At 43.1% G+C, this 72,089-nt stretch overlaps 3 protein-coding genes across 6 annotated transcripts in view; 1 reads left to right on the forward strand and 2 right to left on the reverse strand.

The window, feature by feature from the left end:
• Nucleotides 1-13,518: 13,518 nt before the first annotated feature.
• Nucleotides 13,519-15,970, reverse strand: LOC139580963 (leucine-rich repeat-containing protein 18-like). The gene is made up of 3 exons (XM_071410184.1): nt 15,731-15,970; nt 15,196-15,313; nt 13,519-14,638 (listed from the first exon to the last, which is right to left on the reverse strand). Exons 1-3 carry the CDS (start codon nt 15,756-15,758, stop codon nt 13,867-13,869), a joined length of 918 nt encoding a protein of 305 aa, XP_071266285.1. The 5' UTR covers nt 15,759-15,970; the 3' UTR covers nt 13,519-13,866.
• A 12,021-nt stretch (nt 15,971-27,991) lies between these two features.
• Nucleotides 27,992-35,554, reverse strand: vstm4b (V-set and transmembrane domain containing 4b). 3 transcript variants are annotated; one of them, XM_071410187.1, is made up of 8 exons: nt 35,408-35,554; nt 33,862-34,266; nt 31,215-31,268; nt 30,896-31,000; nt 30,711-30,744; nt 30,471-30,592; nt 29,693-29,757; nt 27,992-29,443 (listed from the first exon to the last, which is right to left on the reverse strand). In XM_071410187.1, exons 1-8 carry the CDS (start codon nt 35,457-35,459, stop codon nt 29,318-29,320), a joined length of 963 nt encoding a protein of 320 aa, XP_071266288.1. In that variant the 5' UTR covers nt 35,460-35,554; the 3' UTR covers nt 27,992-29,317. The 3 variants fall into 3 exon arrangements, with proteins under 3 accessions (XP_071266288.1, XP_071266286.1, XP_071266287.1); XM_071410185.1 differs by having other exon boundaries at nt 30,711-30,792; XM_071410186.1 differs by having other exon boundaries at nt 30,711-30,792; nt 33,862-34,263; nt 35,408-35,550.
• Nucleotides 35,555-60,731: 25,177 nt separating this feature from the next.
• Nucleotides 60,732-72,089, forward strand: part of LOC139580965 (uncharacterized) — an 11,772-nt gene continuing 414 nt past the window's right edge. Inside the window, exons 1-3 of one of the 2 annotated variants that reach the window (XM_071410188.1) lie at nt 60,732-60,822; nt 60,920-60,973; nt 64,876-72,089. The exon at nt 64,876-72,089 is cut by the window's right edge and continues 414 nt beyond it. In XM_071410188.1, the coding sequence (XP_071266289.1) occupies nt 64,972-71,772 (6,801 nt within the window). In that variant the 5' untranslated portion in view covers nt 60,732-60,822; nt 60,920-60,973; nt 64,876-64,971 and the 3' untranslated portion in view covers nt 71,773-72,089. The other variant, XM_071410189.1, reaches the window with a different exon arrangement.

Consider the following 72,089-nt stretch of genomic DNA (forward strand, 5'->3'; position numbering starts at 1 on the left):
GCAGTATCAGAAATGCAAGGAAAGAAAGGTACTGTTTTATGTCACAAAGTGTTTGACCAATCAGTATGCTGCTGTTAGAAGCTCACAAGTGAAATTCATGATTAGCCTATATTTATCTGACGACATTCATCGTTACTCATTGTCAATTCATTCTCAAATTCTGCAAGCAATGCAATGTATGGAGGGATTTCAGTGCGCCAACAGAAATTGCATTGGAACTCCGTCATTTTGAATTTTGTATTAGCATATTGAATTGAATCTTTTTCAATTTGTAATGCAGAAATGTAATCATTGAACATATTGAACTGATTCAAGGAAATGTTTCTCCACGCTAGCTTCTAACATCCTACCCAATCAACAATGGTTGGTCCCACAGTAACCACCTTCTGTTAGCAAATTAAGGCTACCCAGCAATGGTTTTCACCATGTGGGTTCCCTTATTGCAATTGTGCAAGGTTTTACTATGGTTGTTGCAACAGTGACTGATCTCAAGATCTCATCATGCTTTAGACAGTTGGCCCTCGAGGACAGGTTTTACTGCCGATGCTTCCCATCTGTGTACCTTTGGGGGATTTTCAGGTTCAGTGGTCTGAAGTTCATTGGTCTACATAACGTATAATTGGTAATTCTATAGTGCGCCTCAGCTCATAAGCCTAGCGACAGCATGTCACACACTAGGTGAATTACATTATTTCAGGCAACCATTACGACTTGTTTCTTTGTCTCGTACCATCTTTTCAATCAGCACGACTCTCTTCATCGCAAAACACAACAGTTTTTATCTCAATACTATGCTACCTGCTACTTCCTATTCTACAGCATATGCTCGCAGCCCTCAGGCAAGGCGGTTTCCCTCCGCAGTGACGTTTTCGCGAGGCTGTCTTCTTACCGGTTTTCCATTGTTTCCTTCTAATTGCAAGTTCACAACTCCTATCGTTTTTATTCCTTCACGTGATTTAGGTTTTTCTGATTCTGTCTTTTCACTCTAATCACTATTGTCTAACTTATTTATTTTGGGTGGTTTCGATGCCAGCTGCCCAGCAAAGGGCTACCTGTCATCAACGTCTGGCTACGAGGAGCGTTCCTCGCAGACGAAGCCATACCCCAAACTATTTCATAAAATTCCATATTGCATTCTGTCTATGTTGTTCATTCAGTTAAGCCTGTACTCGATTGAAATGTAGTTTCTGAATGTTCAATCAGGAGGCTGCTCTGAATGCCCGTTGAACTTCATCAAGCATCATAACATAATTCGCTCTGTTTCCTATTATACAGGCATAGTGGGAATGAATACAAACGTATCATCATCAGCATAGCGTCTCATTCTTCTCCTTTTGTGGGGGCTTGGGGGGGTTCAATGCCAGCTTCCTAGCAAAGTGTTACCTGTCATCAGCATCTGGCTCTGAGGAGCATTCCTCAAAAACGAGGCCATACGCCAAACTATTTAGTACAATTCAATATTTCATTCTGTCTCTGTTGTTCATTCAGTTAAGCCTGTACTTGATCTCCCTTCTACATCTCTCTCTCTCTCCTCCCTCCTAGTTCCCTGCATCTCTCTAATGATATTGCATCAGTGTGGGAGCAGCATCCCAGGCATCCTCCTCCTTTCCTCCTCTTCTTCCCGTATGGAGTATAAAAGCTTTAAGTCCTCCACTGCAATTGAATCAGCGCTGCCCTGAACACCACAGCTGCTCTTACTACAGAGACCAGAGGGGGAAGGGCCACAAAAACCTCAGCACAAGCCAAAATGAGACAGCAATAAAAACCTTATGGCCATGGGTAGTGGATAGGGGTAGGGTTTGGCTGGGCACTGCTGTTTTTGTTCAGCCATAACAACTGGGCTGCTCATTGTCACTAGGGTTACCAGAATCTTCGGTAATTTGGGTATTAACAGGTCAGCTATGGCAATCGATGGTAACTTTAGTAATTTACATTTTAATTTACATGTTGACATTTTAAACCTAACCTTTATTTACAGTTGCTGTCAGAAGTTTACATACACCTTAGCCAAATGTATTTAAACTCCGTTTTTTGACAATTCCGGACATTTAATCCTAGTAAAAGTTCCCAAAATCAGGTTTGTAGGCCTCCTTGCTCGCACACGCTTTTTCAGTTCTGCCCACAAATTTTCTATAGGATTGAGGTCAGGGCTTTGTGATGGCCACTCCAATACCTTGACTTTGTTGTCCTTAACCCATTTTGCTACAACTTCAGAAGTATGCTTGGGGTCAAGCAAAGCACCCTACAACATGAAGCTGCCACTCCCGTTCTTCACGGATGGGATGGTGTTCTTTGGCTTGCAAGCCTCCCCGTTTCCTCCAAACATAACGATGGTCATTATGGCCAAACAGTTCTATTTTTGTTTCATCACACCAGAGGACATTTATCCAAAAAGTACAATCTTTGTCCCCATGTGCAGTTGCAAACCGTAGTCAGTTTTTTTTTATGGCGCAGTTTTTTTGGAGCAGTGGCTTCTTCCTTGCTGAGAGGCCTTTCAGGTTATGTCGATATAGGACTCGTTTTACTGTGGACATAGATACTTTTGTATCTGTTTCCTCCAGCATCTTCACAAGGTCCTTTGCTGTTGTTCTGGGATTGATTTGCACTTTTTGCATCAAAATACGTTCATCTCTAGGAAACAGAACTCGTCTACTTCCTGAGTAGTATGACGGCTGCATGGTCCCATGGTGTTTATACTTGTGTACTATTGTTTATACAGATGAACGTGGTACCTTCAGGCATTTGGAAATTGCTCCCAAGAATGAACCAGACTTGTGGAGGTCTACAATTTTTTTCTGAGGTCTTGGCTGATTTCTTTTGGTTTTCCCATGATGTCAAGCAAAGAGGCACTGAGTTTGATGGTAGGCCTTGAAATACATCCACAGGTACACCTCCAATTGACTCAAATTATGTCAATTAGCCTATCAGAAGCTTCTAAAGCCATGACATCATTTTCTGTAATTTTCCTAGCTTTTTAAAGGCACAGTCAACTTAGTGTATGTAGACGTCTGACCCACTGGAATTGTGGCACAGTGAATTATAAGTGAAATAATCTGTCTGTAAACAATTGTTGGAAAAATGACTTGTGTCATGAACAAAGTAGATGTCCTAACCGACTTGCCAAAACTATAGTTTGTTAACAAGAAATTTGTGGAGTGGTTGAAAACGAGTTTTAATGACTCCAATCTAAGTGTATGTAAACTTTCGACTTCAACTAGGCAAGTCAGAACAAATTCTAATTTCCAATGACGGCCTACCCCGGCAAACCCAGACGTCACTGGACTAATTGTGCACCGCCATATGGGACTCCCAATCACGGCCAGATGTGATGCAGCCTGGATTCGAACCAGGTACTGCAGTGACGCCTCTTGCACTGAGATTCAGTGTCTTAGACCAATGCGCCACTCTTTAAGAAAATGTATTTGTATTAATTGTGTATATCTATGTCCATATTGTCCATACATTTCTAGTGCAGTAGTCACCAACTGTTGATCACGAACGACTGGTCGATCTCCAAGGCATTTGTAGTTGATCACCCCCCCCCCCCCCCCCCAAAAAAAAACTACGATAAAAAACAACTATAAAGCCTTGCGTTCCTATATATTTATATTTTGTTTAGCACTGCTAGCAGTAGGTGCACCTGATTCAGCAGCCCTAGTGCCTGGAAGACGAAATGTTCCCATTTTGAACCATTTTATGTATCTGAAGGTAGAACTCTGCATACCCGGCAGGACCAGAGAGCCAATCAAGTGCACCTATAGGCCTACCGCTGGCCAATCAGATAGTTTAGATCACTGTGTCTGCACAGTTTCCTCGAGCCATAGGCTGTAAAAAGAAACATTGAGTGCACAGCAAAGTTGATACAGTGATTTCAAAACTTTTAAAACAATGACTAAAGAGAGACTCAACGAATACAGCAAAAAGCTGCTGTTTTCATAAGTATGTTCTTGTATAACGTTGCATAGGCTTACTCTATGTTTTTTAAAAGTAAAATCAGAATGGTAGATCTCGGCTTGCTTTTGGACTCTTGAAAAGGTTGGTCACCACTCTTTTATTGAATATGGAACCATATGGTTCAAGAGAAAATAGCCTAATTAATGAAAAAAGCATCTTATCAATAATGGAAGTATTTTCAATGAACTCTGTAACTCTTCCAACTAGTACCTTTTTTCACAACTGCCACCAGTTTGGCAACAAAACATTTACAACAAATACATATTGACATAGTAAATTAAATATACAGTAAAATGTAAAGGGTATTTCATGCTGAAACCCTTACATTAAACACCAATGGTATTCACTAACTTCATGGTTTATAATTAGGATAATATTTTACAGCTTTGTCATTCCATTTTTTTATTTAAAAATCATGTTATTTCATAACTGTATCTATTTTATATGTAGTAAGTCCACACAGAGGGCCAGAGATAATTACAGACAGCTGTGATAATCTGAAGTACCCTAAAAAGGCCACTAGACGACATTTCATAAATTCCCCCCAATAACTTGAAAGATACCAAAATTCTGGTAGTTTACTGGTAAACTTCGAAGTTAGCAGTAATATACCCTCCCTTTGCAATGCTAACACAACATACACCATGAAATATGGGCTCCTATGTACATTTCTGAGGTGTATTATATGTTGTGTTGTTGTTTTGTGTTTTAAGATGGATTGTTTTAAATTGGGAAAATCATGGTTTAGCACCATCTGTGTGAAAAACATGCAGGCAATGCTATAAAACAGCGCATGTAGCCTCTCTTCTTGGGTCAATGCGTGTCATTGTACTGAATTGGAATATGTGACAAGTGCTACTGCTGACTGTCTAGGATTGGGAATCCAGAGCTTTGCTCTCTTGTTCAATAATAATAGTAACTAAAGTACATTTTTAGAATGGATAGGTGTGGTAGTTGTTGATAGGTGTGGTAGTTGTTGCAAATCTACATAATTTGTTTCTACAGTAAAGATTTTATCGATTGTTGTGTCACTGGCTTAGACACAATAACCCATAACATCAAAGTGGAATTATGTTTTATGACATTTTTACAAATTAATAAAAAACTAAAAGCTGAAATGCTTTGACTCAGTATGTATTCAACCCCTTTGTTATGGCAAGCCCAAATTGGTTCAGGGGTACACATTTGTATAGCAAGTCACATAATAAGTTGCATGGACTCACTATCTGTGCAATAACAGTGTTTAACATGATTTTTGAATGACCCCACTAATACAGTAAGGTCCCTCAGTCGAGCAGGGAATTTCAAACACAGATTCAACCACAAAGACCAGGGAGGTTTTCCAATGCCTCACAAAGAAGGGCAGACATTGAATATCCCTTTGAGCATGGTGAAGTTAATAATTGCACTTTGGATGGTATATCAATACACCCAGTCACTACAAAGATACAGATGTCTTTTCTAACTCAGTTGCCGGAGAGGAAGAGGAAGCTTACTTTAAAACAGTTACAGAGTTTAATAGCTGTGATAGGAGAAAACTGAAGATGGGTCAACAACATTGTAGTGACTTCACAATACTAACCTAATTGACAGAGTGAAATAAAATGCATCCTGTTTGCAATAAGGTACTAAAGTAAAACTGCAGAAAATGTGGCAAAGAAATTAACTTCATGTCCTGAATACAAAAGTGTTGTTCAGGGCAAATCCAATACAATACATTGCAGAGTACAACTCTCCATATTTTCAAGCATAGTCGTGACTGCATCATGTTATGGGTATGCTTGTAATCGTTAAGGATTTTTCATGATAAAAAATGTACAAAAATTTACTTGAGGCAAAATACTCAAGGAGAACCTGGTTCAGTCTGATTTCCACCAGACACTGGGAGATGAATTCACCTTTCAGCAGGACAACAACCTAGAACACAAGGCCAAATCTACACTGGAGTTGCTTACCAAGAAGAATGTGGGCGAGTTACAATTTTGACTTAATCTCTAAAAGTCTAATCTGTTGGGCGATTGGTGGGGTACTAAGCTAACATGTGGAATTGTTTTAAGATGGTCATATGATGGATCATTTAGCTGATTGATTTAGGATTTTTGGGTATTTTTTTAATTTTTTTTAATGATTTGATAAAATATAGAATTTTGCCTTTACTACCATTGCTCATCAATAACACATTGAATAAAACATTAATAAATGGCATAAAAAAGACAGTCAAAAAAATAAATCATAAGGATTAATGTGTTGAAGTGTCTGTCCTATATCTAGGAGATATATAAAAATATATATTTTTTTTGGACACATCATCAACCCCTTATTTTTGTAGGCACAAAACTACCTCAATACTTCAATTCATTTGTAAGGGTTACATTCAGACGAGTCCCGGAGAACACCATCTTATTCGTGAAAGTCTCCCCTTTCCTAATTTGTAGCTCAAACGGTTTGGACGCTACAGACGTTTTCATGAGAAGACAGATTTTCGGGATGTCTCATGATCTGACAAAGACTGCTGTAGCACGGCCACCTTCCTGATGCGGAAGGCTGACATAGGAGGATGCAGTGGATTGAGATGCAAACCATGCAAGAAAACAGATATTTCTAGCTGAAATTTACGGATTTTGACGGTGATTTTTTTTATTACGCTACTTCGATTGACGCAGAGGCGCAGACATCGACCTGGGGGGGTTTTAATAAATGTAGAGTTCAGGCTGTAACACAACAGAATGTGGAATAAGTCAAGGGGTATGAATACTTTATGAAGGCACTGTAAGGTCCTCGCTCAGGGGCACATCAACAGATTTTTCACTCAGGGATTAGAACCAGCAACCTTTTGGTTACTTGCCCAACACGCTTAACCACTTTGCTACCTGCCATCCTGGTTACGTAGTGTATTAACCACATTGAATGTAACTGTACTGAACAAACATATAAACGCAACATGCAACAATTATACTGAGTTCATATAAGGAAATCAGTCAATTAAAATAAATTCATTAGCCCCTAATCTATGGATCTCACATGACTGGGTAGGGGCGCAGCCATGGGTGGGCATAGGCCCCTCCACTTGGGAGCCAGGCCCACTCACTGGGGAGCCAGGCCCAGCCAATCAGAATGTGTTTTTCCCCACAAAAGGGCTTTATTACAGAAATCTCCTCAGTTTCATCAGCTGTTCGGTTGGTTGGTCTCAGACGATCCCACAGGTTAAGAAGCAAGATGTGGAGGTCCTAGGCTGGCGTGGTTACACGTGGTCTGCGGTTGTGAGGCCGGTTGGACATACTGCCAAATTCTCTAAAACGACGTTGGAGGAGGCTTATGGTAGAGAAATTAATATGACATTATCTGGCAACAGCTCTGGTGGTCATTCCTGCAGTCTGCATGCCAATTGCACGCTCCCTCAAAACTTGAGATATCTGTGACGTTGTGTGACAAAACTGCCCATTTTAGAGTGGTCTTTTGTTGTTCCCAGTACAAGGTGCACCTGTGTAATGATCATGCCGTTTAATCAGATCCTGATATGCCACACCTGTCAGGTGGATGGATTATCTTGGCAAAGGAGTGCTCACTAACAGGGATGTTAACAAATCTGTGCACCAAATTTGAGAGAACTTATATTTTTCTGTGTATGTGGAACATTTCTGGGATTCATCAAAAACGAACTAAAAACGAACTAGGGTTCTCCTTTTATCTGTGGATTAATTGTCGGAGAAGAGAACACACGATTTTGTTTGACTCAAAGTGTGTAAAAAGTCTACAAAGATCCAGCAAAAAATACACCATATGCATTTAATTAATGTAAAATTGAAACAATTAAAACAACAAAAACGAAATTAAACCCAGTTCAGAACTTTGGAGATGGCGGCCCTGTTGAAGTCCGTCCAAAACTTGTTGAATGCATGCACTGAAACAATCCAAACACAAAACAACAACAACATAAGTATACTGAAAACAAGTACTGAAAATATTTAATATTTTGGCATCTTAATAACAGGTAGACTCAGTGGCCAATGGGTGGGTTTGGCTTTAGAAAAACGGGGTCAGCTGTTACACAGTTGCCTTGATGTTGCTATGCATCTCTCTGAAACTGGCATTCTGTATATTTTTCAACAAGGAAACACTGTTTCTGCCTTGTATAAATGCCATATCAACAAACAATGTAGCTAGCATAAACTGGGACTTAAGCCTACTAAATCTAACTTTAAATGTTTGGCCAACCGTTCCTAGAGAGCCGACAGTATACCCATTTTATCTCCAGCCAAGCCTCAACACAATTAATTCAAACGAATCAACTAATTATAATCTTGAGACCCCAACATTTTTTTTCATTGATCCAAGGGCCCATCCCTGCTCTAGAGAGTGCTTTTAGGGTTGCTAGAGCTCCTGCTCCGCCGCATTCTGCCTGCCTGACTGAGGAGTGTGTGTGTGTACTGGTGCATTGATTTCCTATAGCACTGACACAGCGGTGAGCGGTGTGTAAAGTAAAGCGTGTTAGACTGGTCACCTGTGACGATGCTGCATGGGGAAGCTATTTTAGACATAACACAGATAGGAGGATTGATAAGGGATTGATCAGTGGAGCCCCAAGCTTTAATTAAGAGACTCAGAATTCTAGCAAGATTCCGTCTCATAACATGGATAGTGACCGGATCTAATAATGGTCAGGTCAATACAGTGTTGTTTCTGTTAGCTTACTAATGAATCTATTGATTTAGCATCTTCATCTTCTTGTTGATTCAGCACTTCTCTGGTCAGCATCAACCCCAGGTAGTGGTTTGGGAAAAAAATATTGTGTATTGTTGGCAACACAATCTCACTCTAAAATCGTGCAAATATGTACAAAAAGTATTTCAGCAGATTTTGTGCGTTTTTGTGTGGCTTAATCCGTATGAAAATACATACATTTTTTGTGAGATTTCATTCATAGGAAAATACATTTTTGGGGGGGTAAACTTCAGAACAATCTTTTGAAAGTTATTGGCGCAATGCATTTTGTTAATCAACCAGGTTATTTAAAATAAAAATATTTCACCTTTATTTAACCAGGTAGGCCAGTTTACAAGTGTGACCTGGCCAAGATTAAGCAAAGCAGTGCGACACAAACAACACAGAGTTACACATGGGATAAACAAACGTACAGTCAATAACACAATAGAAAAATCTACATACAGTGTGTGCAAATGTAGTAAGATTAGGGAGGTAAGGCAATAAATAGGCCATAGTGGCGAAATAATTACAATTTAGCAATTAAACACTGGAGTGATAGATGTGCAGAAGATGAATGTACAAGTAGAGATACTGAGGATCAAAGCAGCAAAAACAAAAATAACAATATGGGGATGAGGTAGTTGGGTGGACTATTTACAGATTGGCTGGTTATCACCAAACTACTTATAATATAATACTAGCCTTATATTTGTATTAAAAGAAAATCCAAATGCTGATTTCTATGCTTGTTTTTGCTTAATGCTTTGGGATACTGGTGCTATGTGTCACGAATCCCGCCGAAGATTGTGCCTCTTCCTGTTCGGGCGGCGCTCGGCGGTCGTCGTCGCCGGCCTACTAGCTGCCACCGATCCCCTTTTCTGTTTCATGTAGTTGTGTCTGATTTGTTGCACCTGTTTCGTGTTTAGGTTTGGTTGTGGGCTATTTAAACCCAGTTGGCCCGCCGGCTTTTGTGCGGGCTTGTTTTTCTATTTGTGGTGTTCGTTCATTCTTGTGGTGTCTGTTCCTGCTCAGTTTCGTCCTGTTTGTTGGACTGGGACTTTACGCGCCCTTGTGTGTGTGGCGTGACCGTCTCTCTGGTTATTTGGAATATTAAAAATCCATGTCTTTTGGAACTACCCTGCTCTCTGCGCCTGACTCCTTCACTCACCACTTTTGAAGTCCTGACACTATGTCAGATATTATGAAGGTTGCCAGATTGGAGAAAAAGTTGTATTTGTCTGTTTTTTTTGTGGTATCGATGAATGTATTTGATTAGGGAATAGGGACACATTTTCATGATGGGAAATGAATTCATCAATAAATGTGGGGAAACAGAACACCTGCCCAAAAATCTGTTTGGTTTAAATTCCCCTGGTGCAACTGTATGGTATTTGCAACTATAACAAGTCTGGACTATGATCAATTAAGCCATATTAACTAAATTAAACAGGTTCATGTGAAATGATTATGGCACTTCCTGTAACATCTGCTTCCAACTCACACCCTCAAACACGTAGATCCCCTGAATGCAGGCTCACTTTCCAGCACACTTTCCAGCTCACACTCTCAAACACCTAGATCCCCTGAACGCAGCACACTCTCCAGATCCCAAATCACCTGAATTCTATTCACCTGTTCACACACTTGTATTTCATTATCACACATTATTTAGTTCAGTTCTTTGCACCGCATCACTGTGAGGTATTGTTTGTTTTGTGACGCATGTCTTTCAGAGAGCTGTTTTTCTGGTGATTTAATCCTCCCGTGTATGATAGTTTTTGCCTGCCTCACTAATGACGCCTTTTGTCTATTACCTGCCGGTACTTTAGCCTATCGGATTTCCTGTTATCTACCAATTGCCCGATCTCCCGGACTACGTTACTAGCCTTTTCCCTGCCTGTACTGTTGCCCTTTTGGACCCCCTGTGTATGACCTTCTGCCTGCCCCTGGACCCAGCTACCTGCCTCCTCCTGTGGTCCTTAGCAATAAACACTGGCTGCGCCCTGCGCTTGAAACCAGCTCTCTTGTATCCCCTCGTGTTCATTACAACCTTATACTAAACCTTAACCTTATACTAAAATTGATTGAATCTACCCACAATACCACATAATGACAGCAAAAACTATTTTAAAATAATTTTTTTGCAAATGTATTATAATTAAAAACTAAAATGACATTAACATAAGTATTCAGACCCTTTTCTCAGTCCTTTTTGAAGCACCTTTGGCAGCGATTACAGCCTTTGAGTCTTCTTGGGTATGACGCTACAAGCGTGGCACACCTATATTTGGGGAATTTCTCCCATTCTTCTCTGCAGATCGTCTCTGATCAGGCCCTACACCCAAACAAGGGCACTGCGTTCATCCACCTCTGGCCTGCTCGCCTCCCTACCTCTGAGGAAGTACAGTTCCCGCTCAGCCCAGTCAAAACTGTTCGCTGCTCTGGCACCCCAATGGTGGAACAAACTCCCTCACGACGCCAGGTCAGCGGAGTCAATCACCACCTTCCGGAGACACCTGAAACCCCACCTCTTTAAGGAATACCTAGGATAGGATAAAGTAATCCTTCTAACCCCCCCCCCCCTTAAAAGAGTTAGATGCACTATTGTAAAGTGGTTGTTCCACTGGATATCATAAGGTGAATGCACCAATTTGTAAGTCGCTCTGGATAAGAGCGTCTGCTAAATGACTTAAATGTAAATGTAATGTAAATGTCTCAAACGCTGTCAAATTGGGGTTCTGGCTGGGCCATTCAGGGACATTCAGAGACTTGTCCCAAAGCTACTCCTGTGTTGTCTTGGCTGAGTGCTTAGGGTCGTTGTCCTGTTGGAATGTGAACCTTTGCCCCAGTCTGAGGTCCTGAATATTCTAGAGCAGGTTTTCTTCAAGGATCTTTCTGTACTTTGCTCCATTCATCTTTTCCTCAATCTTGACTAGTCTCCCAGTCCCTAGCCCTGAAAAACTTTCTAAAGCTAACCAGCTTCAGTTAGCTTCCCGTTCCAGCTCAAGCTTCATCCGTATTACAACAGTGTATATACGCTAGATCGTTCAGGGTTTTCTAAAGCTAACCAGTTTCAGTTAGCTTCCCATTCCAGCTCAGGCTTCCTCTGTATTACGACGGTGTATATACGCTATATTTATCAGGTTTTCTAAAGCTAACCAGTTTCAGTTAGCTCACATTCCAGATCAGGCTTAATCCGTATTGCGAAGGTGGATATTGCTCCTCTGCCTGCCGCTAACTCTACCAGGCTTGTAACTACGCGTAAATGGTGCAAATGAGTAGTCGAACGCCAAACTCTTCATTGAGACAATGCTGAAACTTCCACAATTTAATTTGTGCCTTAATCAAATTGAAAGAAAAGTTATCTTGCAAATTCAGCAGGCTGTCAAACCCTGATCTGTATCATCTTTCTTGTGCTTGTCTCCACCCCCCACCAGGTGTCTCCAACTTTTTACCCATTATCCCTTGTGTATTTATACCTGCTTTTTGTCTGTTGCCAGTTCGTCTTGTTTTACCAGCTTGTTTCCTGTTTATCCAGTTCTCAAGATCTTGTCTTCTAGTCTTCCCAGTTCCGTTCTTTCTACCTGTCCTGACCCTGCCTGACGTTCTTTCCCTGATTGACTCTGCCTTGGATTACGAACCTCTGCCTGCCCTCGACCTGCCCTTTGCCTGCCCCTTTGTTATATTAAATATTCTGAGAACCAAACTATCCGCCTCCTGTGTCTGTATTTGGGTCATATCCTGAGTCGTGATAGTACCAACTGACCATGACTGACCAAGCAAACTCAGACCAGCTCTGCAACAGTCTCCCTCCAAGGAGACACCATTGGGAGCCATGAGGAGTTACTGCAGAACCTTGTGGAGGGACTCCATACCTTGGCGAAATGCCATGACCATGCCTTCAATGCATTGTTGGAACAATTCCGCGGACTATCTCCTAGGTAACAAACCACCACAGTAACCTAACACTCGTCTGGAGTATTGAGATCCTGGTCTTCAAGACGCAGCATCCCCAGCTGGCTAACCATTTGTTTGTCCCAGATTTTGCCTGGTCCCCGGTCTTAGAATGGGTTCATTCCTCTACCCTCACCTGCCATCCTGGCTTCCGCTGGACACTGGCTTTCTTCCGACAATGATTTTGGTGTCCCACCTTGGTTCCTGACGTCCTTGGGTTACCAGCCTCCGCTCTTCTCTGAGCAAGAGGAAGAAGTCAGCATACCCTCTGCCTAGATGTTTGTCCGCCGCTGTCGGCTTACCTGGAAGAGAGCCCGGTCCGATCTTAAGACCACTTCCAGGTATCAGCGACAGGCAGACCGCCACCGGACCCCGGCTCACCACTATCATCTCGGGCAGAGGGTATGGCTCTCCACTCAGGATCTGCCCCTCCGGTTTGAGTCCCGTAATCTTACCCCCCGCTTTATCTGCCCTTTCCCCATCTCTAAAATCCTTAGCCCTGCTGCTGTTAGTCTTCTGTTGCCCCACACCCTCCATATACATCCCACTTTCCATGTAAACATTTGTCTTACAGCCCTTTGTCTCCTGTCTCCTATTTTTCCCCGTTATCCCGTGTGTATTTATACCCATGCTTTTCTGTTGCCAATTCCTCTTGTTTTGTCAGGTCTTACCGGTGTGTTTTCTGTTTCTCCAGTTCTCAAGGTCTTGTTTTCTAGGTCAGTTCTGGAGGATTTCTTGCCATAGAAATTTACCTAGCTAAAAGGTGACCAGTTACCCCGAGTTGAACTCAGTTTACCAAAGTTACCTCGCTAAATCGTCAAACCTGCTTCGTAGGACACCCCTCTGGTCCCTATGTCCTAGAGTGATTGCTGACACTGTAATAGAGACAAATAATAATAACAACAATGAGAATGAAAGCTTATTTTATTATCAGAAACATTTGATAATCAAACGAAAGTAGTATTGGTAAAGCTAAGATAGATTTCCAGTGCAGTGTCTGTTGGAGAACACTACAGGACTCCAAACTCTAGAGGGCGATAGAGTACAACAAACCACAGACCGAGCAGCTTATAGAAGGCTGGTTATGTGTGACTGAAACCCCTGTAATGTTTCTTCTTCCAGAATTCCTGATTTGCCTAATATACATTGTCAAGTAATAAGTAGCTATTGCAATAGAGCACCTGGACTGTTTTTATCCTAAATAATATGTCCTTAGTGGCCTTTTGATGACCTATTGAGGACCTGGTTCCTCCATCACCTCCAGATGGCTTGGTCCTCCTGCACCACCGAGTTGGGTGTGTTCAGGCCGGCAAAGACAGACTTCCTGTGGGCGGGGCCTCTGTTCAGCCTGCTGTTCACCCTTTGCCTGTCGTCTTTGACCTTCTGGAGGCAGCAGGCACACAGGCAGCTCTCCCTCACAAGGTACAGGCACTCCACCCTCTGGATGGGGTCTATACCTTTGTCATCCTCCAAGGGGATGGGATTGCACTTCAGGTTGACGGTCTCCAGGTAGGGCAGGTTGCGGAGGCACTCAGGTACCCGGGTCAGGTGGTTGTTGAACAGACCAAGGTGACGCAGCTCCTTGAGGGCTGCGATAGAGGATGGGATGCTCTCCAGGACGTTCATGCCCAGGTTGAGGCTCCTCAGCTTTCGCAGGAGACCGATCTCATTGGGGAGTCCTACAGTGCTCAGACAGTTGTTACACAGGTTGAGGCTGTATAGGTTATGGAGGCGCCCAATAGCTTTCGGAACCTGGTCCAGCTGGTTGCTGTGGAGGTCCAAAAAGCAGAGGTTGACAAACTTGGCGATAGAGTCTGGGATCTTCTTGAGCAGGTTGCGGCTCAGGTCCAGCTCATCCACATCGCAAAGCTTCAGGATGCACTTGGGGAAGGTGGTGATCTCCATGTTGCTGAGGTCCAGCCGACGCTTGCCATCCACGGTCAGCTTCAGGGCCAGCTTAGCCATCTTTAGGGTGATCTTCCGGCCTTTGGGCTCGCTTGACTTCCTCTTTCCCTTGGCCATCATGCTTTAAAAATAAAAGGTTTGAGTTAGTGTTCAACAGTTATGAGTTTGATTAAATGCTGTTTCCTTGGTAAAGATTTAAACTGTTCCATCAATAAATGATTCATTAGTTAGTTTCTCCATTATACATGAAGTAGGCAGTAGAAAAATGGAATTACTAGTATAACTAGAACGTGATGTAATAGATAGTGTTACATGTCATAGTTCCTTGCATAAATGACAATACTTGTCTCACTGTATAACTCATCACATTACAACAAAGGACATGAGACAGCCAACTGTTTGCCATTGTAGCAGAGAATAAACATGTACCTTGACCATAACATCTCTCAATCCCACCTTTAGTAGAAGAAAATAGTGAATAGTCATTGTTTTACTGTATAACTTGTCTTCAAAATACCAATTGTAAAACAGTTTGACCTATTATCACATTCACCCTATTCAACCTAACCTTTTAAAACACTTTAACATCACAACTTGAATCTATTATATAACTTCTTAGCAATAATCAAGTTTAATTTATTCTGAACTTGGTTGTAGAAAACTGTTTTGTTTTCTTACCAGTATTGAAGTTCGTCCACCACCCAGATCAGTGCAGAGCCGGAGAGGGTGCAATCTCCAGACCTAAGACACAGGAACGCTCTCCCAAGGTTTGTCGAGGATCCTTCCATCTCCCTGGCTGTGAATTATACATAAGAGCCACCAAGAGCTATGTAAATAAAAACCAGGAAGGTTTTTTTAAGTGGATACAGCTAAGGACCTGTGTTTTTGCAGTTTTCTGTCAGCCTGGCCTGCATAAACTGAGTACTTCTAGCCTTCTCTTGTTTTTCCTTGTTACTAAGCAACTGAATGATGTGTTCCTTGTAGTTTATGGCTAGGTCTGAGGCTTCCAGGGGAAAAGCTATTGCACTGTTTTTGCTGTTGCTTGCTTCCTGAATACATTCTGTCTACATTTAGCACACAGTTGAAGCTGAAGAGCAAATAAACAAAACACCAAATAAGCCTGTCATGTTGAGACACAAATGGTGGAAAATCTTTGACTATTTTCATGTATGATTATCATATTTACAGTGAAGTCATTTCCTGCAACATTTACCTCCTTGCTTACTGAAGTGGGCCCTCATCCTACAGGAATAAAAATGGATGCTTGGATAGAGAAAGATAGATCTTTGGCTATTGGAAGCCGTACAAGAGTATTGGCATCCAACATAAAGAAATAGTCCAAGTAATAAAAAAAAACACTTGGGGAAAAAACACTCTAGGAGCTCAGATGCAGTAATTTAATAACCTAATAACCAACGTTTTGACAGACAAGCTGTCTTCATCAGGGTGGAATGACAAACACTGCGGGTCACTAGTTTATATAGTGTCAAAGGACACACACAGGTGTCTGTAATCATGGCTGGGTGTGGCCTGATATCATTGGTTAATTCTCAGATATTAAAAGAACATACAAGAAACATGAATGGATAGCATACGATCATAGATACAAATTGGCTACATAGGCCATCAAACATTTACAATGAATAGCAAAATCACAATAATCACAAGAATGGCTTCAAATCAAAGTCTACATTGAGACCGAAGGGAGCAAGGGTCTTTAAATGAAAGACCCAGGCAGCCTCTCGTTTAAACGGTTGGAGTGGTGTAAAGCTCGCCGCCGTTGGACATCACGCTTCATCATCTGGCAGACCGATGGACGAATCTGTGTTTGGCGGATGCCAGGAGAACACTACCTGCCCGAACGCATAGTGCCAACTGTAAAGTTTGGTGGAGGAGGAATAATGGTCTAGGGCTGTTTATCATGGTTCGGGCTAGGCCCCTTAGTTCCAGTGAAGGGAAATCTTAACGCTACAGCATAGAATGACATTCTAGATTATTCTGTGCTTCCAACTTTGTGGCAACACTTTGGGGATGGCTCTTTCCTGTTTCAGCGTGACAATGCCCCCGTGCACAAAACAAGGTCCATACAGAAATGGTTTGTCGAGATCGGTGTTGAAGAACTTGACTGACCTACACAGAGCCCTGACCTCAACCCCATCGAATGCCTTTGGCAAGAATTGGAACACCGACTGTGAGCCAGGCCTAATCGCCCAACATCAGTGCCCGACCTCACTAATGCTCTTGTGGCTGAATGGAAGCATGTCCCCGCAGCAATGTTCCAACATCTAGTAGAAAGCCTTCCCAGAAGAGTGGAGGCTGTTATAACAGCTAAAGGGGGACCAACACCATATTAATGCACATGATTTTGGAATGAGATGTTCAACGAGCAGGTGTGCGCATACTTTTGGTCTTGTAGTGTATTTAGGAAGAGGTCACCATTTCATGCAGTCTGTGAAGGAAGAAAAAGTGGTATGCAAGTTAGGTAAAAAAAATATATGTTTTTTCACAAAGTCAAATTAATTTATCGTGTTAAAGGTTTTATGATGCTTCTATCATAAAATCTGTTCTATTCTATCATTTTAAGATTGTTCTATACACCAGTTAAGGTATTTAAAACCTGATGAGGTCCTAATCCTTGCATGAAGACGCATCCTTGTAGCTGTGTGGGCTAATACAGTCAAAATGTTTGCCTTAGGGTAAGATGAGCCAAAGGATGAGCCAATGTTAAATTGAGAAAATGTAAGTGTTTTCTTCCCAGGCGTAATGCGAGGCATGAGTGCTGGGATATGAGGTAACAACAGGGCCTGGCCTATGTTAAAACGTTTTTTTTTTTTAAAGGTGTTACGCCTGTGTTAAAAGATGCTTAAAATGATTAAAAGACAAAAAAGCGATTGTGTGGAATTGAGTTTGGGAAATAAATATAGATATGATTTTTTTTTAAAGTTGGGGTAATATTTCATTCAGCACAGAAATGTACCCTGTCCCGCGGCTCAACGTACCCCATACCCGGGGTAAGTTGTGCCAAGATACTTTTTTTGGAGGTGCTATATTTTCAAAACTGTAATCGGATTATTACCAGCGATACATAACATCCTGAAATATATGTAGATATCTTTGTTACAAAGAATACTATATTTCCCTTGACGGGGTGATGCTGAATGTAAAAAATGGCTCAACTTACTCCACTCTCACCTACATTCTAATTATATGGTCAGTCTTATATTAGTGTAAAGTATATCAAATCATTTAGAGGTCATTGTTGATAGAAATGTAATCTGGCGGAAGACTAGCAGTATGAAAAGTGATATGAAAAGTCATAAAGTCTCTGGTGCTTGCAAAAACTTAAATGTACCTAATAAAGCATGCCTTTCCATCAAAGCTGAGCTTTGTCATTTAACATGTAGATTTTATTTGTTAAATACAACTGAATATGTTGTTAATAAATGCAGGGTATAGTTTAACCTAGCCAATTATACAGAGTCAACTTCCCTCCAGTGCTTGAATTACACATAGGCTATATGCAGCCAAATGCATGTAATGAAGAGAGACAGACATACTGACCTAATTGAGCATGGCCCAGTGCCCCTGGGGACCTGTGAATAGGCTGGATAGATTACACTTGATGATCTGCAACGTGAGGACTGTATCTGAGAAACAGAGCGAGAGAGGGGAGGGGTGAGGGAGGTTGAAAGAGAGAGAGAGAGAGAGAAAGGGGTGGGGGGTCATTGCGTTCAAGTTTATTGGGTTGTCCACAGACAAAGACCAAGCTTAACCGATTCTCCAGGTAGGTGTGTCTTTCAATGGAATCCTGTTTCTGGTCCCCAGGAGGACATCACAAGAGCCTCTTGTTTACCTGTGTTCAGTCTGTCATCCTCCCCTGCAAAAAGCAACCAGGTCACCCGTGATGCAAGTCAGTATTCGACGTCCATCCGTGTCTGAGGACGTCAGTAGATGACATGGAAACTGGCCACTAGGGGCAACCATGAGCGCTGTTACCTTCAACTAGGTTTCAGTTTTGCAAGGGCGTTGTGGACAGGGATGGCGGATGGGCGTAAGCATCTGTCTCTTGAGCCAAGGTTGCATGTTTGAATCAAGCGATAGAAAGTTGTTTTAAGCCTATCCCAAACCTTAACCCTTACCTTAAAAATGAGGAGTTCATGCCTAAACTTAATAACCTTAACATTTAGAAAAATGACGTTTGGAACAACTTCGAAATTTGACGTTTGAGAAACATGGATGAACTTCTCATTTTGACGTGAGACTGTGAGAGCTAGTTGGTAACAAGAGCTCTGCTCTACGGGAGGGTGACGATCCCCCTGTAACAGCCAGACAACCAGCTCAGTATAAACACACATCTCAATTTCATTCACTGGTGTTGTAACTAACCTAATCATTTTTTTATTATGGGTTTATCCTACTGTTACAGTATGATTAAACGTATTGTTTATTTGAAGGAGAATTCCATGGAGTATGAAAACCCTTCAGTAGTTGATAACATCAAACACCAACACTCAGTCATCAATCATACTGGGCTATCCACTGCTTCAATACTGCCACATTGGCCATGTGCTGAGGCTGGATCGCTGGACACATCTGTGTTCACAACCTTGTTAGCAGGACGTCCGGTCTGTCTGGTCCGGCTTTACTACCCCCAACCCAGCTGACAGTGTCTGTTACAGCCTCTCTGTTTCCTTCCTATTGCTATTGTTTTACTGCCCCCCTTGGTCACCAGGTACAGAGGTGGCATTATGTGTTAACTACGTAATGCCTCAAGTGACTAATTATCTAATTATATTGTGACACTAACAGAGGATTTCAGATGAAATCTAGTTTTTATTCTTGGCAAGTCTTGTACGTCTTTGACTGTGGAACTGTTTTGTTTCAGTATTGACATTCATTTAAAGGATAGCCTAATTAGCCATGTAGCCTATTCAAGGGATGTGTTATAGTTTGTTGGACATGCTTAGGAAAACTGTCAAGAGAGGGCAAAAACATGTCATCCTGTTTATTCAAGCCTTGAATGGATGTGGTTTAGTTCTCCTCTGACTCAATACAACCCTGTCACACAGTCTAAAGATCAGAAATTCAACGAGCTCTTTATTGGATAAATGTTTGCTTGGAGCTACTTCAAAGGTACTTAACTGAGTATCAATAATACTTCTAGTTGGGAAGGTTAATAGTATAATGTGGCTATTGGTGCTCTGATACTACAGGAAAATGTTAGGGCTTGGTTGTGAGAGAAGTTGGACCCTTACAGAAAAACCACATGCTTTCACACGTGTAGTTGTCACATGTTATTACATTGACTTCACATAAAAGGTTTTTACATTGACTTCACACATACATTGACTTCACATAAGATCACATGAAGCATGTTTTTGTAACACTTCACGTGTTCACGTTCACATGCATGTGTTTTTTTCCCGTAAGGGTATACTGTGCTATTGTTAACCAACGTGATTGTGGATTGGGGTTCTAAGCTGACATGGAATTGTTTTAAGGTGGTCATACCAATGATTATTTAGCTTTAAAAAATATATATATATTGGATGGAACATTCAATTTGGCATTACTGCTATTAGCCAATTGAAACACACGGAATAACAGATTGACTACATGGAACAACAGATTTAATCTTAAGTGTGTCCTATATCTGAGAGATATAAGAAGGATCAGGAAACTATATATATATATATATATATATATAGTTTCCTGATCTTTCTTATATCTCTCAGATATAGGACACACTTAAGATTAAATCTGTTGTATTTATATATTTATATATTTTTGTTGTGTGTGTTTGTTTGTTATACCCTTATTTTAGGCATATATACCATACATTTTTTTAACTGGTACTAGGGACCTTCAGACGAGTCTTATGAAGCTTGTGGTCGTTCTAGAGCAACACAACCGACACCTACATGTTTGTGAGAGCTTTCCGTAGGGTGGTTATAATCGTTTTTGTGAGAAGACTGATTTTCGGGGTCTCTCATGGTCTGACAAACACTGCTCTAGCTCTGCCACCTTTCACCACAGATGCGGAAGGGCGATATAGGCAGATGTGGTGGATTGAAACGCAGCCCATGCAAAAAAGCAGATATCTCTACCTTAAACAGATGGATTTGATTGATTATGTTAATTTTATTCTACGGGGGAGCGGACATTGTAGGCCAAGGGATAATGAGTCCTTTGGACCTAGACTTGGCGCTCCTGTACCTCTTGCCATGCGGTAGCAAAGAGAACAGTCTATGACAGGTGGCTGGATTCTTGGACAATTTTTAGGGCCTCCCTACTGACACCGCCTAGTATAAAGGTCCTGGATGGAAGGAAGCTTGGCCCCAGTGATGTACTGGGCCCTACGCATTACCCTCTGTAGCTCCTTGCGGTCGGATGCCGAGCAGTTGCCATGATGCAACCAGTCAGGATGCTCTCGATGGTGAAGCTGTAGAACTTTTTGAGGATCTGAGGAGGCATGCCAAATATTTTCAGTCTCCTGAGGGGGAATAGGCATTGTCTTGCGCTCTTCATGGCTGTCTTGGTCTGTTTGAACCATGATAGTATGATAGTGCGACCTGTATGCTCTCGTTGGCTGGCCCTCGCTTCATATTCGTCGACAAACCCACTGGCTCCAGGTCATCTATAAGTCTTTGCTAGGTAAAGCCCCGCCTTCGCTCAGCTCACTGGTCCCCATAGCAGCACCCACCCGTAGCACGTGCTCCAGCAGGTATATTTCACTGGTCACCCCCAAAGCCAATTCCTCATTCGGCCAACTTTCCTTCCAGTTCTCTGCTGCCAATGACTGGAACAAACTGCAAACATCACTGAAGCTGGAGACTCATATCTCCCTCACTAGCTTTAAGCACCAGCTGTCAGAGCAGCTCACTGTTCACTGCACCTGTACATAGCTCATCTGTAAATAGCCCACCCAACTACCTCATCCCCATACTGTTATTTATTTTGCTCCTTTGCACCCCAGTACTTGCTGGGGTGCAAGTACTTGTCTTCTGCACATCTATCACTCCAGTGTTTAATTGCTATATTGTAATTATTTCGCCACTATGGTCTATTTATTGCCTTACCTCCCTTGTCCTACCTCATTTGCACACATTGTATATAGACTTTTTCTATTGTATTATTGACTCTATGTTTGTTTATTCCATGTGTAATATTGTGTTGTTGTTTGTGTCGCACTGCTTTGCTTTATCTTGGCCAGGTCGCAGTTGTAAATGAGAACTTGTTCTCAACTAGCCTACCTGGTTAAATAAAGGTGAAATAAAAAACATAAAATAGTGTTGTGGACACCAAGGAACTTGAAGCTCTCAACCCGCTCCACTACAGCCCAGTCGATGTGAATGGGGGCGTGCTCGACCCTCCTTTTCCTGTAGTCCATGATCAAATCCCTTGTCTTGCTCACGTTGAGGGAGAGGTTGTTGTCCTGGCACCACACTGCCAGGTCTCTGACCTCCTCTCTATAGGCTGTCTCATTGTTGTTGGTGATCAGACCTACCACCATTTTGTCGTTGGAAAACGTAATGATGGTGTTGTAGTCGTGCATGGCCACGCAGTTGTGTACGAACAGGGAGTGCAGGAGGAGACTAAGCACGCACCTCTGAGGGTCCCCCGTGTTGAGGATCAGCGTGGAAGATGTGTTGTTGCCTACCCTTACCACCTGGGGGTGGCCCGTAAGGAAGTCTAGGATCCAGTTGCAGAGGGAGGTGTTCAGTTCCAGTGTCCTTAGCATAGTGATGAGCTTTATGGGCAGTATGGTGTTGAATACTGAGCTGTAGTCAACAAACAGCATTCTCACGTAGGTGTTCCTTTTGTCCAGGTGGGAAAGGGCATCTGGTCAGTATGCAAATTGTAGTGAGTCTATGGTTTCTGGCATGATGGTATTTATATGAGCCAGCCTTTCAAAGCACTTCATGGCTACAGACGTGAGTGCTAAGGGGCATTAGTCATTTAGGCTGGTAACCTTGGCATACTTGGGCACAGGGGCTCTGGTGGTCTGATTGAAACACGTAGTTATTACAGACTTGATCAGGGAATGGTTGAACATGTCAGTGAAGACACTTGCCAGTTGGTCATGGTAATCCGCCCTGCGGTTTTGTTCATGTTGACTTGTTTAAAGGTCTTACTCACTTCGGCTTCGGAGAGTGTTATGACACAGTTGTCTGTAACAGCTGGTGCTCTCAGGTAGGGTTCAGTCTTCCATACCTCGAAGTGAGCATAGAAGGCATTTAGCTTGTCTGTTAGGCTCGCGTCACTGGGCAGCTCGCGGCTGGGTATCCATTTGTAATCTGTAATAGTTTGCAAACCCTGCCACATCCGACGAGTGTCAGAGCCGGTGTAGTAGGATTCAATCTTAGTCCGTTGTAACGTCCGTCGTTAAATGAAGACCAAGGTGCAGCGTGGTAGGCGTACATTTTCTTTCATTTTAAATGTTCCACCAAAAACAATAAACAACTCAACGAACGTAAAGCTAGGAGTGCAACACATGCAACACACAAAGACAAGATCCCACAACAGAAGGTGGGAAAAAGGGCTGCCTAAGTATGATCCCCAATAAAGACAACGATAGACAGCTGCCTCTGATTGGGAACCATACCCGGCCAACAAAGAAATATAAACATAGATTTCCCACCCTAGTCACACCCTGACATACCAAATAGAGAATTTAAAGGATCTCTAAGGTCAGGGCGTGACACCTGTAATGATGCTTTGTCTGTTTGATGGTTTGTCAGAGGGTATAGCGGCATTTCTTATAAGCGTCCGGATTAGTTTCCCGCTCCTAGAAAGCAGTAACTCTAGCCTTTATCTCAGTGCGGATGTTGCCTGTAATCCATGGCTTCTGGTTGGGATATGCACATAAATTGTGGGGACGATGTTCTCGATGCACTTATTGATGAAGTCCGTAACTGATGTGGTATACTCCTCAATGCCATTGGATGAATACCGGAACATATCCACTGGTACTTCCTGCTTGAGTTTTTGCTTGTAAACAGGAATTAGGAGGATCGAATTATGGTCAGATTTGCCATATGGAAGGCGAGGGAGTGCTTTGTACGTGTGTGGAGTAAAGTTGGTCTGGAGTTATTTTTCAGAGTTTTTTCTCAAGTGATTGTACGTTCGCCGGTAGGACGGATGGTAAAGGCAGATTATCCACTCGCCTACAAATTCTCACCAAGCACCTGGATCGCAGCCCTTATATCTGAGTCTCCTCTTCATGCGAATGACGGGGATTTGGGCTTGGTTCAGGAGGAGCCGTAAATCTTCATCCAGTCCGTGGTGAGTAATCAAAGTTCTGATGTCCAAAAGCTCTTTGCGGTCATTAGAGACTGTGGCAGAAACATTATGTACAAAAAAAGTTACAAACAACGGAAGAAAAACACACGGAGCAGCACAATTGGTTATGAGCCTATAAAATGGCAACTATCCCCTTCGGCTCTATTATCAGATGTCAGACTGGTACTTTGACATTCGCCGGTACCAATTTCTCTAACCACACAGACCACGTAGATAACGTCTACACCAGGGCTCTCCAACATTTTCTGGCATGAGAGTTACTTACGGAAAAATAAAAAAACGTTGCGAGCTACTCATTTTTCCCCTAGCTTTCAAATAGGCATATTCTTCTTCTCTTCTCCCCTAAAACTAGGGTACAAGAGAAAGTAGTGCACTATGTTTTCTGTTTTATATTTTCCCAAATTATATTTTCTCTGTTATATTTTTCCTGGTTTAAAATTTTTATTAAATTGTTCACTCTCAAAATTACAATTGTTCATAGAGAAACAATGAAATGATCAGGTTTCAGGTAAGACCCAAGTGCAGACTGTGTTGAAGTAACAATGTTTTTTGCAACAACAGTGGCAGGCAAACGACAGGTCAGGGCAGGCAGAGGTCGGTAATCCAGAGTAGGGGCAAAGGTACAGGACGGCAGGCAGGCTCAGGGTCAGGTCAGGCAGAGGTCGGTAATCCAGAGTAGGGGCAAAGGCACAGGACGGCAGGCAGGCTCAGGGGCAGGCAGAGTGGTCAGGCAGGCGGGCTCAGAGTCAGGACAGGCAACGGTCAAAACCAGGAGGGCGAGAAAAAGAGAGACTGGGGAAAAGCAGGAGCTGAGACAAAACGCTGGTTGACCTGACAAACAAGACAAACTGGCAACAGATAAACAGAGAACAGAGGTATAAACACACAGGGGATAATGGGGAAGATGGGCGACACCTGGAGGGGGGTGGAGACAAGCACAAGGACAGGTGAAGCAGATCAGGGCGTGACAGAAATTGGATGTTCTGAGTCCATGTCAATGGGTACCAAATGACTAAATCGCCTTCTAGCGGCCTCATGGGTGAAATGTTATTAATATTTGTCATAATTTCATAATCAATAAACATGATTTTAAAAAACCTGAAAAATCCAGTGTTTTTATATTTCTGTCTTCTGTGATGTATATGAAGTGTAATATTGGGATGCAAACTCATAATGTAATACATTTCAACTCTATATCTGACACGGTACAGGTGTCTTCTGTTTTTAAGACCACAACCATGTGTGTGAGGTGTATACTTCTGTTTCAAAGTAGGTTTCTTTAAGACTACCAAGAAGCACTCTGTGTGACCCAGATTTAGCCCACTGCAGTAAAAGAAGAAATCACATCAGAAGGCCATTTATTTTTTGGTCTGGAAGAGAACTAGACTAAAGTACTTCCCATTTAGTTGCGCATCTGACCCTTTCATTGTGCCATCTAGCAAGTGAGGAATGTGCCTTCTAGTGTGCCGGTGTAGTGATGGTTCTGTACTGCTGCTGCTCATTTCATGGCAAAGTTAACTTAACAAATAACAAATAACAGATACACATGATATACTTCTGCCAGGTAAGCCATTAACATTTAATTGAGAAGGTTTTGGGGAAAGTATTTCTGTCAACCCACAAGATGGATATGACATCAACTGGCTACACACAGTGTGATAGAAAATGTGAGCACCACACAGACAGACAGGGGCAATATTACTGTAAATTAATTGGCAGATATTGTGTTAGGTTTGGCTTTTTGAGCCAATAGTGGCTAACCATGGGTGGCATAATGTCAATGTGGCGTTGATTAGATAGTAGCTGGGAGCTTGCGGGGTCTGATACTTGTCAAATGGCATGTACTTTCAGAATTGTTTGGCGATCTACTCATAGCTGGGCTGCGAGCTACTGGTAGACCCCTGATTTACACTCGGTTTACTGCACACTGCAATTCAGAAACGTCTGGAGACTCGAGATCTGATCATGTTTTAAATTTTTTTTTTTTTAGATGACTTCAGTAGTATCTCAATAGGGGGTGCTGTTTACACTTTGAAGATTTTTCGTTACCAAATTAAACTGCCTCGTACTCAATTCTTGCTTGTACAATATGCATATTATTATTACTATTGGATAGAAAACACTCTCTAGTTTCTAAAACCGTTTGAATTATTTCTCTGAGTGAAACAGAACTCATTCTGCAGCTCACTTCCTGTCAAGAAGTGAGATTTCTGAAATTGAGGTCTCTGTTCCAGGGTCGGTTTATAAATTCCCTTATAAGCTATGGGGCTACATGCACTGCACACGCCTTCCCCTAGATGTCAGTAAGCGGTGAGACTTTGAATGGAGCGGATAGCACCATCTGGGGGAGTATAAAACCTCTTGGAACGGAAGTACCGACCTTTTCGACGAGGCGCCTGACGCAGGAGGGAAACCGGCATGGCTTCTTCAAAAGCTTTCGGTTTAGCAGTTCTATATCTCCGGCTCTGATTTAATTTGTTTTTTGTCTTAAAAACTTCATAAGGTAGTTAATTTAAACCGACTTATAGCAGTTTATAGCAGTTTATTGCGATTTTCTGGAGTTTCTTTGTCAGGTGTTATCACGAGTTGGGCACCTCTCCGGTACATCGGCGTTAGCAGCTAATTTCTACAGGAGTAGAGGACATCTTTCAACCAAAAGACGATTGTTCTGGACAAAGGACCACTTGCCCAAGATTCTGATGGAAGATCATCCAAAGTAAGAGCTATTTATGATGTTAATTCGTATATCTGTGGAAAGATGTAAAATTATTTGTCCGCCATTGATTTAGGCATGGTCTCGCTGTAACGCACGCTGAATGTCGAGTAACGTTAATTTTAAAAATCTAACACAGCGGTTGCATTAAGAACTAATGTGTCTTTCATTTGCTGTCCAACCTGTATTTTTTAGTCAAGTTTACGATTAGTTATCGATTAGATTAGGTGCCTCTCCAAGATGGCGCCGGCCAGATTGCCTGAAATGTTGCTACTAATCACATTGTATAACCACGATTTGTGCTGCTAAATATGCACATTTTCGAACAAAACCTATATGCATTGTGTAATATGATGTTACAGGACTGTCATCTGATGAAGTATATCAAGGTTAGTCAAAAATTATATATCTTTTGCTGGATTGTTACAATCGCTAATCTTTGCTACTGGTAAACGGCTTGTGTTTCCGGCTATTGTGGTAAGCTAATATAATGCTAAATTGTGTTTTCGCTGTAAAACACTTAAAAAATCTGAAATATTGGCTGGATTCACAAGATGTTGGTCTTTCATTTGCTGTACGCTGTGTATTTTTCAGAAATGTTTTATGATGAGTATTTCGGTATTTGACGTTGGTCTCTGTAATTATTCTGGCTGCTTCGGCACTATTTCAGATTGCAGCTGCAATGTAGAACTGTGATTTATACCTGAAATATGCACATTTTTCTAAAAAAACATATGCTATACAATAAATATGTTATCAGACTGTCATCTGATGAAGTTGTTTCTTGGTTAGTGGCTATATATATCTTTATTTGGTCGAAATTGTGATAGCTACCTATACAGGAAAAAAATGGTGGGAAAAAAAAGTTGTGTCTGTTGCTATCGTGGTTAGCTAATAGATTTACATATTGTGTCTTCCCTGTAAAACATTTTAAAAATCAGAAATAATGGCTGGATTCACAAGATGTGTATCTTTCATCTGGTGTCTTGGACTTGTGATTTAATGATATTTAGATGCTAGTATTTACTTGTGACGCTATGCTAGGCTATGCTAGTCAGCTTTTTTACTGTGGGGGGTGCTCCCGGATCCGGGATTGGGACCAATTAGAAGTTAATATGAGTGCAGACCAGGGAGGCAGACAGTTGTCTTTTTGTGGGGTGTATTTAAAGTCACTACCTATGGTCCCTCTGGAGACCTGTCACACTACTCTCATTTAGTCACACTACTCTCATTTAGTCTCTCTCTCTCTCCTTACCCCACCTTCCATTTCCCCAAATTAAGCAAATATGGAGGTATGGTCAAACCACAACATCTCTAATTTGTCTTCTACTTGTTTATTTTCCGTTTTTCCCTTGTCACATGTCGTGAATTACTATTGACTTTTCACTGATGTGATATCCTACGGAGGTTTGAGAGAAAGCACAAGGACAACACGTGATTAATAACCACTGACCATCCTTATCCGCTTGATGTTTATACAGCACATGATACATATGATACATTTACATACACAAACGCTCGTACGTCAATTCAAATGACAAACAACAACAACAACACCGGAGCTCGAAATGGAATGGAGCGGAATGTTGATGAGTGCGGAGGACGGCACTCTCTGCTTGAAACAAAGTGCAGAGGAAAAGTGCAGAGTTCAGCGTTCACACATGGTTCTAGTTAGTGGTCCATGCAGTGGCCTCCCATTAAGTCCAATGTGGTTTGGAGGAGACTTTCATATATTTTTTTTCACAGTTTAAAAAGGTTTTCTAAAGTTTCTCTCACCCCAGGGAAGTTTACTTTGAGTCATTGTGTAGATTTGCATCGATAGATTTAGATAGGGTTCGTTGAGGTCAATGTATGTGGGAAGGATTTGGTTTTTCCTGCATGGATTCGTCTCAATGCACAATCCCACCCTGGGGATTATAGATATATAGATCTGCATGCATGATAGAGAGAGAGATGGGGGAGGGCATGGTTATGGTGCCTAGATGTCTGGCGTTTCAAGTTCACTGGGGGAGAAAGAAAATCCTGGTGTTTTGCTCGCTTTTCCATGGTTCAATCCAAGGGGTCATTAAACAGCGGAAAAAATTCACTAAGCATTTTTACACACATTTTAAATTCACTGAAAAGTTAAAACCAGACGACAAATCTCAGCTGTTGTACAGATCTTGAGAGATACCGATATGGCATTTGGTCATTGGCGTAGTTCTTATAAAAACTACAAACAAAACAACCATAATTAACGATGTGCTATGTGCTATGTAATCTTCAGGTGAGAGGTATACACTGGTGCTATAAACAAGTGAAACCAAACAAGGCCTTTAGTTTGCAGCCTGTTAAACTGCTCCATCACAGCTGATTACAGCTGATCACAGCTGATGACAGTGTGTCCCTAGAGCCCGTTGACTTTGGCACCAGTTGAAAGCGCTGGCGTGATAACGCAAACTTATCTCCTGAGGGCAGGTGGCTAATTGTTGCCTTAATGTCAAGCTTTGCAGCTGCAGTACTGCAGTAATTACATAGCGGAACATGACAGACATCATGCAGATGTTTTGGGGGACAAGGCATTTGGGTTGAACATTTAAAAAATATAAGAATATAAGATGTCTTATGTAAAATAAAATTCAACATTTCAAAATAGAAAACACATTTGTATCTCGTCTAATTTGGGCTTTGTAAAGAAAAACTACCTCCCACCATTGACTGAAATACACAATATGAAACAATAATACTGATCATAAATATAACATGTACATGAGCTACAGCCTAAAGATATTAGTGGTGTGTTTCTCACACTTGCCTCTCCTTAAAGAGGATCTCGGCATATACAGTCCCTGTGCACGAGGCTTTGTTGTCCGGCAGAGGCTTAACCAGCTCCAGCTCTGCATAAGTCAGGCTTTCCTCTGCAATCTTCGGCTGCAAGGGACAAGGAGAAAAGAAAGCGTGTGAAGACCAGACTCGTAAATTGAGTTATTCATGTTGCGTCCGTTACAATATGATTCTGGACAAAATGACCTTGGGATAGTAGTCACATACACATACAAATAAAATAATGTCAAACTTCAAGTAAAACAACTTGAAGGAATGTTAGATTTCTGGACAGCCCTCGACATAAATAATGTACCTGTTGCCTAACACCTTGTACGTAAGAATCGGGAAACTTACTAAGACCACTTTCCTTGGCTGCGCGTTTAAAAGTTTGGGTTTTCGGATTTTGTCTGCAATGGGTGCTGTGGAGGAATGAAGTGATCATTATGCAGAGAGGGAACACATTGTCTGTGTAACAAGAAACATGTCCCCCCCCCCCCTCAAACCAAAACCCAGAACCACAAATGTCTCCGTCCACAATGTTTACATGCCTCTCCTGTCATTGAATAGTGATGATTTGGAAGCAGACATCAAAGCAGAGTTGAACACACATACAATGCTTTAAGTATAGGCATTCAGACTACTACGACACGACCTGAACTCCTTATGAGACAGACGAATCGCGTGAAAACTGCCAAACCTATTCATCTCAAGGGTGAACCAAAATATTATCATCAGGAACAAATGCTACTTAGAATCTGCTGTCTTGCATAATAAGTTGACCATAAACAGTGCACTATTTCTGGAAACAGACTGAGAATTTGCTTCGCTCTTTGGCCAGTTTCTCTATGCCAGCACATACAGTACAGTCTAGTGTAGAACCATATATAGACTCAAAAAGGTACAGCCTGATGGTAGCAAGTAGAAGCAATATCAGGAATCTAATATCAGAGAATCAGACACAGTGTTAAGTATACTCCTCTATGATGGTCACTTTAACCCCATTCCCTCCCCCAGGCCACATACCCAACGGTGGGTATGAAGACAGGCTTCTACGTTTCTAAGAAAACATCCCGGTGTGTAAATATGGTACAAATGTGATGGATGTGATGTGCCAGAGAGGCTGTCTGTTTACCTTTAGCTGGTATCTCTGGTGGTATCTCGGACTGCTCTTTGCTACGTTTCCTCCTGTACCTCCTCTGCTTTTTGGGCAGGGCAGGAGACACACTGACTAGACTGGTCACCGTCTCCCCTGAACTGCAGACAGCAGACAGATATGTTTATAGCAAAATTAGGTCAGATACGATTCTGTGTGTCGGCTACCATAGTATCTACAGTAAAGCTCACATTGTATTTGGATTGTAAAGAAGCCTACCTGTTCTGAGGGCTCTTGACCAAATGGTAGCTGTCTATAAGACAATGAGACGAAACGTTGGCGCATGATGGGGAAAAACATCCTGCCATTGTCATCAAAAACAGAGTTCAGCTTGCCTTGTCCATTCACTTTAAATGATCTGTTAATGTGGCCCAGACTAGTTATTTCATGGTGTGTTTACTTACCTTTTAACCTCTTCCTCTGTACATATTGGCAGGTCACCACCACGGTGAACATACACATGCACACCAGTCCCACAGAGCAGAGCAGCGCAGCGCACAGGTACATGTCTGGAACACACAAAACCACAAAAACCAACCAGATGAGTCATCCTTCAAGTCAGAAGACGTGCTACCCTGAAGTCCCATGTTTCCGTTGTTTTGACATACCCTTCAAAATATCCATGTCCACCCATTTAGGCATGCTTAAATGGGTGGACGTGGACATTGTGGTTGTGCTATTTCAGTACAAGGACAATGCAGAGCACCAGAGTCGTGTCCTTACCTTCAAACAGACTCCACAGACTCTCCTTGGCCTTGGTCACTGGTCGGACATGCACTGGAAGGAAACAAGGGAACGTCCATAGTAATCAGTGTGGCTACCGTTCCACCTGATTATACAGTGTACACAGTTTAGAAACCTCTAATTGCAGGTGGGTTGGTGTAGGATGACAGTATCGATGTTGTCCTCTCCTCCAGATTCACTTCCTGAATCACTGGCTCGTGGTAGCTAACACCCACCAAGCCATCCTGAAATACCCCAAACCGCAAGAAGCTGACGACAGCCAGGCTAGCCTCTCTCACCCACAGCAGCCATACTTAGCTTAGCTAGCCGCCAGAGCTAGTGGGCTGAAGCCCGGCTGAGTGTCTGCTTGTCCAGAGGGCTTACCCCTAGAGCATTTACCTCAGCGCTAAACCACCAGCACTTGCTTTAGACTGGGTCAACCATACGTATGTCCCACATTCAACTATTTGGAAACATTAGTCTGACATAGATGAGAGGAGGAGACTCGGCCTCTGGATTTTCTCTACATTTACATTTACATTTAAGTCATTTAGCAGACGCTCTTATCCAGAGCGACTTACAAATTGGAGTTTGTAAGTTGTGTACTAGTTGTGTTCGCCAAGTATGTACAGCACTTGCTGTAAATATAGGTCACAAACTCTTTCGCACCTTCCTGTATTATTCCAGGTAAAGCCACTCTTGGTCGTGCATTTTTTTTGTTCAAAGATTAAGCGTAGAGTGTTGTGGCGCAGAAGACTTCTTTGCCATGAATCAGACATTGTGACTTGAATAGGACATGGTGTACTGTGCCAGACGGCCAGCTGCACATGCTGGAATAATATAAAGCTGCAGCACTGCATGCAGCCAAAGAAGGGTCTTTAAAAATGTCATCCATTTATGGCTCTTTTTGAATGGCATTGGAAACATTCAACCAAATTCACTCGCTGTTCAATTGATTCCATTCACATGTGCCCTCCCTTTATTTTTGATAGGAGGTCTCTCGTATATATATCCTCACTTTGACCAGCACAGAGCAACGCGTATCGAATGAATAGCATCCCTAAGACAGATCTGTATTCGGTTTAATAAGGGATGAATACTGTCTTCCGCAATCAATGGACAAATTCAATGGGTCACGTTTGGGCTACTTCAGGGTATTAATGAAACTTAAGAGAGAAACAATAATAATAAGTGAATACTAGTACGTAGTGATAATCCATACAATCGTCATTACAAACGCCTTCAAAGCTTCCTCCACTTCATCACCCGCTTTCTCACTGCGACGCCTGTGAAAAAGTCATGGTGGCCTCATTCTCGGAGCTCTGTTTGTACACTTGCCCATATTAAACCCTGACCACGGAGGACCCAGAGTAATAGAGTACCCTGATGCTCCTAAACTTCAACACAAACCACATCTGTTTCACCACATACATTTTTAAAAAGGCACAACATCTCCCAGCCCACACACACGTTGTCCAAATATCTCAGGGTTTTATAGGGGTTTACACCAGAAAGAGGCCAACTTCATGCTGTTTTCAGTTTGCTTTCCCTAAACCATCAAACCCTATGGCTTTTTGGGTTGTATACCATAGCCTACCATATTCCTGGATTTTTGGGCAGAGTAGGATGTATGGCGTAAGACCAAAGGAATTGAGGCAGGTATTGAGCCAACGTGAAATCAACATAAATGTGCTAGCTTAGTAGTATTAGCTTCCTCCCTCTCTGAGTACATCTCAGGGTAAACTGACCTACCCCACCTAAAACCTGCGGCCCTCTGCCTCGCCAACACACGTGACTGTCTGCTTGACAATATACAAACCTGTTGAGCTATAGAAAAGGATCCAATTCGATAGCACCATTGGCGACATTTCAAACTAGCTGTGGAGTGAGGTTATGGCATGTTCTTATCTCGCTTACGTACTCACTACTACACAGTTGTCTATTCAACCAACCCCCTTCGACACCACAGACGCTCTGACGTTGGGGAGCCTCATACTACAACTATCTCTTGTTCTATCGCTCTCGAATTCACTCACTTCCTGCCACGATTGTATGTGTGGACAATACTTAGGGGAGGGAAACTCCTGGCAGTAGCCAAAGACAGTATCTGTTTGGTGGTGATGGTGCCAGTGTTCCCTTCCCTCTGGTGTTGCTCTAGTCTGTCTGCTCTGGCTCAGACTTGGCTATAACAGACAGTCAAATGTCACAGCCGGCACAAATTATTCCATGGAAAACGGAAAAAGCGGTTCAGTCTGAATTTACTCAAAGCACTGTAGTAATTGCTTAGAAAGTGAAATTGCATCTGCCTCGCTACTGTACATGCTGCTTAGATCCTTTCACAGAATGTTACGTGCATCGAACTGGCAGAACTGAAGGGCAGACGTTGGCTTCAGAGACAAAAATATACTCCATCTTCTCGTTCCAGCATAACAAAGTCCTGCAACCACTAGCAGCCATGTCATGTATGGCTATGAAATATTGCTTCTTCTCAAGCTTGTTCAAAACCATTGAACTCCCTTCCACAATAAAAAAAACCAGGACCTTTCATTGCACATGACACAATCTCCTCCTTCTCGAGACTGATGAATCCTAAATTAGGTCAGTTGTCTGTTACTGCACACAGTGCTACACCGGAATTCATAGTTACCTCTAAGCTCGGTGGCGGCCGTGCAGTTCGTTGACGCCTTCCATCGGCTCTGGTGCCTCTTGAACTCCTGCACGCGGCATATGTAGAGCCCTCGGTCCGCCACTGAGATGTTCATAATGAGCAGGTCGAAAATCTTCCCCTGCTTGACCACTGTCAGTTTCAGCTTAGGCCAGGGGAAGCTCTTTGTATAGTTCCCATAGAACCTGGCCTTTCTCATGTTGACCTTGGCGATGAGGAGCTCTTCGTCGCTGGAAGAATGCTCGGGCCGGAAGGTCCATTTGACCACGGGCAGGCTGCTGGAGCGTCGTCTCTGGGACACCTGGCAGGTCAGGGTGACGTTCTCGCCCTCCTGGGCCAACGTGAAGGGGGACGGGGTGATGGTGGCATTGATGGCCTGGCACACTTCTGAAAGATATAGCACACGCATAAAGAATATGTATAGAGATATAGATATGACATCAATACCCTTTTGAGCTGAACCCATAGGGGTTTTGGTTGGTTCATAGTGTGCAAAGGGTATAAGAGCCATCAAGAGCCTAAGCTGGTGTATGAAGACCTTGAAGGAGTTGGAAGAAGACATGTTGACCTAGATTCGTAGATAATCCGTATCTGTTGTTCTGATTTTGATCAACAGTTAGATACACAGTATCTCTTTCCTACTGTATTTATGTCTGCGGGTGAGTCATCTGAAAGTGGTGTTTGGCTTAAGTGCAAGCATATGTCCATTTTAAGAGGAATAAATATTACTTTATGGCCTCATTTATTCCATGACAAAAGCAACATCTGTTTTTTTCAACCTAGAGTCATTTCATAATCCTAATTTTCCACTAGCAGTAAGCATATTTCTGTGACACTCAAAGCCATGGAAACACTATATAAAAAGTCAACTATTCATTGCTAGACGAAAATGATCTTTTGTTAGATATATTTATTTAGCGAGAGTATTAAGCTGCATCTTATGAAAGAGTCACCCAAAACTCACAATAAATGGGTCAAAAGCAAACTACAAACCTTGCAATGTTCATTTTCAACAAAAATAAGGGAAACCACCAATTTCTCAGTTTACAGTTCTTTTTCATCATTGCACAAAAAAGAAAGACTATATTACACTTGCAATTGTCCTGTCATAACAACTTATTATTTCACTGCCCACTGTTCATTTCCTGATTCAAACGCATGTCATGTAGAATGTTTTTTCCAGAACACTCACTCGTTTAATAAAAAGTCGACTGGCCAAATGTTTCTCCAATATTTTTATGACGTTATCGTAGTGCTCGCTCTCTCTCTCTCTCTCTCTCTCTCTCTCTCTCTCTCTCTCTCTCTCTCTCTCTCTCTCTCTCTCTCTCTCTCTCTCTCTCTCTCTCTCTCTCTCTCTCTCTCTCTCTCTCTCTCTCTCTCTCTCTCTCTCTCTCTCTCTCTCTCTCTCTCTCTCTCTCTCTCAAACCATTTCAAAGTATTGCCAAATTTCATATCATGACATACTGACTTAAAAACACAATTTTCCTCTGTAGCCCAGTCACCTAAATAGTCAAATAAAGTTGCTTACCGGCAATGAACACTCTAGTAAGGAGAAGTATGACCACTGAAGAGATCTTCATTTTCCAGACCAGCAGGCTCCAGAAAAAACAGTTCAATGTTTCCCAAAGAACAGAGCCTCAGCTCAGGATTCCTCTTCCCTTTTCTTTTTTTTTTTTACGCCATTTGTGTGTAATATGAAACTGTTTCTGCTTGGAACCACGCCCCTCGCCCCTCCCTCTTTCACACACCCCACTTTACTCCTCTGCTTAGCAGAGTGTGGGAAATGGAATTTCCTGTGCAGGAGGAAGGAAGGAGGGAGTGTGTTGGGTGCTTTACTTTTGACGCCGACGCATCACACTTCCAGCTGTGGACTACAGCAGAGCAGACTACTCTGACCAGTTTTGAGACACACACACACACACACACACACACACACACACACACACACACACACACACACACACACACACACACACACACACACACACACACACACACACACACACACACACACACACACACACACACACACACACACACACACACAGACACACACAGACACACACAGAGACACACACAGAGACACACACAGAGACACACACAGAGACACACAGAGACACACAGACACACACAGAGACACACAGACACACAGAGACACACAGACACACGGACACACACAGACAATGAGGGAGGATAGGGCAGCGCTGTCTCTGTCCCTGTCTCTGTCTGTGTAACTGGAGCCCACAGAGAATCTTTGTGCAGGACTTTGTGAGGGCAGCTCTGTTTTGGAACATAGTCGACTCGTCTCTTAGGGAAAGGCTTTATAGACACTCAAGAGTTTTGTTCAAACGTTCACACATTCACCCTTCTTTAGACAAAACAGGACTGCATTCATGCATTCACCATAATCCTTTCTATATTTGGACTTATATTCTATCCATGCTTGGATTGCTATTTCTTCATCCATCTCCTAGGCTGGAGTTGCAATCATCTTGGTTGTGAGTTTGATAGAAAATGCTGAGCTAGGCAGCATCCCCAGAAACTTTGCAAAAGTCTGAGAAGACACTATATAGAGCACTGTTACTGTATATTCACTGCCAAAGCACGTCTATGAAGGATACTTATAAATGCATCTGACGTTTGTGTAGTATTCTCTGTTACATACACACTCTCTCTATTTTCACTAGGGGGGGGGGGGGGTTATAATTCTTACAGTGGTTTCAGGCTCTCAGCAATTAAGTGTTCAAGTGTTCCTATAAATCTAAGTCTATGTCTGTTCAACGGAAGGCAGTTAGGTCTGAGACTGACGTGGTTGCAGGGTAATTAAAGTAAACAGGGATGTTAACAAGATCCTTCTTGCACTCAGATGTGAGAGATGCACGGGGGGGGGGGGGGGGGGGATTTGGAGCGCAGAGAGGTGAGTTGTGGAGTGAGAGTTTAGGCAAGCTGCTTTGTTATGGAGTGATCAATACTGCCCCCTTGTGGGAAGTATATTGATAGACGTGTTGGCTGACAGCATCCCGAAAATGTGTCTGGAAGCCGCGCACCGTTATGATTCTGAACGGTCAGATAGCTAGCGGGAATGACAGGAAGCTGCCACGTGAGGAATCGTAGGTGGCTCGTTTCACCTCATTGTATCTTATTGATACCATGTCTTCTTTTGATGACTAATTTCATGTCAATGTTAATATGGATACGATTCGCTAGCTAGCTAACCCAACTATTGTAACAATGTATTTGAGAGACAACAAGTGCTCATTGGGCAAATGTATTTATGTTTTCAATAAAAGATTTGAAGAAATAGAAGATTTGGAAGTTGCGTGCAGCAAAGCGTGAAGTGAAGACTCCGGAGCTGCTTCTGGGGGATCCATTCCACTCGGCTCACGCCAACCCACTATCCCTAACCTCTGACCCCTGACACTGGATGTACTCATTGGTCCTGTCTATAGGCCAAGGTCAATTCCATATGTGGCTAAGAAGGTAGAGTACCAGGTCACATAAATGCTACCAAGTGTTTAGTAACAGTGCACATACTGGAAATAGTGAAGGTACTTGTATACATATTGTAAATGCTGCTGCAAGTTTGGCATAATGTTCTGGAATAAGGGAATAACCATGGAAACCCAGTGCCGTAATCCCAGTCATTATTAGATAGAATGTCGTGGCCCCGCCCACCTTGGGGGAAAACAACCTGTGGTTAGCTTGGTTACCCGATTGGCTCACAGCAAAAACTTGACCTTTTTCAAACGCAATGGTACTTCTTGTCTGTTTGTTTTAGTCAATTCCAAAACAAAATGTAAGAAAAGTACAACATATACAGTATGAAGATGACTTTTCAACATTGCCTGATCCCGAGTGTTCTCGCTACTTCCCTAATGCCTCTTCAACCTGCCAGAAACGAGTTGGACTAATGACCCCACCAAGTGGCCAGAAGTCTCATATACCCCAACATCTACTCCTACCTGATATATCCAGGCCTTATATAATTGTAGGCAGTGGCTGGGGAACAGATCTTTTTGATTTCAGTCGTTTTTCATGACGGCGCTAGCTACCGAGTGAGTGCTAGCTAGCTAGCCAAGACCAACACCACCTCAAATGGACTATACAGCTACAAGTAGTGAGTGAAATAACAAACGGAATATACCTAACAAGTAAAACGTCTTATCTGGGATTAAATGTTTTCTGCACAGACGTGTACTTGGACACCAAGTCCCACAATTTCCCACTCTCCTCACGCCTAGTAATAGCCTGAAGCTAGGCTTTATTTCCCTACTTGGGAGCATTGCGAAACGTAGATCGGGATTTTTTTATTACCTGGTTTGATGTACATTGTATAACACAGCAGCTTTTCGGGCATAGTTTTTAATTTCTGTATATAACAGAAAATCTACGAAGTAGTTGGCTCTTTTTCAATGGGGAAGATGGTTTGTTTCACCCAATTTGTGGTCGTGGTCAAGGGAATTCCTTCTTATGCCCTGAATATTGACTAGAGCAGGCCTGGGCAATTATTTTCCATGGAGGGCCACATTAGAATATATTTTTGCCATCGTGGGCCAGAATCATATTACAGGATTATACATCATGTGTATGACTGTGTTGTCAGATATATCTCCTGTAAATCATGTCCAGATATGCTACTTATTTTCATTTTTGAACATGCACAGAAATTAACCACATCCATGTTCTCCTTTTGGTAGGTATTTTCATTATTAAACATGCAGTGAACCACACGAGGGGAAAATTACACTGTGTATTCAGCACCACGGACAGAACTCTTGTTAATAACGGGTATGCACAAGAACACAAGAAAGAGAGAGAGCTCAACATTACATTTAAACTACTCAATCAGTGTGAGGAGTGAAGTCTCTGTTGGGCATTGACTAGAGCAGTGAAGTCAGGTATAGTTTCTGACATCGCTATGCGCAGGATTGCTGAGAGGTGAGAGTCAGTAAGAGATGATCTGTGCCTTGACTTGTTATATTTCATCACTGAAAATGTCTGTTCACATACATAGGTTGACCCAAACAGTACAAACCTCTTCTGAGCTTGGCTCCTAATCTTTGGAAAGTTTTGTTCATCGAGAGATGCATAGAACCTCGTCAGTGACATTGTTTTGAATAGTTCTCCAATCACTGCATCAGACTGAAGATCGATAAGTTCAAGTTGCAGGTCAGTGGGAGCGTTATCCACATTGAAAGTGAATGTGAAAGAAGAGGAAACCAACAGCATGTCATTTTCCAACACTTTGAAATCCTCAAAACGACGAGAAAACTCACCGTTCAAAGCACGGAGAAGCGATGTATACTTCTCCCGCTGGTCATCTGATAGGAAACAGACTAGTAGTGTCGGGAAGGTGGGTGAGATTGCTGGCATCTACTCGGCAGGTCAGGAAGAGTAATTTTCCCTTGAAGGCTTTGACAAGACTGTACATCTGATGTGCAAAAAGGCCCTTCCCTTGTAGTTTGGAACTCAATTCATTCATGAGGGCCATGATGTCCACGGTGAAGACAAAATCAGCCAACCATTCTTTATCTTGCAGTTGAGGGAAATCCGCATATTTTCCTCCTTTCATTTGCAAAAACTCAGCAATCCCCCGACTTCAGGTCCCACACCCTTTTAAGCACCTTCCCCAAACTCAGCCATCTCACGTTTGTGTGGTAGGGGAGATCTGCATGACCCGACTCTGTCTGGTCATGCAGTTTGTCTCAGTGAGACAAACTGCCTGTGGTTTAAAGATTTTGCTCTTATTCCCACTTTAGTAACTGTATCCACAACTTGGCTCATTTTCAGAACACATTTACAGAGCACCTCCTGATGAATAATGCAATGCAGGAAAATAATTTTCTCATCTGGGTTCAGCTCAGCTACTTGATCTTGTATCCTTTTCAAAAGGCCAAGTTTTTTCCTGTCAGGTTTGGGCACCCATCAGTGGTCACACTGGAGAACTTTTCACTGGAGAACTTGCCACACACTTATTAACCTCCTCCAATAAATCTTTCCCTGTGGTTGTGCTCTTCATTGACTGCACTGAAGCAAGCTCCTCAGTAATTTCAAAGTCTGGGGTTATGACCTCGTAAGAATATCAACAACTGCCCCATGTCACGTGCATCACTGCTCTCATCCAGGGCCAAGGAGAAATAGGTGAAATCCTTTACCTTTTATTTCAACTGTTGTTCCATATTCTCTGCGATGTCCTCAACACACCGTGTCAATGTTCGTCTTGACAGGGAAACATTTTCAAACAGCTCTTTCTTGTCTGGGCAAAGTATTGCTGCAGAGTCAATAAAAAATTATTTAATGAATTCGCCCTCGGCGAATGGCTTGCTATTTTTAGCAATTTTGTGGGACAGCACATCGCTAGCTCTCGCAATTCCATCGTTTGCTGAATGCAGTTTCGTGAAAAGTCCTTGCTGCTTTTGCAACTGAGAAAGCAACTCTTTCGATGCACTTGCCCTCTGCTCAGAAGACATATTCCTATATTTCTCTGCATGCTTCGTCTGGAAGTGCTGTCTTTGCACACAGCGTTCCCTGATACGTCAATAAAGAAATATTTCGATGTCCACTCTTGCTGGAACACCCTATGTTCATGGTCTACTTTCCTTTTCTTTGAAATCTTTGAAAAACAAATTTTTGAGCAAATTTCTAGCTAGCTACTGTTTGTAACTGTGACGTGTGTGTCAGCCTGTCAGTCACTGCCTGTCCTCATGCAGATGTTATTTATTACGTGCCTTCGAAATAAATGTCCCTCAAGCGGTGGGAGTTAAATCATTATACAAAGGCGAGTATTCATTGGACTTTTAATTTGAATAACAGCTACGTTTTAAAAAACTTTACCATCGCAAATTCTTTATGTGATCTGTGCATGATTCCACGGGCCGCATTGAATCAGATCGGGGGCCGCGTACGGCCTTTGCCCAGGCCTGGACTACAGTATAGCTATCCTTGACCACAGGCATACAAAACACTAATGTCTAGACTTCACTTTCACATGTTTATAGACACTTCCAACACACACATCATGCAATTGTTATTTACATTTCCATGCCCAAAACATTTAAATGTATCTCCAGAATTCCTTGGTATCCTTGTCACTTCATGCATCGCTTACTCTTCTTAAGTCCTTCATGTCCACAAAAGCAGTTCTATTAGCAAAGGGAACAAAACCACACATTGTAAGTTTAGCACAAATTTGTTGTATATCGATACCACAATCATGTCAGATTTTTTTCCGTGACAACACCGAAGGACTACTTATTTCCAAGTAGTCCACTTACTGATGAGACGGGTTTTTTACGGATTCCTCTATAAAAAAAAAAGTAAAGAATACTTTTCAGTTTCACAAATATCACGAATTCATATTCATTGTGTAAATGTGGAAAAGTATATACAGTAGATATGCTACTATGCTTGTGCACTTACCTGAAGCTTCAATATCAAGCATGTGTTTTTTTATAACGTAGAGCTTGCTGCCAATAAAACATATGGCAAAGAAGAGCCCGATTCCTGCTCCAATCAAAGCATACGTAGCATCTAAGAAACCGAACACAAAGAATAAGCCACCAACAGCCTGTTGTGAAAGCAGCAATAGACAGTACATATCCAGTTCCCTGTTTTGCTCAATAGGCCAGTTCACACGTGAGAATTGTTGGATGCAATCTGTTGCAATGTGTTTACTCGTTCCTGAAAAATAGGTCCAGTCATGTCCCCACCCACTGGGCACAGACGTGAATTCATAGTCTATTCCACGTGGATTTAATGTCATTTTGTTGAAATGACATGGAAACAGCGCTGATTTAACCAGTGTGTGCCCAGTTGGCGGTCTCTGTCTGGATCTGTGTTGACTTGAAATGTTGCAGTTGCATTAGTTAAGCTTGGAATGGACTTGTAAGGCCTTGGATTGTAATAAGTGTGTGGCTTGGTTGACATGTCAGTGTTTGAGCTGCATCAGTCACTTACAGAAGGAGCCTATTACATTTTCTCAACTGACAGTCTACTGAAAGTCAAAGGACTCAATATCGTAATAGGTATGATGACTTTGAGGTAGCGACATATTTCATAACTACTTTTTTTACCTGGTTCATCATCGCTTTCCAGGTCATTTCCTCTCACATTTGTCAACATGCACTCTGAAACACAGGGATCATCTTTGTTATAGAACAAGCTAGTGCACTTCTCTAATATCTGTCTTAAACAGTCACCACAACTTCCTGTAAGTATGAAACTGATCTTTGAAAATAGGACGCTCGTGTAGACAAGACAGATTAGATCAATGAATTCGCACACACCCAAGATGAAACAGAGCAGACAAACGCTTGCACTGTATGCGTCTTTGTAGCTTGTACTTGATGATGTCTGTAGTAGTAGGTAGCTTAGCGGTTAGAAGTGTTGGTCCAGTAACCAAAATGTCGCCAGTTCGAATCCCCAAGCCAACTCGGTGAAAAATGTGTTGATGTGCCCTTCAGCAAGGCACTTAACCCTAGTTACTCTGCATAAGAGTATCTGCTAAATGACAACATTTTTAATTAAGTAGTAGTAGCACTTAAAAGTTAAACTGTTATATTTAACTCCAATATTTGATCAAAAACTAATCACAAAAATAATGAATATATCTAATCAACTGCTAACTGCTTCAAGATCTGTCAATACATACACTATATATAGAAAAGTATGTGGACACACCTTCAAATTAGTGGATTTGGCTATTTCAGCCACACCCGTTGATGGCATGTGTATAACATCAAGCACACTGCCATGCAATCTCCATAGACAGACATTGGCATTAACAACGGCTCAGCCGCGGAATGGTAGGCTACACAAGCTCACAGAACGGGACTACCGAGTGCTGAAGAGCGTAGAGCATAAAAATCATGTTTTCTCAGTTGCAACAACTGAGTTCCAAACTGCCTCTGGAAGCAACATCAGCACAAGAACTGTACGTCGGGAGCTTCATGAAATGGGTTTCCGTGGCCGAGCAGCTGCACACAAGCCTAACATCATCCTGCGAAATGCCAAGCATCGGCTGGAGTGGTATAAAGCTCTCCACCATTGGACTCTGGAACAGTGGAAATGCATTCTCTGGAGTGATTAATCACGCTTCACCACCTAGCAGTCCGACGAACGAAACTTGGTTTGGCGGATTCCAGGAGCACGCTACCTGCCCGAATGCATAGTGCCAATTGTAAAGTTTGGTGGAGGAGGAATAATGGTCTGGGGCTGTTTTTCATGGTTCGGACTAGGCCCCTTAGTTCCAGTGAAGGGAAATGTATAAACAGCGCTCACATGTCTAATTTAGAGCCTTGTCGAGGCCGAATCTGTTGACAGCTTGTGATTGCCAGATAGATTGAACAAGAAATGTGGCAACACGGGGCACATGACAATACCCCACCACCCAACACCAGACACACAGACCCAACGCTGTCACTGTCACACCACTAGCACTGGGAGACTGGATAGTCAATACCGCACACAGCAGACTCTCCTTGGTCACATTCTATTGGCAGCCACGAGAGGACCAAGACCTCTGACATAACTGAGCGTAGTGGTACTTAACACTCTGCTCTGTACTGTAGGCAGATAAGTGCATGGAAAGTGCCTGCCGTAGATCAACCATTACCACAAGGAAACAAAGACTTGTTTAAAAACACTCTCGGAGCTTGATCAGGCAATGCACGTCTCATGAATTATGGAAGGCAATCACATTATGAAGATGTTTGTTATCAATCTGAGAGTGGTGGTAGTTGATTCTCTCTGCTCAAAAGACAAGTCAATGCAAGAAGTGTCTGTTGCAAATCGAACAGAACAACAACCAGGCTGTTTTAAAAGCACTCTCCAACCTTGATCATTTAGGCTAATTTACACTAAAAATATTCAAGACACCCATATTAAAGTTATTAGCTATTAATAAATTATGCAAATACGGTTATCCAGTTATTGAATCATATACTTTTTTTCTTAATTTTAGAATATGTTTTTTCAGTGATTCGAAATACGATCATACAGTATTTAAATATACAGGAGTCATATACAGGACTCACCAATTGTAAAGACAATTGTGATGACAGACAAACATCGACCGTTCTGAAGCATCTTCGTCTCGTCTTTCTTGACCACTTTCTCTTGTTCATTCTGACAGCTGCTTGGAAGGCGCTGTCACACTGAAGAAGAAACGTTTCCTGTATCTGGCTCAGAACGTGGTTGATGATGAGATGAGACAATACGCCTGCAGCTCAGCACATCTTATGGCAACCAATTATAATCACTTGGACTAAGTATTTGAGTGTAAGCCAGTGGTTGAATGTCAGGATGTGGCAGTCTGGTTCCGTTTGTCGTTCTCTTTCCAAACAAGGCACGGTGGGGTTTCAAGTTTCAAAGTTTGTTCGCCACGAGCACTGGACACAACAGGTTTAAAACAGTACAGTGAAATTCTTACCCTGTGAACTCTTTCCCAACAATGCAGTGATCCTAATAATATTAATAATATTGTTAATAATAGAAAATGTAACAAAAAAAAATAGAAAGGGAAAGTGGGATATCTAGTCAGTTGTACAACTGAATGCAATTAAACTGAAATGTGTCTTCCGCATTTAACCCAACACGTGGGGCTGCCTTAATCGACATACACGTCATAGGCGCCCTGGTAAAAAAGTTACTGGTAGCAGGAATATATAAATACTTATGGTGATATACCAATGGCAGGATAAACAGATAAATACTAATGGCAATCAATAATAATGGACAGCAGTGTAATGGAGTAATACAGCTAATCAATAATCATTTTAGCAACAGCGTAGGTTGTGTCTGAGTGGGTAGAGACCTGTGGATGGGCATAGAGTCAGTGTGGATAGTCTGTGGGGGGGATAGCAGTCTTATGGCCAGGGGATAGAAGCTGTTTCGGAGTCTGTTTGTCTGAGCCTTGATGCACTGGTACCTGCAGGACGGAAGCATGGAGAACAGCTCCCTTCTGGGTCTCCAAAACAAGCTCAAATCAACCGTCACCCTCTAGTTTTCCACATCAACCAGTTACGTGATTAAAACTGGGAAGTGGATTTCTGGGTCAAGCCTAATGCATTCGTTTGATTCAATGAACTGTTATCAGAGATCTACTAACCTAGGAACCTGTCAGTGCATCTCTGAAACCCAATTCGTTTCAGTAGCTAAAGCACGAGGCTTGACCCAGAAGTTCACTTAATTTATGCTTGATAGTGGCAAGTTTGTTTTGAAATATATTGCTGCGTATGATTATGAAAATACAGGAGATGATCTTGTTTGTAATTCTTGGCTAGCCTGTCATGTGTGATGCAAGAGCTTGACAGAGCTCCCAGCTGCATGTTATGTAACAAAGCAGTCAATGCAGGGATATAGATTCATGTTGGCCAACGGATCATCAAGTTACATCTTGACATCTGTTGTGAAACAACATTGGTTCACTCTGGTGTGGTGCACAGGAGGTTGGTGGCACCTTAATTAGGGAAGAGGGGCTCTTGGAAATGGCTGCAGCACAATGAGTGGAATGGTATCAAATACATCAAACACATGGTTTCCCATGTTTTTGATCAAATTTTGTTCGCTCCGTTACAGCCAATATTATGAGCCCTCCTCCCCTCAGCAATCTCCTGCGTTGTGGTGTATATTGCAATAATATGGGTTAGTGTTTAACTGGATCAAATTCTACATGCCTAGCCAAGCAATTGTCAAGTCTTGCCATAGATTTTTAAGCAGATGTTAGTCAAAACTGTAACATTGGCCACGTAATTTCAATGTAATTACGTTGAACCAACGTGGAATAGACAATCCTCTAGGATTTTGCTTGTGCTGAGCTCCTTCCCGTTTATTTTTTATCCTGAAAAACTCCCCAGTCTTTGCCAACGTCAAGCACACCCATACCGTGATGGCACCACCACCATGCTTGAAAATAAGGAGGCAATTACTCAGTGATGTGTTGTGTTGGATTTGCACCAAACATACTGTAAGGCTTTGCAATTAGGCCAAAACAAAATATTCCTTACATGTGTTTTTTGTTGTTGCAGTATTACTTTAGTGCCTTGTTGCATACAGGATTCATGTTTCTGTATATTTGTATTATTTTTGTACTCTGTCATTTAGGTCATTATTGTGTATTCAATGTTTCCTTCCTGTCCTATAGCTCAGTTCAGAAGGATGGACTGTATCTTTGATGTGTCTGGGTGGTTTCATACATTATTCACAGCATGATTATTAACTTGACCATGCTTAGAGATACTTAATGTCTGATTTGTTATTGATACCCATCTACCAATCACTGCCCTTCGTTATGAGGTTTTCCCAAACCTCTCTGGCCTTTGTATTTGTCAGAGTCTAGGTGATGTGGGTAAGGCTGAGTCAGGCGCAGGACACAGAGATGAGTAATAATAGTAACTTTACTCAAAAATAATCTTCCAACAAGGAGAACGAAAATCCAGAATCACATAAACGAGACAACTGACAACAATAAACACGCACAAAACCATGATGGCTCCAGAGGGTTAAATAGGTAAATAACTCAAATGTAATGGGAACCAGGTGTGTACAATAAAGACAAAACAAATGGAAAAAGAAATGTAGATCGGTGGAGGCTAGAAAGCCGGTGACGTCGACCGCCGAACGCCGCCCGAACAAGGAGAGGCACCAACTTCGGCAGAAGTCGTGACAGTATTTATTTTATTTATTTAAACTTTATTTAAATAGGCAAGTCAGTTAAGAACAAATTCTTATTGACAATGAGGGCCTACCCCGGCGACACTGGACCAATTGTGTGACGCCCTTTGGGACTCCCAATCACAGACGGTTGTGATACAGCCTGGAATCGAACCAGGGTCTGTAGTGACGCCTCTAGCACTGAGATGCAGTGCCTTAGACTGCAGATGTTAGGTGTTGTAGGTCTGGGGGACAGAGGAAGGGGTAGTCATTAAAAAATTATGTCACATGGAGTGAGTCCATGTAACTTATTATGTGATTTGTTAAACCACATTTTACTCCTGAACAAATTTAGGCTTGCCTAAACAAAGGGGGTGAATACTTAGCCAAACTCTATATTTTTGTTATTTAATTTAATATGTAAACATTTGTATAATTTTCTTTTCACTTTGACATTATGGAGAATTTTGTGACAACAAATGACAACAAAAATCACAATTAAATCTATTTTAATCCCACTTTGTAACGCAACAAAATGTGATAAATCCAAGGTAGGTGAATACCTATGATACCCACTGTAGCTGATATGGTCTGTCATAAACACAAATTAGGCTGTTAGTAGGTTAGTTCATCACTAATTTATTTATCACATGCACAGGCCTAAAGAGCCTATTTTGAGCCGGAATGCCACCTGTTGCGCAGCAAGAGCTCACAGCTCATCAAACATCCCTATTACCCTATAAAAGGTCAGACGCAGCATCTGGGAGTCATTCAAAAAAAGCACATCCTCTTCCTCGCTCAATGCAAGGAGGGTGGTGTGGTGAAATAACTAACTCATACTTTCAGAGAACCAGGGTTACGATGGTAACCTAAAGTTCTCTTTCAAGTATTAGTGACGGTATTTCACTTATGGGATATACTGACTCCCTTTTTGCCAGACAAGCTTATCCTGACAACTGACTGCCCTGTGCGATTTATCACACAAATGGGCCCTGCCCCTCAGAAGATCTGGGGTTGTTGCAGTGAGAAGCCCAACTCGCTGCTGACCAAATATCTTGGATAGATATGCCCTTAAATAAAGCCCAGGACGTAGCCATTCCTCTAGTGGAATGAACCTGTACGCCAGCAGGAGACTGAAGACCCTTACTTGTGTAGGGCAAAGTGATAGCCCCCACTTTCCAGCGGAAGAGGCATTGTTCAGTGAGCGCTTTACCCGTGTAAGGTTTTGCCCAGGCAACGAACAATTGAACACATTATCTAAACACCTTAGTCTTGTCCATTTAGATATGCAGAGTGCGTATTTGGACACAAACATATGCAACTGTTGATGTTCCCGGAGAGAAAAATGGTGGGGGATGAAAAGCTATCAGCTCAAGGGGAACTCACATCAAAGATGGCTTAATAACCTTAGGGATAAAGGCAGAGTTAGGCCGGCAATGATACCCTAACTGTGCACATGAGGAGTGCAGTGAGAGTGAGTGAATGTCACTTACACACTTGCCGGAGGCCATTGCAAGTAATAGCGCTGTCTTAAATGAAAGCATCTTAAGATCCACCTGATCCAAGGGCTCAAAAGGCTTTTGGCATAGCGTATCCAAAACAACTGGTAAGTGCCATGATGGGGCAAGCTGTTTGGACACCGGACGCAAAAGACGTACACATTTCATTAAACGGGCGACAAGGGGGTGTTGCCGTGCTGTCGTGCTCCCAAAACCCACATGACAAGCCGAAATAGCTGCCAGATAGAAAAGGCCTTTCCTTTGTCTAATATTTCCTGTAGAAACAACAGGATTATCGGGACAGAGCACTGGAATTACACTGCCTGTGACTTAGTGCACCATTCCTCAAACACACGCGATTTACAATCATAAATTGACCTGGTGGATGAGGCTAGAGCCTCATGCACTCTGAATATTCTAAATTACATTTTGGGGAATCCCCGCAGTGTACAAATTGAACCATTCACGGGCCAAGCCCAGAGTGCCAACCGTTCCGGGTGAGGGTGGCACAGTAGGTTAAGACACAGAGGGAGGGTCCACAGTTGACTGCATAGCAGTAGAATGATCTCAGCTAGCCAGTGTTTCTCTGGCCAATGCGGCGCTATTAGTATGAGAGAGACCCTTCTCCTGCACCCTGGCTAGGGTGGGGGATATCAGGGCCAGTGGGGGGATGCATAAAGGACGACTCGTGGCCAATAGTACGCCAACACGTCTACTCCCATCGTTGCATCCCAATCCCTCAGGGAAATAAACAGTGGACACAGTTTATTCTCCATCGATGCATAAAGATCCACTGCTAGAATGCTGAAGTGCATTCAAACCTGATTGGGTACCTCTGGGTGGAGCTTCCACTACCCATATAGAGGGTTTCCCCTGAAGAGTAAATCTACCCCCAGATTCAGCACTCCCGGTACATGACTAGCTCTCAGTGACTGGGGATACACACTGCTCTACACAGTCAGTCTGTGTGACTGTGTGTGTAAGTGAGGGGATCACCCTTGTCTGTTTATGTAAGCCACAACAGTGGTATTGTATAATCTGACTAGAACATGACGAGAAACAACTTTAAATGCTAGGGACACTGCAAGCCTTTCAAGGCCGTTTATGTGAGTAGAACGGAGATGGGGTTCCCACAGAGAATCATCCGTTGTGACTACTTTCTAGCTAAAACAGTGCCCATCAGGACACCATGTGAGTGAAGTGCTACCATGCAATCTATGGAGATTTGTACACAATGATGTTTGTGACGTATTGGGCTCAGACCTAGAGAAGAGACCCAGTGTTGGAACCCTCTCATGTTCAAGCGTCCTAATGAAATGACTACTAAATCCGATGCCATCAAACCTAGCGGCCTTAGGCATGTTTTTAAAGAGACCAGGTTCCCTCTGTGAAAACAGTGCTCGGCAATTCTGGAATGTTCTTAAATACGTTCTACTGAGAGGCGAGCTTTGAATGATACTGAATCCAAGGTTAGACCTAGGAAAGAGATTGTCTTCTTGGGAATCAGAACGCTCTTTACTGTGTTTATTCTGAAACCTAGAAATGTCAGGTGTTCCAAGAGCAGCTGACTGTGTTCTAAGACATCCTGTCTAGATTGAGCGCACAGCAGGCTATCGTCTATTAGTGGGGCTATGGCTGCCTCGGTACACTTCGTAAAAACCTGATTGACAGTGAGAGGCCAAAAGGGAAATAACACCTTGAAAAGCGAATCTGAGAAATTTCCTGTGAGGAGGGTATATTGAGATGTGTAAGTAAGCGTTCTTCAGGTTGACGGATACGAACCAATCGCCTTGGTGCACAAAACATAACAGAGCAGTGTGTGTCAACATTCTGAACTTGTACTTTTTCGATGTGCCTGTTCAAAGCACGTAGATCTAGGATCGGGCGTATGCCGTCCCCCTTTTTTGGAACCAGGAAAAACCGAGTAAAAACCACAATGGCTTTGCTCAGGAGGAACACTTCTTACTGCCCCTTTTCCCTATTAGCGATGTGATTTCCTCCCGGAAGCCACACTGATTTCCCCTGAGCCTGAGTATGTATGATTCACTTGAATCGAGGCGGGGTGACAACGAATTGTAGTCTGCATCCCATGTCTATTGTGCCCTGCACCCAGTTTGACACTGCATATACCTGGCTTCCCCCCTCTGTTGGGGGGAGGGTGTACTACAATCCACGATGTACTGCGCATGTGCGGCTGGCCCGCACCGGAAGAGTGCTTATGTGGCCTATCACCACCAGAAGGAGTGGTAGCTTCCTCTGGTGGAGATATAGGGAGGTACCCTGTTTGTTTTGATTTTGTGAGAAACAACATGTCTGACTACACCTTTGGCCTGTAGCCTGGTTTTGCTAGTGGTAACATGTTGAATGTGAACTGACATTGTCTCTTCTCCTCTTTGGGCTGTACTTTGTGACCACTGACTTGGGTCCGGTACGCAGAAAAGAACACTGAGGTGCCTGGGAACTTGCACCCTGGAACAGGCACAGGATTGGCGGAAGAGATAGAACGAATGCTTGAAAGATAATTAAGTTTTACTATATAGTCTATTACGAGGCATACCTTGCTTCAAAGTATCCTAGAGCCACAATCCAACCATAGAAACATTTAGGTAATTATTTTATAAAGATTCCTCATTATGCCATTGAAACCAGCATTTCTCTCTTGTTCTATTAATTTTCATATCAACTTTCTTTCATTGTCCAGAAGCCAAAGGCACAATCCTAGTCATATTAGCATCCCATCCTACTTGTTGCATCTTTAGATTCCTCCTCTTTCTAAGTTTCTAACAGAGATTTTCACCTCTATCACATGTAACCGCTTGCATCAGTTGTGCTTTAAAACGGTGTTTTCCCGCTAATTGCATTTTGGAAAATGTTTGGCAGTAAACAGTAAACCTCCCCCCACCTTGGCAGTAAACAATTTTCTGAAAAACGCCATTTTACAGAAAAACGCCATTTGGGTTGCGCGTTATGTTCAGAAAACCACAGCCTCGTTCCGGTCCTGAAAGGCAGAAGAAAATTCCCAAAAGTATCAGATTTAAAAAATATTACTAAATATATTTATAATCATGCAATCACAAGTGAAATATACCAAAACACAGCTTAGCTTGTTGTTAATCCACCTATCATGTCAGATTTTGAAAATATGCTTTGCAGCGAAAGCAATCCAAGCTTTTGTGAGTGTAACAATCAATGCTACAACAGCTAGCCCCAAATTAGCATGGTCACGAAAGTCAGAAAAGCAATAAAATTAATCGCTTACCTTTGATAATCTTCGGATGTTTGCACTCATGAGACTCCCAGTTACACAACAAATGTTCTTTTTTTTTCGATAAATATTACTTTTATAACAAAAAAACGCCATTTGGGTTGCGCGTTATGTTCAGAAAACCAAAGCCTCGTTCCGTTCTACGAAAATTCCAAAAAGTATCCGTAATGTTCGTAGAAACATGTCAAATGTTTTTTATAATCAATCCTCAGGTTGTTTTTAACAAACATAATCGATAATATTTCAACCGGACCGTAACCTATTCAATAAAAGAGAGAAAGAAAATGGAGAGCTACCCCTCTCGCGCGCAGGAACTAATCAGAGGACACCTGACTACTTTTTAAAAATCGCGCTCATTTTTCAAAATAAAAGCCTGCAACTATGTCTAAAGCCTGGTCACAGCCTGAGGAAGCCATTGGAAAAGGAATCTGGTTGATACCCCTTTAAATGGAAGAAAGACGGGCCCGGAAACACAGATAAAAAAAAATCACTTCCGGGTTAGATTTCCTCAGGTTTTCGCCTGCAGAATCAGTTTTGTTATACTCACAGACAATATTTTGACAGTTTTGGAAACTTTGGAGTGTTTTCTATCCTAATCTGTAAATGATATGCATATTCTACGATCTGGACCTGAGAAATAGTCCGTTTACCTTGGGAACGTTATTTAAAAAAATAAAATAAAAATTATGACCCCTAGCGTCAAGAGGTTCAACAAGCTAAGCTGTGTTTTGGTATATTTCACTTATGATTATAAATATTTTTAGTAATATTTTTGAATTTGGCACCCTGCAATTCAGCGGTTGTTTAGGAAAATGATCCCGCTAAAGGGATCTGTGCGCAGAGAGGTTAACCAAGTTTATTTCTTCCCAAAGGGTCGATACAGCTGCATTCAGACAAACGTCATTTCACACAAGCACTGATATTTAACTGTTCCTCATATGCTGAGTCTCCTCCTACAGTGGCTTACGAAAGTATTCACCCCCCTTGGCATTTTTCCTATTATGTTACCTTACAATCTGGAATTAAAATAGATTTTTTGGGGGGTTTGTATCATTTGATTTGCACAACATGCCTACCTCTTTGAAGACGCAATTCTTTTTATTGTGAAACAAACAAGAAACAAGACAAAAAAACTGAAAACTTGAGCGTGCATAACTATTCACCCCCCCAAAGTCAATACTTTGTAGAGCCACCTTTTGTAGCAATTACAGCTGCAAGCCTCTTGGGGTATGTCTCTATAAGCTTGGCACATCTAGCAACTGGGATTTTTGCCTATTCTTCAAGGCAATACTGCTCTATTTCCTTCAAGTTGGATGGGTTCCGCTGGTGTACAGCAATCTTTAAGTAATACCACAGATTCTCAATTGGAGTGAGATCTGGGCTTTGACGAGGCCATTCCAATACATTTAAATGTTTCCCCTTAAACCACTCAAGTGTTGCTTTAGCAGTATGCTTAGTTAGGGTCATTGTCCTGCTGGAAGGTGAACCTCTGTCCCAGTCTCAAATCTCTGGTAAACTGAAACAGGTTTCTTTCAATAATTTCCCTGTATTTAGTGCCATCCATCATTCCTTCAAGTCTGACCAGTTTCCCAGTCCCTGCCGATGAAATGCTTCACTGTGGGGATGGTGTTGTGGGGGAGATGACAGGTGTTGGGTTTGCACCAGGGATATTGTTTTACTTGATGGACAAAAAGCTAAATTTTAGTCTCATCTGACCAGAATACCTTCTTCCATATGTTTGGGGAGTTTCCCACATGCCTTTTGGCGAACACCAAACGTGTTTGCTTATTTCTTTCTTTAAGCGATGGCTTTTTTCTGGTCACTTCCGTAAAGCCCAGCTCTGTGGAGTGTATGGCTTAAAGTGGTCCTATGGACAGATACTCCAATCTCCACTGTGGAGCTTTGCAGCTCATTCAGGATTATCTTTGGTCTCTTTGTTGCCTCTGATTAATGCCCTCCTTGCCTGGTCCGTGAAGTTTGGTAGGCGGCCCTCTCTTGGCAGATTTGTTGTGGTGCCATATTCTTTCCATTTTTTAATAATAGATTTAATGGTGCTCCGTGGGATGTTCAAAGTTTCAGATATTTTTTTATAACCTAACCCTGATCTGTACTTCTCCACAACCTTGTCCTTGACCTGTTTGGAGAGCTCCTTGGTCTTCATGGTTCCGCTTGCTTGGTGGTGCCCCTTGCTTAGTGGTGTTGCAGACCCATTCAGAACAAGTGTATATGTACTGAGATCATGTGACAGATCATGTGACACTTAGATTGCACACAGGTAGACTTTATTTAACTAATTATGTGACTTCTGAAGGTAATTGGTTGCACCAGATCTTATTTAGGGGCTTCATAGCAAAGGGGGTGAATACATATGCACGCACCACTTTTCATTTATTTATTTTTTGAAACAAGTCATTTTTTTCATTCCACTTCACCAATTTGGACTATTTTGTGTATGTCCATTACATGAAATCAAAATCAAAATTCATTTAAATTACAGGTTGTAATGCAACAAAATAGGAAAAACGCCAAGGGGGATGAATACTTTTGCAAGGCACTGTACCCATCTGTACAAACATTGTTCTTTACTGCTAGGCAGGACACTAGTGATACGGGCCATAAACTTCTATTTCTCCCTTAAGGTGACCTGACCTGACCTCAACCCCCCTCCATCACTACCACATGTAATCGCTTCCCTGCACTCAACATATTCCAATCTTAGTTGCACACAGTATAAACCTTCCTCCTATAACCATTAACTTCTGGTGTAGACCCTCTAAAACTTAGCACTCTATCAGTGACATGAATAAGTATATTTCATATTCTCAAAACCCAACAATAGTAACCCAATAACGTAACAGCCTTACCCAGGCCTCCTCTTAACCCTCCCCTTCCCTTCCCTTCTCCCTGAGACTTGTAAGTCTGGCACTGGAGAGGCCCGGGGTGTCAGGTTCATAACAAGGGCCCTTCAGGTTGCTCCAAAGAGAGCTTGGCCCTTCTCAATTCTCAGATTATGGGTGGGTTTAATAGCTGGCAGCCATGTTCAAACTCCCCCAGCTTTGCCATGTAAAAACACAATCTACAGCTTCATTAAAAGCAGCGGCCTAGCCCGTATCACCAGGCCCTTGATTATTATTTTGGAACTGCTGTGTACATTTTGTAGAGCCGCAGACATGTATAATGGCAGTGGTCGCTTTGTGCACCCAGCTGCCTAGCATGCCTTGGCACGGGCCCAGAGTACCCCCACTCCCCCTGCCAGCCAGCCAGCACACACACCAACCTCAACACTGGAGAGGTGTGGGAAATAAGGAAAGAAGACAACGTTAACACATGATCTAGGTCTTTGTAGGTTGTTAGTGGGTACAAGGACAGACATACGTACATTAAACCCAAAGGCTAACACAACATCCCACCCACCAGAACAATCCTCCTTGGCAGTAAAAACATTTCTGAGCTGTTTGTTTGTATTGTGCTAAACAACAACCAGACCGGCAGACAATCCACCTTCAGGGGGGGGGGGGGGGGTTATAGTGTTAGGTTCTAATTTTCAGAGTAAGTAACTCACAGACACTGGAGAAGCTTAACCAAGTTTATTTCTTCCCAAAGGGTCGATACAGCTGCATTCAGACAAACGACATTTCACACAAGCACTGATATTTAACTGTTCCTCATATGCTGAGTCTCCTCCTACAGTGGCTTACGAAAGTATTCACCCCCCTTGGCATTTTTCCTATTATGTTACCTTACAATCTGGAATTAAAATATATTTTTTTTTGGGGGGGGGGTTGTATCATTTGATTTACACAACATGCCTACCTCTTTGAAGACGCAAAATATTTTTTCTTGTGAAACAAACAAGAAATAAGACAGAAAAACGGAACACTTAAGCGTGCATAACTATTCACCCCCCCAAAATCAATACTTTGTAGAGCCACCTTTTGTAGCAATTACAAATTGGTCTACAGGTGCCATCAAGGGCTGGAGTCCGTTCTGCCACGCCCATTGTCTGAAGTCAGCGCAGGGTTCTTCTTTGTTGAGAAAAGGGACAAGACCCTGCGCCCGTGCATTGACTTCCGGGGACTCAATGACATTACTGTTAAGAACTGTTACCCGCTACCACTCGTTTCCTCGGCCTTCGAGCCGCTCCAGGGGGCCACTGTGTTTTCCAAGCTGGATCTAAGGAACGCTTACCACCTGGTGCGGATACGAGAGGGGCTGAGTGGAAGACGGCCTTCAACGCGGCCAGCGGCCACTACGAGTATCTGGTCATGCCTTTAGGCCTGGTAAATTATGTTCTCTGCGACATGTTGAACCGGTTCGTCTTTGTCTACATTGATGACATCCTTGTCTTCTCCCGCTCCCCCCGAGAACACATGCTCCACATCTGGCAGGTTCTTCAACGCCTTCTGGAGAATCAGCTGTTTGTGAAGGCGTATAAGTGCGAGTTCCATCACTCCACCATCACCTTTCTGGGTTACATCATCTCTGCTGGGAGTGTCCAGATGGATCCTGGGAAGGTGTGAGTGGTGGTGGATTGGCCTCAGCCTACGTCCAGGGTAAAGCTGGAACCATTCCTGGGGTTTACCAACTTTTGTCTGCGCTTTATCCGGGGTTACAGCACCCTAGCTTCCCCCCTGTCTGCACTCACAACTACCAAGTTCCGTTCACGTGGTCCTCTGCCGCTGACTGGGTTGTTCCGGGACCTCAAACACCGCTTCACCACTGCTCCCATCTTGGTTCATCCTGACCCTTCCCGTCAGTTCGACGTGGAGGCCGATGCTTTGGATGTTGGAGTGGGGGCTGTCCTGTCCCAACGTTCTGCCCTGGACCTTAAGCTGCATCTCTGCGCCTTCTTCTCCCACCGCCTCAATGCCACGGAGAGGAACTACGATGTGGGAAATCGAGAGCTTCTCGCGGTGAAGATGGCATTGGAGGAATGGAGGCACTGGCTGGAAGGGGTGGAACAAAAACCTGGAGTTTCTCCACACCACCATGCGCCTCAACTCCAGGCAAGCGAGATGGGCCCTGCTGTTTTCCCGGTTGAACTTTTCCCTCTTTCACCGGCCGGGGTCCAAGAACGTCAAGCCGGATGCCCTGTCTCGCCTCTATAGCCCCACAGTTACTACCCCGAAGCCCGAGACCATCCTTCCCACCTCGTCTATGGTGACGGCACTCAGCTGGGGTATGGGGAAACAGGTCCGGGAGGTGTAGCGGTCCCAGTTGAACCCTGGAGGGGGGGGCCCAGATAACCGGATGTTTGTGCCTGACTCTGTCTGCTCCACGGTCCTGGAGTGGGACCATTCCTCCAGGCTTGCCTGCCACCCGGACTCCCGTCGGACACTGCCCATCCTGCGACAACGCTTTTGGTGGAATACTATGGTTCCAGATGCTGCCGCGTTTGTCGCAGCCTGCATGGTCTGTGCAAGATTCCTCGGCAAGCTCCGACTGGTCTTCCGCAACCACTGCCTGTCCCTCACCGTCCCTGGTCCCATATATCCCTGGATTTTGTCACGGATCTCCCCCTGTCTGAGAGCAACACTGCCATGCTGACTGTGGCCGATTGGTTTTCCAAAGCCGCCCACTTCATTCCTCTCCTCAAACTACCTTCGGCCAAGGAGACGGCCCAGCTCATGGTGCAGCACGTCTTCCGGATCTATGGACTGCCCGTGGACATGGTGTCTGATTGGGGTCCTCAGTTCTCGTCCCGGTTCTGGAAGGCGTTCTGCACCCTTATTGGGTCGTAGGCCAGCCTGTCCTTTGGGTTCCACCCCCAGTCCAATGGTCAGTCGGAGCGAGCCAACCAGGACCTCGAGACTACTCTGCGCTGCCTGGTCTCCGCCAACCCCACACCTGGAGCCAGCAGCTTGTGTGGGTGGAATACACTCGCAACACACTTCCCTGCTCTGCCACTGGCCTATCGCCATTTGAGTGTTCCCTGGGGTATCAACCCCCGCTCTTCCCCGAGCAGGAAGAAGAGGTCTGCATTCCTTCTGCCCAGATGTTTGTCCGCTACTGTCGTCGTGCCTTATCGACGACAAGCGGATCGCCATCGGACCCCGGCTCCTCGGTATCGTCTCGGCAGAAGGTACGGCTATTCACCCGGGATCTGCCCCTCCATTTGGAATACCGCAAACTCTCCCCATGGTTTATCGGCCCATTTCCCATCTCTAAAATGATTAGCCCCTCTGCTGTTCGTCTTCTGTTGCCACATACCCTTCGTATACACCCCACCTTTCATGTGTTCAGAGTTAAACCCACAGCCCTTTGTCTCCTGTTTTTGTCTCCACCTCCCTCCAGGCGTTGCCCATCTTCCCCATTATCCCCTGTGTATTTTATACCTGTGTTCTCTGTTTGTCTGTTGCCAGTTCGTTTTGTTTTGTCAATCCTACCAGCGTTCTCCCTTCTGCTCCTGTCTCTCGATTGTTCCTGTTTTCTATTTTTTACCTTTTCTGCCTGGCCTGACCCTTAGCCTGCCTGCCGTCCTGTACCTTTACCCCACCTATCTGGATTACTGACCTCTGCCTATCCTGACCCTGAGCCTGCCTGTCGTCCTGTACCTTTTCCCCACCTATCTGGATTACTGACCTCTGCCTACCCTGACCCTGAGCCTGCCTGCCGTCCTGTACCTTTGCCCCACCTATCTGGATTACTGACCTCTGCCTACCCTGACCCTGAGCCTGCCTGCCGTCCTGTACCTTTGCCCCACTTATCTGGATTACTGACCCCTGCCCTTGACCTGTCTTTTACCTGCCCCTGTTGGATTAATAAACTGTTGTTAATTCGATGTTATCTGCATCTGGGTGTTACCTTGAAACGTGATATGGATAGTGCAGTTAGCTTGAAAATCAGAGGTTTGTTTTGTTTGCCCTATTCAAACATATCTATTTTGATATAAAGGTTCTCTATAAAGGTAAAAAAATGTGTTTATAACCTCATACTTTCACTGACCAGATCCAACTTGCTTTATACAGTAATGGTGGCCTGATTCCCAGCTTGTCATACACTCTTAGAAGCAAGGGTTCCAAAAGGGTTCTTCAACTGTTCCCATAGGAGAACCCTTTTTGGTTCCAGGCAAAACTCTTTTGGGTTCCATGTAGGGTTCTACATGGAACAAAAATGGTTCTACCTGGAACCAAAAAGGGTTCTTTAAAGGGTTCTCCCATGGGGGCAGCCAAAGAACCCTTTTAGATTCTAGATACACTCTTACACTCTTACAACAAAAGGTGCTATGCATTTCACCTCAGAGGTGTTGGGTCTGAATGTGTGGGCTGTGTCCTGATTCAGAACTGTTACGACTTCCACCGAAGGTGGCTCCTCTTCCTGTTCGGGCGGCGCTCGGCGGTCGTCGTCACCGGTCTACTAGCTGCCACCGATTTCCTTTTCCTTTTCTGTTGGTTATGTCTGTATTGGTTTCACCTGTTTCTCGTTTGGGGTTTTTGTTCAGGGCTATTTAAGCCGTCTATGCCCGCCTGCTTTTGTGCGGGCTTACTTTCTGTTCTGTTTGTGGATGGTTTGTTTACTTGTTGGACTGTTTTGGTGTCCTGTTTTGGGTAGGTCATATTTTGTCGCCTGTTGTTGTTGGCGTGACCTTGTTCTGACCGGAATAAATACGGCAACCCAAAACCCTCTGCTCTCTGCGCCTGACTCCGCACCCACCACTCCTAGCTACGTAACAAGAACACTGTATATGAACCAGGGAGCCATGGGCCAACTGTATGAGTGCCGACCTGATGTATCCGAGAGGAACAGGCTATCAGTCTAGCTAACCCCAGGTGTGCTAGCAGCATCAGCGGACAGGAATGAGGGTCATTCCACCAGCCCTGCACCTTGTCCACATACTGCGACCAGCCAAACAGAAATGCCTGCATTTACTGGGCTGCCATGACAATCTGTCAGTTAGTCATGTGCCTGCCTACATGGTCCCCAATGGCTGTGACTAATAGCCACCCACCCAGCCAGCCAGCCCCCCACTGCTGCCCAGCACAGGCCCATGTGTGGATGTCCATCAGATAGGCTATGGGCCCTGCCTCCCTGCATGATTCCCTGCCTGACTAACTACCACACTCCAGGGGAAAGCGGCCCGCAACTCCAATTTCCTATTATAGCGTTGGCTGGCTGCAGGGAGAAGGGCGACGGGAGGAACTGACACAAGAGACAGTTTGGATCTGGGTTGGAAGCTGGGTTGCTAGGGGGAGAGACCCTCCTGCTGACACCATGTGGCCTTATTCTGGGTGAGGTGAGTGGCTGGCTACAGATAGTAATTGGGAAATGCACTCGGATTGCACTCTACTTTTAAATCCTTCCATGAGTGCTGATGGCGAAGTAAAATAATCTCTCCAAAACAATGTAAGGACTTTACCTCTCTAAGAGGGATAGTGCATCCAGTATATTCTTTCACACCATCTAGGTTTAAAAAAACAACTAAAATGCACATTTTATTGTCTAACATTTAGATAAAAGTCTGTGTCACTCGAGCTTGCAAACAGAAATGTTGTCAAAGTCAAACATGTCTCCACTTTTTCCTTTGCATACTGCTTTTTCAAAGATACAATACTTCCCCGTCTCTATACTTCTGCAACAACCCTTTACTCTGTATCTGTCAAGTCAGCAAAGGGATTGAAGCCTCTTTTTCCAGACCCTAGAATCACACTGGACCTTGCTTGCTGCCAGTGACAGATGTTGGCCTGACATTTGACTGATTAGCTGAGATATGGAAGGTGTGACATAACGAGAGACAGGCCGTTACTGTATGAAATACAATGTGACAAAAATAGACCTGCTTAAATAGAGCACATTGGTACAGTAAGGAGCGAACTCAATGAAAGTGTATATGGAAAATAGTATGCGAAAAATGTCTCAATGACAGAAACGAAAGGCAATAATCTTCAGTGGAGTATTATAATCTAAACCTGTCTGCGGGATTTCAGCATATACAGCAGCTTCAGTGACAAAGACAGACCACACGGCTGATCCCAGACAGTAAACAAAGCATGAACAGTGTGTGTTGGAAAACCAGTACTAACCCATCATTGTAGTCAGATGCCATTTGCCTCTCATTCTACGCTTTAATGAGTGTGACACTTGTGTTGGTGATGCAATTAGCTATTTTTGATACCTTGTTTGCATGGAGAGACCATGGGAGAGACAAGTGAGTCACAGGCCAAAAGTTAGCCAGGCAAGCCACGTCCCCATGAGTTCACCAGGAGCTAGAGACTGTCTCCACGACTCAACCCCTCACATGAATAGCCACTGTTGGTCTTTGAAGGTGTTTAAAGGCAAAGTTAGCGGGCTGCTATGGGCCCATGCTCTTAGATACTAAAATTAGCCAATGAGCGTTTCCATTTCATGGGCCTGCTGCCACTCGACACCAACATGGTTACTCCAATATGTGGGGTAGCTAGCTGCTTCCTGTGTTACTGGTCAGTTTGGCCACACCGGCTTCTGCGTCTATTTCGGTACAGACACTTTTCTGTGCTCAACTTTTAGTGTCCTTTGCCCCATTGCATTTACCACATGGATCTCAGTGCTTGAGTAAGTTCAGGGACTTCTCTTTGGCTATTTCTTTATTACAACAACACTTTTTTCCTGCTTGTAAAGTTGTTGTTACACACGCCTATGTTTTTTTTAGCAGGGGGCCGTGGATTCATCTCTCTACCCCAGACATGGAATACACAATCAAAAGGTAAAGCAGCATTTGATCTTCATATGTGGTAATAACTGTCCAATGCATGGACATGTGAGGGGATATTTGGATCACACAGTTTTCACACAGTTTTTATTTTGGGGTGAAGAGCTCACAATGTGGACCTTCTACAGTAATACCTAAACATCACAAATGTCACAGGTACATAACAAACATGATGTCATCCTTTGCTGTCAATATTCAATACTTTTTATTTTTATGATATCATATGCATATACAGTACCAGTCAAAAGTTTGGACACACCTACTCATTCAAGGGTTTTTCTTTATTTTTAATATTTTCTATATTGTAGAATAATAGTGAAGACATCACAACTATGAAGTAACACATATGGAATCATGTAGTAACCAATTTTTTTTTAACAAATCAAAATATATTTTAGATTTTAGATTCTTCAAAAGAAGGCACCCTTTGCCTTGATAACAGCTTTGTACACTCTTGGCATTCTCTCAACCAGCTTCACCTGGAATGCATTTCCAGCAGTCTTGAAGGAGTTCCTACATATGCTGAGCACGTTGGCTGATTTTCCTTCACTCTGCAGTCCAACCCATCCCAAACCATCTCAATTGGGTTGAGGTTCGGTGATGGTGGAGGCTAGGTCATCTGATGCAGCACTCAATCACTCTCCTTATTGGTCAAATAGCCCTTTCACAGCCTGGAGGTGTGTTGGGTCATTGTCCTGTTGAAAAGCAAATAATAGTCCCACTAAGCGCAAATCAGATGGGATGGCGTATCGCTAAAGAATGCTGTGGTAGCCATGCTGGTTAAGTGTCCATAAGTCCATATGTGTTATTTCATAGTTGTGATGTCTTCACTATTATTCTACAATGTATAAAATAGTAAAAATAAAGAAAAACCCTGTAATGAGTAGGTGTGTCCAAACTTTTAACTGGTATTGTGTATATATATACAGTAAATACCCTACCTTTCAAAAGTTTGGGGTCACTTAGAAATGTCCTTGTTAATTAAAGAAATTCACAATTTTTGTCCATTAAAATAAGATAAAATTGATCAGAAATACAGTGTAGACATTGTTAATGTTGTAAATGACTATTGTAGCTGGAAACGGCAGATTTTTTATGGAATGGACTTGGACTTATGGACTTGTGAGACGTCTGTTTCTCAAACTAGACACTCTAATGCACTTTTCCACTTGCTCAGTTGTGCACCGGGGCCTCCCACTCCTCTTTGCTGTTCTGTGAAGGGAGTAGTACACAGCGTTGTACGAGATCTTCAGTTTCTTGGCAATTTCTCGCATGGAATATCCTTCATTTCTCAGAACAAGAATAAACTGCCGAGTTTCAGAAGAAAGGTCTTTGTTTCCGGCCATTTTGAGCCTGTAATCGAACCCACAAATGCTGATGCTCCAGATACTTAACTAGTCTAAAGAAGGCCAGTTTTATTACATCTTTAATCAGAACAACAGTTTTCAGCTGTGCTAACATAATTGCAGAAGGATTTTCTAATGATCAATTAGCCTTTTAAAATTATAAACTTGGATTAGCTAACACAACGTGCCATTGGAACACAGGAGTGATGGTTGCTGATAATGTGCCTCTGTACACCTATGCATACAAAATCTGCCGTTTCCAGCAAAAATAGTCATTTGCAACATTAACAATGTCTACACTGTATTTCTGATCAATTTGATGTTATTTTAATAGAAAAAAAACATTAGTATATATATATATATACACACACTAATGTTTTTATATATATATCAATTTAATAAACCAACTAAAGTTTTTTTAATGAAAGTCCAGACATTTTATGAGAGCTATGGGGCGGAACTTTTAAGACAGTGTTTGTTATGTTGCTGGCAGTAATGTAACATTTACTGTTTTTTACTGTACGCATAATGCATATTCCTGTACATTGACTGTATATTACTGAATATTTACCTTGGGGTGTGATAGATAGCCTCTGTGCTGTAGTTCCTTCTCTGCTATTAATAAACCAACCAGATGCTGGGAAATCACCGTCTCTCTAACTGGTTTCAAATTATAAGCACTGGAAAATAGCTTACTGCCAGCCAAATTCTTCTGAAGAGTGGATGCATTCTTTCATCTTAACTCGTGAATAGTGGTTACAATTACTTAATACAGTATATTGTTTTATATTGAGGACAAAGGACTGAAAATGCATGTGTGTGACCTTCGTTAAGTTGTAATGACCGTCCGCAGAGAGAGGCCTATAAATGGCTGGATAATTGTTATTGATCTTGGCATGATCTTTGAACTTGGACATGAATCTGAATCATGTCTCTTCTGTGCTTTTGAATCAAGTTTTACTCAGGGTGTTTTATTGAATACAACTCTAAGGCTTATTCTATACATTCAGTACCCTCACTCTGTTTGTGTGTATATTTATCTCAATCAGTGTAGCTAGTTTTAAGGAGTGTCCCAGTTTTTTGGGGTATTTTTGTTTTTTAATTATATTATATATTTTTTTTATCCCTTTTCTCCCCAATTTCGTGGTATCCAATTGGTAGTTACAGTCTTGTCCCATCACTGCAACTCCCGTACGGACTCGGGAGAGGCGAAGGTCGAGAGCCGTGAGTCCTCCGAAACACGACCCAGCCAAGCCGCACTGATTCTTGATTCCCGCTTAAACTGGAAGCCAGCCGCAGCAATGTGTCAGAGGAAACACCGTACACCTGGCGACCGTGTCAGCGTGCATGCGCCCGGCCCGCCACCAGAGTTGTTATAGCGCTATGGGAAAAGGACATCCCGGCCGGCCAAACCCTCCCCTAACCCGGATGACGCTGGGCCAATTGTGCGCCACCCCATGGGTCTCCCGGTCGCGGCCGACTTCGACAGAGCCTGGACTCGGACCAGGATCTCTAGTGCCACCAGGATCTTTTTAGACCAGTGCGCCACTCAGGAGGCCCCCCCAGTTTTGTATTAACAGTGAAGTTGACCAATATGTGCCAATTGTTAAGCTCCCAGGTCAGAATATCGAAATGGGTTAATGAGCTATTCTAGGCACTCACCCAGATAGCTAAACTAAGCTAAGCAGCTGCTGCAAAGTGTACTGTGAATGATGCCGTGATTTAAGGGCATTCTCAGTGTACCGATGTAAACTTAGTCTCCATTTAAAATGTTTAAAGACCATTGTGGTGTGTGATTTCCTTATATATGCTTGACTATCAATCACAATATGAAAATATATAATAAGTAAAGTACTGTATGTCCATTGTAAAGGTCACCCCATGTAACGTACTAATGCGCAAGCAACATGCTACCCACATGGTTGTACACAAACCAATGCTGATTTATAGGAATGGTGCAAACAATAACAGTGACTATAATGTGATGGCCTTCTCTGATAATAACACGTAAATATATATATATATATATATATATAAAAGACTAGCATGTAGATACAGGGCAGTACAGGGCAGAATGGGCATTAGCGCCTATAAAATCTCAGTATTTATTCTCATGCTGTTCATAGCCATTGTCATGCTTGGTGTTTAGTAAAGGGCCTAAAAGCATATTCCTTTTCTTAAAATAGCCTGCGGTATGGTACGTGTTTGGGGTGTACATAGCTACGAGATAGTTGAGTTCACACATGTCATATACACAAAGGTCAGAGCGAAATATATGGTATGCCAAACAATTTAAAGTGCTATCAAAATGAACACAGTCTTTCTCATACCATTAGGAGGAATTGCATAAAATAAATACCACAATGTCTAGCTGGTAATGTATTAAAATGGTTAGGCTGATGAAATATAAACTCATGCTTCTCAAAAAAATGCCCAGAACTTTCCTTCGGCAAATACTGTACATGCTTCTCTATACAATCTGGATACAGCAATGACGTTATGAAGTTCCAGTGTTTCCTCTTTGATTGTGACACTGTATCTCTTTCCCAGGAAGATGGTGAGCTGACCAAACTGGGGGACCATACAGACTCAAACATCTTCAACCTTCTGCAGAGGTGTGATCGGTGTCAACTATCAGCCTTCACCATGACCTGCGTGGAGAAGCGTCAATGCGTGAGCCACCGGAGCACCATGCTCCACCACCGCTTCCCCAACGGCTTCACTGAGATCTTCATGGACGAGACGGATCGAGAGGTCAGCACTCTCACCGACCGCGCCTTCCGGAGCCTGTGCATCGGAGACGAGGCCGCCTACAACGATGAGTTCTCATACGGATACCCTTTCAGCTGTCACAAGCCCCTAGTGGAGGAGCCCCTGAAAAGGACTAAAGACACTGGTAAAAAGCACCAAATCAATGGTGCCATTGCCACTCAACCCTGGAAGCAGCAGAAGAGCATGTCCAGTTTGACTCTCCTCAAGACATTTAGTGCTACAGAGGAGAAATGTGAGGACATGCTGATTAAAAACGGTGATTTTAAGGACACTAATGGAGACTCTTGGGATAAGTCGGCCCTCCTCAGCATCGAAAGGGAACTATCGGAATTCTCCTCAGATTATAACAACCTCATAGCCAAGAAATCAGGCAAGGATGCAAAGTTCTCTAAGACAAAAAACTGCAAATCCAACTTCAAGCTGCGGAAACTGAACATCAAAAACTGTTTCCTCCACAGCGAGTTCAGCCCATTCCAATCGTGGAGGGATTTTAACCGCTTTCCGTTCGGCCAGGAAGACACCACCTCCATTCCCCATGTGGTGGACAACCTCCCTAAGTGGTATGACTCCCCTTTATACAAAGAGCTGACTGAGGCACATAGAATAGAGACTTTGCGTGCAGAGGAGATGGAGCAGCAGTGCCAGAAACCAGTTGAACCCCCTCCTCCTCCTCGTCCTCCACCAAAGGTTCTGCCTAAACCCTCTGCCCCTGAGAAGAGGTGTGCATCAGACACCTCTTCTCAGGGTGAAACCAGCACCCCCTGGAGAAGAAACAGAGTGAGAGTCAAGAGTGCTGTGCCTGTCAACCAACCAGGACTACTTTGCACTCCCACTGAAACCCCCAAACTGGTGGAGAAGAGTCCTCTGCCTTATAAAAAGGAAGTAAAGTCGATAAAGGTGAAAAAAGTGGAGGAGCCGTGCTCTTTGACCTCTACTCCATTCAGCATTTCTCAGCTGATGACACCCATAATACCATCCAGACAGGCCACAGACACCTCAGAGGTCCTGTCAGCAGTGCTCTCTCCCTCTCTCCTTGATCTCACCCGCCTAGACTTAGAGCATGTGTCGCCAGTCAAATCGAGGTCGACCCCAGAGGTCATCAAACGAGATAGCTACAAATCCATCGCGTCCAGTTTGTTGTTCAACCTCAAGGATAACAGGAAGAGGGTCAAGAGCAGGTACAGCCCGCCAAAGTTCAAAACCGAACAGGTGGATCGACGTACTCTGTCTCCAAAGCTGCTGGAACAGAGACTACTCAAATATGCACAAGCTCCTTCTGACGTTACAGCGTCTGGCTTCAGTACACCTGCCATTCTAGCCTCTGGCTTCAGTACACCTGCCATTCTAGCCTCTGGCTTCACTACACCTGCCATTCTATTAGATGGACAACCTATCTGTAGCCCTGATGTTTCGGAATCTAGCAATGCTCGTCTTAGGAAATATCTAGATTCTGATATATCAGACGATTACTTGATGTCCAACTTATTGCAAACCAAAAGAGAGGCTGCGGGTAGCAGGAGCCCCGGGTCTCCCTTTTCACACCCAAAGGTGAACAAGAGCCCTCTGACTAAGAAACAAATGTACCCAACTCTGAACTTGTACAATAGTCTTGTAGAGCCAGAGATTAAACACTTCTCACCGTCTATGAATAAGGATATCACACCAAACAAAGGGCTTTCTCCGAATATGTCAGACAACACAAAAGACCATCCTACTACACAAAAGGAAGGGATTTCTCAGAATATATCAGAAAAGCCAGTAAAAGAGATGTCGGAGCTAAAGGAGAAAGGCGTTGGTGACCAGCCTGTACATACAAGGACGAATAGGGAAGCATTACCTACAGCACAAAACAAAGTGTTATCTCCAAATATAACAGACAATGCGAAACAGCCAACAAAAGACACAGTGGAATTTAAGGAAAAACATATTGATGAACAGACTGCAAATACAAGAGAAGCATTCACAGCTACTAGGGACACATTAATAACAGCTCAACATAAAATGCTGTCCTCAAATAGAACATACAACACCAATAGGTCAACAAAGGACACGATAGAGTTAAATGTCAAAGACAGTGTTGAAGAGGTTATGAGAGCCGGTATGGAAGCAATATTTACCACCCGAAACAAACTACTCTCTCCCAATAGAACAGAAGCTGTTGAAGCATTAACCAATAAGAACAACATTGTCAAAACAGAGGACCCTCAAGTGAAAGATGAAAAGGGAATTGTAGTAGAGGATAGACATTTGTTTTATTCATTTTCAGTGCCAAGGCCAAGCTACAGACAGATAGAGCCACAGACAACAGGTGCCATTTATCCAATGGAAAACATCATCACCGATGGATTAATAGAAAGTGCAGAAAAAGAGAAAGAGTGTATTGTGGCAGAAAAAGAGAAGGAGCCTGTTAAAAAGCAAGGCAGGTTTAAGCATATATTTTCAGCGAGACAGAACAACTACATTAAAAGCCAAAGATATGCAATGATGGAGAATGGTGAGGAAGAGCAGGAGGTGGAAGATGTAGAACCTAAAATGGAGGTGAATAATAAGAAAGACATGGATAAGGAAGTACAGGATACAGAGAAGGCAGTGCACAAAGAAATGAAAGATAGTGAAAATATAATAAGTGACTTACATGCCCTTAAAGAGCTGGAGAAGGCCAGATTGGGTGGACGCCATATCAAGGACGGTGAGAATTTGAAGCCCAAACCAATGATAGACGGGGAGGCAAAAGCGAAAAACGATTTAATTTCAAGGGAGCTTAGGAACATTAAAAGGGGTATTCTTTCCATGCGAGGAAACACGTTCGCTAAAAAAGAGTTATTTGCGAATAAAGAGAAGGAGCAAGCTAAGCATGATGTATTCTCAAAGCTAGACAACAACGTTGTAGATAACACATCTTTGATCAATGACAATTACGGCAAGGCTAAAATGGCACTTGAGGAAATCATATCGGAGAGAGCAAAGAAACGTAAAAATAAAGTATTTAACAATAAAGAACTTGAAAACAATAGAGTCCCTGATGAGAACCCTGATGATAGTTATAATGTTAGAGTCCAAAAGAGTAGACCAGCTAGACAGGATTATACCAGGAAAGCAACAGAGAGGAAACAAAATGAGGCGAGAGAGAGGCTAGGGGATCTGAAGGATCATCATCAGATACAAGAAATTCTTTCCCAGACTGAGACAAAACTTGGTGAAAATCACCGATTAGGTGCCACAATCTATACTGAACCAAATAAACTGGCAACAAGATATATCAGGGAGGAGCAAGTGCAAGAAAACATAATCAATAATGTCAGTGACTCAGCAGAGGAGAGTGATAGAACCGTAGCTAAACAGTTATCTGTTGAAACAAGAGATGACACCTCTAAAAATGACGAGGCAGTCACAGAGGAGAGTCAACCAGACGCGCCAGTTATCAAACCAAAGGTACCGCCGAGGAGCAAGAAGGGGAACACTAAAAAAGAGGACAGCTCAGAGAAGGTGAAAGAATGTGCAAATGTAATGGATATAATTGAGGAGGATATAAAGAACAAACACTTTTCAATTAGGGATAGTAAAAATGATAACATTCTACTAGAAGAGAACACACACGCAAGGGGCAAGATCTCAAATACAGAGGCCCTTGATGCAAAGATAAAAGCTGATAAACAAACAGATGCACTTGAAACAGAGAAGACAGCTGAGCAAGAGAAGCGTTTTATACAAAATAAACACCACGTTGGTCTGCCAGGAGAGTACTGCAAATATCCACATGAGGCAAATACCTGTTTTTCCCCCAGTGAAGAGAAGGAAAAAGAAATGAAGGCTCTATTAAATGCAAGGAAAACTAACACACTTCCTCTGAAGAAACTCAAAGCAGAAAAAATACAACACAATATTGAACAGGAACAACTGTGTGTGAGAAGGAAGGCCCCTTTAAAACCAGACAAGGATCATTCAAAACCTTCAAACCAAGTAAACACCAGTACTGAGGATGAATCAATAATGAAAAAAGATAGCATGAAAAAGATTCAAGCAACTGAAGAGTCTGACAAATCAGTTAGGATTTGTGAAGATATTGTACATGTTGATGAAGTACTTGACCAAGATATTAGAGAAACATTAGTGTCCCCGTTGTCAAATGGCAGTAGTATAAATCCAAGTCAACAGAATCAAACCAGTATGTCCTCGAAGTCATCATATTTCTTTGTTGAAAATACATTGCAAAGAAACCTTGAAACAGACTCAAACATCTATCATTCTTTGGAGAATTTGATTGCAAAAGTAGAGGAGGTTGAGGAAGGAGTAGAGGATGGTCCAGAACGTGTGAGAGGAGATTTGGAGAGAAGGACAGAAGTGGAGTATTACTCTGTAAGTGATCATAAAAATAAGGACGTTGAAGACAAGCCAGTAGTTCGTCCCAGGCGAGACAGAGAAACATCCCTGAAGGAGGAAAAAGAGCCGAGAGCCAGAGAGATGGACAAAAGAGGATGGTTCCAGAGCCCCATGGACAACACAAATAATCAAACACCAACATCTCAGTCCAACGTCTCTTCGCCCGTTCTGGGGAAACCGGCTCTATTCAAAGTGAAAGACAACATATTAAATGATCATGTCTCGCCTGTAACCAAAACAGTGAAACCGGTTCTGGACAAGACAAACCATGACCCATTGCAGCGTGCGCCGTGGTCACCCAGGGAGAGCTTGAGTGGCTCTGAGAGAAGCGAGGAAGAGCATCTCGATCATCCAAAAACATCCATTGAAATGCAGTCACCCGATAATGCCGTCACCACACCAGACAAACACTTCAAACCCGAAGATACGGCATCTCCCCACTCTTCACACTCACTGCTGTCTCCCTCAAAACTAACCCCCGAGCACAATCGGAAAGGCCAACGTGCGCCGTGGTCACCCAGGGAGAGCTTAAGTGGCTCTGAGAGGGGCGAGGAAGACCATCTTGAAATCCCCGAACTCCATGCTGCTAGCATTACAACAGACAAACACCTCAAACCAAGAGAGACGGCATCTCACCACTCACCACTCACCCCACTGTCTCCCTCAAAACTGACCCCCGAAAACAGCCAAAGAGGCCAGCAATATGGGTCTTTCCTCACAGTCACACAGGAATACAACAAACATTCAGGGCTAAGCCCATCATCCGAAGAAGGGGCAAGCACAATGGATACAGCTGATGACATCCCAGAAGTTTACAAGGTGCCCAGCGAGAGGTCGGGTTCTGTCTGCAGCGGCAACAACACCCAAGGCCCCGGCAGACCGCCCGTGGTTCCTCCCAAGTCCGAGAAGGCCCTCTTCAAAGCCATGAAGCTGACCACCAGGAGGATCCAAAAGGAAGAGAAGGAAAGTCAACCTCAAAAGAGCCGCAGTAATAGTAAGAGCTGTAGTAGTAGAAGTGACAGAAACAAGAGGGATAAATCATTGGAGCAGAAAAGTAGTAGTAGTGATAGTAGTGAGAAACATCGTACTAGAGAGAAGCAACATCAGGAAAGGACAGAACACAGAGGCCGTAGCAGTGAGAAGCACAGCCTTGGTGAATCAGAGCACCGAGGCCGTTGTAGTGAAAAGCACCGGCACAATGAATCAGAGAGCCAGGCCCGTAACAGTGAGAAGCACCACAATGGTGTACCCGAACATCAGAGCCATAGCAGTGAGAAGTCCAGGCAAGAAAGAACAGAGCCCAGCAGTCGTAGCAGTGAGAAACACAGGCATGGGGAATCGACGCGTCAAGAATGCAGCAGTGACAATCAGAGGCATGGAGAATCCGAGCGTCAAAGCCGTAACAGTGACAAACAATGTCGTGGCGAATCAGAGCGCCATAGGAGTGAGAAACACAGCTGCGAGAAGCCAGAACAGAGAATCCGTAGCAGTGACAGAGCTGTCAGTGAGCATAAAAGTCAGAACGGTGAGAGATCCATGACTGGGAGACAACAGCGCCATAGAGCTCAGAGCATGGACAGACACATTGGCAATAAAGCAGAAGAGAGAATTCGTAGCAGTGAGACATCTCCTAGGGAAAGACCGGAGCCGAGGAGTCAGCGTATTGAGAAGTCTATTAGGGAGGAGCTGTCTCAGAGGGGCCGAGCCCGCGAGAGATCCAACAGAGAGAAACTAGAACACAGAAACCACAGTGTTGACTCCTATGCCAGTGACGTTATAGACTTGACATCACCTCACCCTAATCTATCCCGCCAGTCAAGTTACACCAGCCAGTTCTCCCGTCAGTCCAGCATCGAGCACTGTTATGCCTCCTTCCCAATGACCCAACGGAAGTTGTTGCAGGACCCAGACTCTGGGCAGTACTTCGTAGTCGACATGCCCGTCCAGGTCAAGACGAAGACCTTCTTTGATCCAGAAACTGGGAATTACGTGCAGCTACCTGTTCAACCTTCAGAAGGCCCCGTGCCTCAGGCCTCCACCATGGAGGTGATGAACGCACCAATGGTGCTCTACCACGGTTCCTTTGTCCCAGTACCTGTCTCATCCATCCCATCACAGAAATCCACTGTTCACCCCTCACAGCTGGACCAGGAAGACTTTGAACAGATGCGGGAAAGGCAGCGGTATAAACACAACAACGAAGGCCATCCTTACCTAGAGCCGGTGTATGGCTCACAAGACCACATGCTAGGGGAGTTCTTAGGCACTGAGGACATTTATGACTGTATGAACTGATAGGGCTTTTATCAACTTCGTGAGAAAAGTTTAACAGTGTTGAAGTGGAGTGTTAATTTGCATTTGTGGTTAATCCGAGCTAATGTAGAGTTAATATTATAAACGCCATTTGGGAGTGTCTGACTAAATGTTTTTGATGGAAAATGACAGCATAAAGAAAAAGACATGGAAGTTCTATGTACATATGTATTTTCACATGTAGACAGGAAGTTTGGTTGTAAATCTTGAGAGGATTTTTATGAATATAATTGAAGTGGTGTTCCACCTCTTTTCATGAATTGTTGTAATGTTTTATTGATATGGCAAGTTTGGCTTTT

This window comes from Salvelinus alpinus, chromosome 7 (assembly GCF_045679555.1).
Source record: "Salvelinus alpinus chromosome 7, SLU_Salpinus.1, whole genome shotgun sequence".
Taxonomy (NCBI): domain Eukaryota; kingdom Metazoa; phylum Chordata; class Actinopteri; order Salmoniformes; family Salmonidae; genus Salvelinus; species Salvelinus alpinus.

Coding starts and splice junctions, on each gene's coding strand:
- LOC139580963 (XM_071410184.1), bottom strand. CDS start 15,758: ATGAGGGCCCACTTCAGTAAGCAAGGAG. Junction 15,314..15,730: donor CCACTTCAGTAAGCAAGGAG/GTAAATGTTGCA, acceptor TATAATTCACAG/CCAGGGAGATGGAAGGATCC. Junction 14,639..15,195: donor GTGGACGAACTTCAATACTG/GTAAGAAAACAA, acceptor TTATTTTTAAAG/CATGATGGCCAAGGGAAAGA.
- vstm4b (XM_071410185.1), bottom strand. CDS start 35,459: ATGAAGATCTCTTCAGTGGTCATACTTCTCCTTACTAGAGTGTTCATT. Junction 30,593..30,710: donor GTCAAGAGCCCTCAGAACAG/GTAGGCTTCTTT, acceptor TGCTGTCTGCAG/TTCAGGGGAGACGGTGACCA. Junction 29,444..29,692: donor AGCCAAGGAAAGTGGTCTTA/GTAAGTTTCCCG, acceptor TGTCCCTTGCAG/CCGAAGATTGCAGAGGAAAG.